Raw genomic sequence first — 54,455 nt, 5'->3', positions numbered from 1 at the left:
ATATCACTCTATCTATCGGCGAAATGTTTTATAAACTGAACAAATATAATTGTGCTCATTTAAACTAATTGTCAAAATTTCTATTGACAATTGAAAAAACGCAATAGAATCTTAGATAAATCTGATTAAAACAGACTTTTATTTCTAACCAATGATGATTTTGAATACACTTGAATACATTACAATTAAAAAGAGATAATTTTATTGTTATAGTTAATTTTTATTTATTTATTAATCTAACTTTATTGAAATACAAAGCATAGGCGCTTCTTTCCATAGATACGCCCACTGTCCGACTTAGCCTAATTGGGGCCCGGGGAAAAAACTTCTTTGGGGGGCCCCCTCTCTGCTTCACTTTTTCGGTAATGAAGAACCAAACTTCATGGAGGTATTTGAATTTTTCACCTCATTATAGATAACAAAACAAGGAAATTGACTAGAACCTAAAATAGCTGTAAAATCCCCCCCCCCCTCCTCCAATGGTCAGACAAAAAATCGTTCCGTCCATTTTATTGATTGACAATTCCATGTCCATCATGTCGAATGCAGTTTTTCTGATTGTCATCTAGCTGTGAAAAATTCATATCCTTGCTGACACTAGAACAGAATTCAGCAAAATTTTCGCAATTAAGATGGCTCAATAGTGCCAATTAAAATCCCGTATTTTTACAAGGATTAATGCATTTTGCGATACGTAAAAATACAAGCTTTTGATAGGCTAAATTTATCCGAAGTAATTGCGAATATTTAGCTGAATTACGCCCTAGGAAGCCATGGATTTACGAAAAATAGATTTTTTGTGTTCATATGATAGATTAATGAACGCAAGACTGACGGAGTTTACATTATACTGATATTTTGTTTAAAAAAAAGTTCATTAAAGAAGGGAACGTAAAATAAAATTTCTACTCGATTTGGGGGCCCGAGGCAACTACTATGTCCCTGCCTAAGTCAGGCTCTGGATACGCTTCTGCAGGGAATAGAGCTTTCGCCTTCCAATGAGGTGAACCGGGTTCAAATTCCGCATCCTGCTCGCACCGACCACAGTGCTGACGTAAAATATCTTCATTGGTAGACGGATCATAGGTTAGAGTTCCCTTGCCCAGAGTTCCTTGCCAGCCAAATCTTTCGACAAAAAATAAGCACATTTTAAGCACTATGCACGATAACGAAATGCAAAATAGTTTTCAAAGACTTTACATGATCATGCTAAAATAACTAGTTTCAGAAGATGATCTTAATTATGTAAGTCACCATAAAAAGATTTTTCGGTTCGAACTATGGTTCAACCGAAAACATGAACTATGGTTGGCGCGAAAACAGGTGAAGTTGGTAAGGTTGCACGGATGATTAGTTTGCTCCGAGCTATGCTTATATCAGGGGATACAGCGCTCGCGTATGAGTTGATGATAATGAGTTGACCCAGGTTCGAATCAAAGGGATGGCTAACAGTCTACTCCCAGCTCGCACTGACCACAGTGCTGACGTATCCTCAGTGGTAGGCAGCTCATGAGTAAGAATCCCCTTGCCGTCAGGCTAACCGTGGATGATTTCCGATTTATTCCTCTTTATATAACGCAAATGCGGCTAAAATTATGCCATGAACGCTGATTTATCCGAATGCTTGATTCAAGAGTTCTCTTGCCTTCTGCGTTGAATTCAAAATCACAGTGCTAAGGAGATTAGGGCCGGGGTAGCCTGGATGGTAGGGCACTGTGCCCGTGTCTAAGAGGTCGTAGGTTCGATCCCCTCCGACCGAAGACTCCCCTTGTAGTAAATGATGACTGATGCTCGTTAAATCTGTCGAATCTCAAAGTCCTCCATGTTCCCGCAACAAATCATACCTCTGGGGGTGCTGATTCAAGAGTTTCCTTGTCTTCTGGATTGGGTTCAAAATGACAAGGCTACGGAATTGAACATTGGTAGTCGTAAACCCAAAACTTGGGTCGGCTGTTCAACGACGGTTATAAAATAAAATTAAAATGCAAAGGCTAAAATTAAAATACTAATGTTCAACTACGTAGCCTTGTCATTTTGAACCCAATCCAGAAGACAATGGAACGAACTCCTGGATTAAGTATTGGGAGAAATTTGTCTTCGTCGAGGACTTTCTTATGGAACTAACCCGCATTTGCGTTACATGGAAAGGAAGACCACGAGAACCACCCACGGTTAGCCTAACGGCAAAGGGACTCTAACCCATGATCCGTCTACCACTGAGGATATTTCACGTCAGCACTAAGGTCGGTGCAAGCCGGATGCAGAACTCGTATCGACTAGACATCGCTGGGATTGGACTAATTTTAGGCCTTCTATACAATGCCGGATTTCATACTTTGCCGGTAATATATATATCATGAATCCACCATGAAGTCCTCGATTAATTGTCATCAAATTTTGACAACTTTGCAAGTTTAAATTTTTTCTCAGGATTACGTCAAAGAATGATTGTTTGTAGGAGTCTTTCAGATAAACAATGAAAACAAGACATTCTTTTGAAGGGGGTGAATAGGATAGAATGTTATAAACAGCCACCACCGACGAAATGCGAAGCATTTGAGCGAAATATTGACCTCAGAAAGTCATTTGAATGTTAGATCATTGGAACAAAAATAAATATTTTATTTTATGCGTTGAACAGCTGACCCAATTTTTTTGAGCTTACGGCCACTAATAACAACCTGAAGCCCTTCCCGCCCCCGTAAGGGGGCACTCCGAAAGTTCGAAGTGAGCATAACAGTTCAATTACATGAGCAAACATATTCAAAATTTTCAAATTAGAGTTTTAACAAATAGGTAGAATATTAAATATGAAATCCAGAAAACAGTGCTACTTAGAAATAAACTAAATGCAAACAAACATTACAAAGAAAATAAACAGTAACAATCAGAAGAGATATTGATGTCGCATCTTCAGTAGGGGTGCAAAGTTAATAAAAGGAAACAATTTCACATGGAAAATATAGGATGTTTGTAACTCAGAATATAATTACGGCTGACACAACACTACTAAAAGTATCAAATGCTAGGAATTTTTTTTAACAAAAAAGACATATATATATATATATAAAACTCTAGGAACACAAGTGATTAAAATTTTCAAAATGAGGAATCACATAGGGGCAGAGATTGACAAAAGCATGAAACTAAAGCACAAAAAAAACATTTTAAGAGAAAATTCAAGTAAAAATCAAATTATAACAGGTAAATTAATAGGCCGTGATTTAAAGTGTATCTTTCCTAACAAGAGGCAGCAAAAGGCCATCAGGATTCAAGGAGCTGCCTTGTTACTAAACAATTTTCTTATTATTTCCTCAATTCTCTTTTTTATTTTAGGGTTTGACCAATGCTGCTTTATAAACTCATAGGTGGTTTTTGAATGAAAAAATTTCTCTCTAATGTGCTTAAAATTTGTACACTGGATTAAAATATGTTCCCAATCCTCAACAAGCTGACAGGTACTGCACAGCTGAGCTCCCCCAAAAAACCTGGCCATGACAGCCGTGATTAGCTGGGAATTGATTTAAAAAGAAATTCCCCATGATCTTCGTCGTTTGAACTTTCGGGAGGAGCTCGAATGTGTGCCTTCCCTTTGTAAAGCTGTCACTCCATCTCTCCTGCCATTCAATCAATTTTTCGCGTTCCAAAGTTTTTCTTGCAGTCCGCCTGCTAGGATCTTCAAACAGCTCGACCGTTGATCTCTCACAGGCTAATTTGGCTAACCTATCAGCTTCCTCGTTGCCCATATGGCCTGCATGTGCTTTTATCTAATGTAAAACAACATTGTTTGTAAATTCTTGTTTAATTAAAAGGACTAAATACTCTTTAGAGTTGCTGTTTTCCAAAGCTTGCAGGCTAGACAGGGAATCCATATAAATTGAGATAGTGTCTGTAATTCTTTGTTCTTTAATCCAACGAATCGACTGGAGAATGGCCCATAATTAAGCCTTAAACACGGAAACGTGATCAGAGATGCGAAAGGTTTTTCTTTCAACAGGTTCTCCCTCCGGATAGGCCACGAATGCGCATCCTGTCTTAAATTCATTGTTAACTAAAATTTTCGATCCATCTGTGAATAATTCTAGTCCTTTATAAGTAGGTAAATTTAGTTGATATTTTAAGTAAAACTTCTTCAGCCGGATGATAAATATAAGGTGTAGGTATTGGTTTATATGTTCTTCACGTTGAAAAATATTATTTAGTTGAGCTTCTATGTTTACTGCCATATCTAGAGGAATTGTCCCTGCAAGTACTTGGAGAGCGTCAGTAGATGCAGTCTTGTATGCCTTAGTGATAGATAATAAAGAAGTTCTTTCCATTTTTTTTTCAATCTATTAATGATTCTTACCTGTTGGGAAAACCAAATTTCCTCTCCATAGAAGATAAGTTTCTAAGTGCTGTTTAGGTAGATGAATTTCCGAACATCCGGGCCAATCCCCCAGAGATTCTGTTTAGTTTAGCTTGAAATTTAGTAACTTTGTAATAGATAAAGTCAAGGTGAGACAACCAGGAAAGCTGATAATGCAATCTAAATCTCAGATAATCTATGGTTTCCCTCATTGCAATGTCAGCCCCACAGAGTTTTTTAGGTTACGGCCACTAATGTTCAACTCCGTAGCATTGTTATTTTGAACCCAATCCAGAAGACAAGAGAAGTCCTGGATCAAATATTGGGAGAAATTTGCTTTCGTGGAGAATTTTTTGGTGGAACTAACCCTCATTTGCGTTACATAGAGAGGAAGAGCACGAGAACCTCTCACGGTTAACCTGAAGGCAAGGGGACTCTAACCCATGATCTACTGAGGATGTTTCACGTCAGCACTGTGGTCGGCGCGAGCCTAACATTTTAGCATAAAATTTGAAATCATTTACATGGTTGCTAAATGTTTTCATATTATTAAAATTTATTATTTCTCATACTCTCTTTTCCGCCAAAGCATTTGAAAGCTTAAAGCCAAGAAAAAGAGTCGGAAACAAAGAGAGGGCGATTAAAATTAATAAAAACATCCGCACTATTTAAGTCAAACTTTAAAATAAACTACACAGACAATGTTTTTAATCCCTCCTTTGCTCTATTTGATCTCTAGCGATTTGTTCGTGCTTTTCAGTTTTTATGTTCCCTTTGTTTTGTTTCATATCACGCAATAAAAAAGTTTTCTAAATATTTTTCCTCTTTTAACTTGTTAAGTAGCTAAATGTTTGAAGCATGTTTATCAAAAGCCTGTGGGAATATAGCAGTAATCTACGATGCCAACCTTCATCTATGAAAAGGTACCCCATTATAGAATCGAGTTAACATGCCTTGTAAGATCATACATGTTAACATGTTGATCATACATGTTAACATGCCTTGTAAGATCTGACCGAACCATCCGGAGCTTTGTCCACACCCCCTCCCTTGTGGAGTGTGGATGTGAACTGTTATAACCACCAGCCTACCTTTGAATAAACCTTTTGAGAACGTATGTGCTTTACGACTGAATTATTCAAGCTGAATACAGCAATGATAACAAGGATGTAGCCCTGTTATTATATATAAATATTGAAGTTGGCAAGCAAGAGTGTCTGGTTTAAAGCAAGTTAAATCAGTCATAAAATCTCAAGAAATTAACTATGAAAAAAGATATAAATATACAAAAAAAAAGGGTTCACGGAATTTTTGTGATAAAATATCTTCAACATTATGTAGTAGAATAGTAAAAGTTTTAGAATTTACTTAAACTATTTGCTTTTTGAATTTCAGCAAGGAATAAATTAAAGCTTTTTTTAGTACAGAAAACTTTTATGTAAAATGTTCTTATTAGGTTCGGGTATAAAATAAATTTGGCTCTTATAATAACTGTCTCTTTTTGTTTCAAGTATTTGGGTTTTTACAGAAATATAAACAAAGTTTGTAAAAACTAAATTACGATGTGTTGAGTAACTGGTTGTGTTTTGGGTTAATTCGTTCATTTTTATTAAGTAGGAATTTAATAGATTTGTCTTGATAATTACCGAATTTATTTATGTTAGTCTTATAATCTAAACCTTCAAACTGATAAGCCGTAAAAAATTTACCAGTGTACCTATACATGATATAAAGCTAAAAGAAAATTACTATTTACCTTAGATTTTAATGATAGAATCAGCACAAGATAAATCTTAATTTATTCTCTTATTCTGTAACTTACACTATTGCTACTATTTTATCAAATTTTGATAAATTGTTAAAGCATGCAGATCTATGTGAGGAGAAGAAGTTCAGTATTCCAAAAAATGAAGTTCTTAAAGCATGGTCTGAAATTACAAGAACCTTGAAACAGATAGATTTCGCAAGGATGAGAGGAGTTTTAAATGTTTTGGAAACAAAACTGTACCATGCAAGAAATAGTCTGTTCGAAAAATTGATAGCTGCAGAGTGACAACTGATGTTAAGCAGAAAACGATTGAAAATCCACCAAAACAGTTGAGACGACAGTTTGCTTAAAAAAATCGAAGTGAAAATTAACGCCTAGTAATGAAACTAGTTTAAGAAATAGGAAACCAGGTTGCTGTATAATTTAGAAAACCTAAAGTATTATCTGGATGATATGGAAATAATGTAGAGGTACATACTTGCTTGCTAAAAGTGAAGCATTGGTAGATAGCATGATGAAAAAGAAAACGGAAAAACAAGCGGAGGTAAACTACATAAGCCAATCAGAGAGAAAATGGCATACCAGCATCTAGTGACATTATATATAAAGTAGAAAACAAAAAACGAATTAAACATCAAGATGCAGGTAGAGTTATAAAACGCAAAATGATGGTTAAAGAAGATACTAAGGAAAATGACAAATAAAGCGTAGTCTCTGAATAACAAAGAAAAGATCATAAAATCCAATTTGTTCCATTTGTCAGTGCTGCGCTTGCAGACGTAAAACTTACCTGTCTTCGAATTGGTCACACCCGGTTGACACACTTTCATTTTCTGTTTGAAGAATCTCCCCTCCTCAATGCAATAACTAATCGTTTCATGTGCTTCGGGAGTTCGATTTTATGGATACAAGATTTGCTGGATGGCAAAAGATAAGTAGAAATATAAGGTCAAACTTTAAGTGCTCTAGTCTCTAAAAGTATAAAAAAAAAGTTTTTAGTCTCTAGATTTACAACGAAAAAATACGGTAACTAAAATATGAGGGTCTAAAAAATGAGAAGAACAAAAAAATAAAAAAAACGTTAACAAAAATGATGATGGATCAAAAAAGTAGTCGGTATATGAAGAAAAATTTGCGAATTTGAAACACTTACTTAAAAAGATATAGAAAAAACTCGATGTTGGGGGCATGATAGTTAGGACAATAAATGCCGAGATGTAAAATTAAATATCTCATTGTCGGGGTTGAAAAATTTTGCGCCTGAACCAGTAAAAAAAAATTATAATCTAGATGATTAATGTAGACGAAAAATGTAGCTTTAGAAAATAGATGATGGAAGTATAAAAAAAATGTCGAGAAAATTCTGGATTTAGAAATAATGAACTCATGATACAAGTCATGAAATTTAAAAATTAGCGATCATAAATGTTAATAGTAACAGCAGAATTATTTACCAAAATTTCTAGTGACAGACAAAATTAGAAACAAAAATTAGAATTACCAGAAAATATAACAAAATAAAATTTTTTGGCTGAGATATGCTAAACGAAGTTCCATATTACGTTAGTTATAATTTTTACTTCTATGATGGTATAAAAGTTGAGTTTATTTGTGTATGGACTTAAAAAATTATCATACATTATGTTATTTTGTATATAGTTACAATTTGTACATATATTAGTTTTATGAGATTAGCATGTCAGAATGTGTGGCATTATTAATGATAGCTGGCACTCACTCAAATCATAGTATGCATGTGATTCATAACTTTAAAATGACGCAAACGAACTCTTCAATGGAGAAAGATTATCCAGAAAAGATGCGTGTTTTTTCCTTTTCGGTGACATGTACACTGTAAAAAATATTCTTTAAAATTGACGGTTTTAAACCGGCAGTTGGGTTAGTTGTGGAAAACAGTAAAATTAAAACAGTGTGGAAAAGTAAATCCGTAACTTCAACGGCTTTTTACCAAATGCGTACAAGTTTTTTCCGTAAAAGTTACAAAGTAAATCCATAGTCACAACGGTATTTACCCAAACAAAAACAAGTTTTCGACGTAAAAATTATGAAAGAAGTCCGTACCTTCAACAGCTTTTGACCACAACAGAACAAGTTTTTCCCGTAAAATTTAAAAAGAAAATCTGCAGTCACAACGGTGTTTCAGGGACAAATTTTTCCGCAAAAGTAAACAAGAAAATCCGTAGCCAATATGAAAACAAGTTTTTCTAAAATGAACAAGTTTTATCTGTATGTTTTGAAATATTTATATGAATGCATTTAATCAGTGAAGCAAATCACTTGAACCATTCTTTTTAACAATATGAAAACAAGTTTATTATGTATGTCTTATAGTTTTAAACTATTCGCAGAAAAATATTTAATCAGTGAAGTAAAATTTTTTTCCATAGTATAAATTTGATTAAGTTTTTATTTTTAAACTATGTGGAATTATTGACGTTACAATCTGTTTTTTTTTTTATTTATTTTTTTAAACAACAAAATACCACATGTTTGCAAAGAACAAGTTTATTATGTCATGTATAATTGTTTACAAAATTATATGAAATAACTGAAGTTGCTAGGCATTGTTTAAAAAAAAAGATACATATACATGTATAATGCACATAATGCAAAGTAAACTGAATGATGAAACACAATTGATAAAATAAATCATATGAGTTTTTACGAAAACCATAAATTTTCACAAATGCCAATGAAATCGTTTAAAAGTTATGCACACTTATATTTTTACCTAAATAATTTGTTTACCACTATTTTGATTCACACATTAAAAACTAATTATGACATATATACATATATAATTACACACAATGTAAAGTTAACTAAATGATAATACATAATTTATAAAATAAATCATTTAAGAGTTTTGAAGAAAACCAAAAATATCAATAAAATCGTTTAAAAGTTGTACACATTTATATTTTTACCTAAATAGTTTCTTTACTGCTATTTCGATTCACACATTAAAGACTAATGAATCATCTTATATTTATCTCAGAACAATAATTTTATTTAATTCAGGATAAAATAATCTGTCATTTAAACATGATTTCATACAAATTAGTGCCCTACTTTTAAAGTAAATGGAACTATTTTGCAGTTTTTTGATCAGTGGATTTGTGTAATGCTGAGATATGATATCGGGCAGCTCACTCTCTTAAATTTTAATCAATAACAGTTGAATATTTTTTCAACATTTGATAATAAATTTTGACTTTCACCTCTTCCTTTGAAGATCAGATTAGTCTGTTCAAAATCTTTTAACAGAAACTTATTAATTATTAGGTACATTTCAATTAAAAAAAGAAAAGAAAAGAGGTTTATCTCACATTGATTAAAGACAGATTTGTTTCTATTTCAATGTAAGAATGATTAATAAAGCTCAAACTTTCTTTTTTTTTAATTTACTTCTTCCGTAAAACATAAAGGGAAGAATAAAATTAAAAGAAAAAAATGATTTCATTTCATTATTGCTTTATTTCGCTCTTACCATTTTACACTACTTAAGAAAGGTAACAATAAAAATCACTAATTTGCATGTATTTTTAAAGTAGGTACAGGAATTTATAAAATTTGTCAAATGATATAAGTACACCTTTCTTTTTATTCTTTCTTTTTACTGATTTCATTACATAAATTATTCCTTTTTTCCCCGGTTTGTTGTAATTTTATGCTGCTTTATACTAACAATCAATTTACAAATGCTACCAATCATTTTAGCAAACTATAAATGCTTATAACTTATAAACCCTTTTACTGATTCCTGTATAGCTGATACTTTCGAAATTAGTATTAAAAATAGAATGGCAAGGAAATAAGAAAAGAATAAAGAAGGTTAAAATAAAAATACAAATAAATACAGTATAAAATCACTATTGACACCATTCAAAGTCCATTAGCTTTTTTAACAATAAAACTTTTGGATTTACGGTTCTTTTTTTTCTCTACGTTCTTTACTATCCATTAAAGCCTTCGATCCTTTATCGGGGTTCACCTTTAGGAAACACCTGCACAATAAATGAATATTCATTTTGTTAATTAAGTTGAGATTTAAAATTATTAATAAAAAAGTCAGAAATTTTTATTATTTGCTTGATAGTATGTGTTTTGGAAATTTTTTTACCCCTACAAAATTTGGCAATTTCAGTCTTTAGACAAACTAAAATAATTTTTATTTAAATTTCCTTCAGTATATAATGTTTTATCCACTACTACTATGCTTTCAATAAATAAAAAAGTTACTCAAAGTAAATAAAATAATAATTTAAAAATATTTACGTTGAGGAAAATATACCCGTGTATTTCTACGAATAACACTATCCTTTATAAAAAGAGAAAAATGAATATATTTTATTTTTTACCTTTGAATAAACTCCAGGGTTCTACAAGCCATCTCAGCGTACTCAATGCTTAAAATGTAGTATGCAGCAAACATTTTTGCCACTTTGAATTTCTTCATTTGACCTTATTGTCGACTGCAACCATGTAGGAGTTCGCAAAAAAATCATCACCTGAAAGTTGAGCAGAAATTAATAATGCAATTATATTATCAAAAATGATTACTTTAAAGCTAAAAATGAAATATATATTTTAGAAAATAATTGTAATAAGCTCGTATAATAATACATAGTCCACTTATTTATTGCTGAGTGATGGTGAAAAGATTGCATTTATATTAAGCATTCTGCTTTTAATTTGAACCAATTGCTTAACCTAAATATAAAATTTTTTAATTAATGCCGTCACTTCTGTAACCGCACAAGTTCAACTTTTACTATCCATTAAAAGCTTTTTTATAGTGGTGTTGCCATCCGACATACTTTTAAATGTTTGAGTTTTTAATAAATGCCACATGAAGGCTTGGCCGAGTCGGGCGCCTTTGCGCTCCACTCTCTGGGGGGGGGGGGATATGTCGCGGCGGCGAGTTTGATTTTTTTTGGGGTTGGGTGTAAACTAAAACTTATAGTTACACTTAGTTTAATTACAAATGTCATCAAGTTTTATTTTAAACTGTTACAACTACAAGGCGCATCCAGAAAGTAAGTTTCCCGAATTTTAAAAAAAAAAGAACTCGCATTTTCAGGAACATATTTTTTGGCAACAAGTACAGCAATGTTTCAGCTATTTTTCAACATAGACGCCACTACAATTGAGATACTCGTCGTATCGTGGGATCAACTTTTGTATCCCTCTGTCGTAGAATCCTGCCACCTGTGAATGGAACCAGCGTGTGACAGACGTCTACCGTTACTGTGAAACACTCCGGAAATTGTGACGTGCCATTCAAAACAAGAGTCGTGGAATGCTTACTGCAGGTGTTGCGCTCCTCCATGACAATGCTTGCCCACATACGGCACGAGACTCAGCAGCTGTTTTGACGGAATTTGGCTGGGAGTTGTTTGATCATCCAACCTACAGCTCTGATATTGCTTCCAGCGATTTTTACATTTTCTTGCACCTCAAGAAATTCCTGTAATCCTGTGAGCATTTCGGCAATGATGAAAAGCTGAAGACGCCTGTCACTTGCTGGTTTCATTCACAGGCAGCAGAGTTCTACGACAGAGAGATACAAAAGTTGATTCCACGATACAGCAGGTGTCTCAATTCTTGTGGTGGATATGTTGAAAAATTGCTATACTTTTTGCCAATAAATATGTTCCTGAAAATGCGAGTTCTTTTTTTTTATAAATTAGGGAAACTTACTTTCTGGATGCGCCTCGTGTATTATTTGCAATAAAACTATGTTGGCATTGTGTTTCTGCGAAAACTAATGAGCCTCTAACATAGATGCAAATTATATCCTTTTATATTAGTAAGAAATACCTTCACTGTAAGTAGAGGTAAAGAGAATAAGCCCGACAATTACAATAATACTGATGCTTTGATGTTAGCTGACTTTTCTGCATGATTATTATATGTAATTAAGACTTTATTTGCATACTCTTTCTGATAATACTCTATAGCTATATATGTCAATGTGGTGTCAACCATTGAAACTGTATTGGTGCTACTATATGGTACCCTAATATTTTAAGCTAGTCTTATTAATCATTGATTTAAAAAAATAAGCAGTTCAATAAAACTAATTAAGAACCTCCAATCATGAAATTTAATCAACATATTTTCTTGACAAACTACATAAATTTTGCTTTCGTTAAGAAACAGCTAGGCTGTTATGAATTTTATGAAGCTCTTTCATTTTAAAACTAAGGAAAATGCAGATCAGATAACTTTAACTGATTTATATAATTATTTCATCACAGTTAAACACACTTATCAACAAGCATGTTATAATATTTGAGATATAATTAAAAATTCAGTTTCATTAAGAATAAGATTGCTCAAATTTTAAATGATTAACTTAATTTTTCAAAACTTATTTCAGTATATATATATTTTTTTAAATAAATGTACTACAAGTTAAAATTTTATTATAATTACCAGAAGAAATCGGACATGGAGTACTAGGCATTATGCCCAGATTTCCGATCTTTATGGCAGGTAAGGAGCTCTTAAAATAACAAATGGCTATATTTTAAATGAAGAATTTTGATAACAGTATGGATTTGATGAAATTTCAAATTTTCATTTTTTATACAAAAAATACAATAACTTTTAAAATGTGTTCTTACTTAAATGTGTTACCATCGAAAATGTAGAATTCTTAGAACTCAGACATAATAATTAATAGATTAATTTAACAAAAAATGTCATTATCTTGCAAGGAAGTTAAATTTAATTAAACATAGAATTTTATAATTTTGGTCATGTTTCATAAATTTTATTTATTCTCTAGTTTATAAATTCTATATTTAACCTACACTCAGTGTTAAAATAATCAAATTTATAAGATATTAAAAAGCTGAAAGTGTAATTTCTGGAAGTCACATGTAGATGCAGTCTGAAGCCATTTTTTAAATTAGGTAACTGTTTCAAAACGACTAGATGTATCTTTATGGGAAAGTGATAAATCAGTTATAATAATACTATTTAGAACGGCAACAATTTGACAAACCATAAATCTATTACAGCTACTGTTGAAGAAAAAACATTGCTTTTATATGAGAAGCTGATTAGAATAGGTGATCCTTATTGGATGAATTACACAAATTTCATCAGAAATTTGAAAATCCAGCTTTTTTTCAATTTGTTAATATTATCCGGAAAGAATATGAGTTATCTGATGATATTCAGGAAATAACAAAGCCAGCAAATCCTCTGAAGATTGTAGAGATCGAATCAAGTTCATATCTTAGAGACACTTTGCACAAGAAAGAATACTTCTCCAGCTGTGCTGAGATGTTATGCCCTTGAAACAATTTACATGACACCTCCGGATTCTGAGTGACTACTTGTGTATACAAATGGCTCCTTCTCTAACAATTATGACAGCAAGAGTTTATGGAACCTATTTTCCTTTTGATGCTCCCGTAGAGAAATACAGAACAGTCTTTGACGGAGAGGTGGAAGCCATTCGCATTGCGCTAAAGCAGTTTTTGGTTTTTGAAGATAAATTTTCGAAAGTGGTTCTATTCTCTGATTTTCAAGCAGCAATCCAGGTCATTAGTTCAAATAGCGCTTCTTCATCGAACGAAATCCTTCAATGTCGAGATTACTTGCAAAGATTGGTCCTAAAAAAGAAGCGGGTTGCACACCAGTGGATACCTGGCAACTGTAGAATTTATGAGAACGAACAAGCTCATTACTTTGGGAGGAAGGAAATACCTTTCCATTCTGTAAAGCTGTATATTAAACAAATTATGTTGCAGAGAATTGACAGTTTTTTGTCCATTCCCAACTCATGTTGCGCAACTGTTGCTAAATTCTGCCTTATGGTAGTAATGACTGTCTAGGAGAACATCCAAACTGCTCTCTTTATAATCTGTATTTGCTTGATTCGCTAAGGCCAGTGAATCGAACTCACCACTTCATATCGATTTTGAGGAGTCATTGTATTGCGAAAAAGATTACTTTTAATGAGGCAATGACGTCGGTCAGCGTTTGTGATCTAAAATTTCTAGTATTTTTTTTTTGGTACATCTTTAGCCTTACTGTTGTTCCTTTTTGTATTGTCTTTGGAAATAAAAAAAAGGTAAGTCAATAACTGCAAATATTTTATCTTATTGTGGTTGACTATAGGAAGATGTCTGAAATTAAGAGATTTGCCCAATATGTACAAAAAAATTATAGAAAAATATATGATAAATACTTATGTCAACTGAAATATAAATTGCTTCCCTTTTTCAATTAACGTACTCCAAAAGCAGAGATATGACTAAGAACAGTTCATTGCAAGTTTCATCATCATTTTCAAATTTCTTCAATATGTCTTGTATACTGTTTTTTTTTTTTTCTTAGGCAAAGATTTAAAAAAAGTTAATGATTCTAGGAATTTTTGTTTCTGAAGCCTTTTTCAAAGAGCTCTGGAATATTAACCCCAGTCAACAATTTAAAATGCAGAAAGAATCCTTTCTCCGTGAAAAGTAGAGGCCAGGAACTTAACAAATCTGAAACATTTTTTCAGACTGTTGATCTCTTTACTCTGGCTGTAAAACATCGCCTCTAACAAAGCAAGGCTTCTCTCATTAGCATGGTCAACGGGTTTACTTAACACATTACTTAACAAATCTGAAACATTTTTTCAGACTGTTGATCTCTTTACTCTGGCTGTAAAACATCGCCTCTAACAAAGCAAGGCTTCTCTCATTAGCATGGTCAACGGGTTTCATTATTGGTGAAATTGCCAACAACTCTTTCTGTTTCTCCTTCAGGCTTTAATGATTTTCACCAATTGGCAACACACTTGGCTGCCAATTCAAACAGCCAAAATTTGCTGAAGCAATAAGCTCTACACTAGTGCTTGGGTTTTCTCTCTTCTACATTTACACAAAAAGTATGACAAAATTACATTTACACAAAAAGAATGACAAAATTACATTTACACAAAGAGAATGACAAAATTACATTTACACAAAAAGAATGACAAAATTACATTTACACAAAAAAAAGACAAAATTACATTTACACAAAAAGAATGACAAAATTACAATTGGGTATACTATAGCCTACGTCACAGGTTGTGTTATTCCTACTAAATTTAACCCATGAACGGCATTTTCTGCGAGCCAAACTTCAAGCCACAAATAAACAAACGAAGTGTTTGATCATTTAAATAGCTGCTCGCCAGATTTTATTGCATTATAAAGAAAAGTAATTGAAATTCGATTTTTGATTAATAATTGATTTATGTGGATAGTGGCATTTATGTGGATAGCGGCATAGAATTTAGCATCGCGTCATGGTGAATGTTATTCCTACTAAGTGGAAGTAGTTGTGTTTTTTTTATATTATACCCAATTACACAAAAAGAATGACAAAATTACATTGACACAAAAAGAATGACAGAATTACATTTACACAAAAAGAATGACAAAATTACATTTACACAAAAAGAATGACAAAATTACATTTACACAAAAGAATGACAAAATTACATTTACACAAAAAGAATGACAAAATTACATTTACACAAAAAGAATGACAAAATTACATTTGCACAAAAAGAATGACAAAATTACATTTACACAAAAAGAATGACAAAATTACATATACACAAAAAGAATGACAAAATTACAATTACGCAAAAAGAATGACAAAATTACAATTATGCAAAAAGAATGACAAAATTACATTTACACAAAAAGAATGACAAAATTACATTTACACAAAAAGAATGACAAAATTACATTCAAATGAATTACAAAATTACGTTCTCACAAAAGGAATTACAAAATTACATTCTCGCAAAAGGAATTACAAAATTACATTCTCAGGAAATGAATTGCAAAATTACATTCTCACAAAATGAATTACAAAATTAAGTCACACAAAAGTTGCTATGTACTGATACTTGCACATTTATTGAATTTCGAGTGACTATGAATATAAAACATTCCTCATAAATACATCCCAAATGAGAACATTCTCTTTTATTCACAACTCAAGAAGCATTTATGGGATTTCTCTGGCCCCATATCTCAAAACTAAACTCATCCACTTAATGCAAAGTTAAAAGTGAAAAAAAATAAAAGAATTCTAAAGTAAATTATCAAACAGCAGTCGTCTCCATGGCACCGCATGCAATGACGACACATGCGCACTGTTTACTATTGCTCTTGAACACAGTTGAGAAGTGTGATGACGTGCAAATAAGGTCCTCACGCCATCAAACCCATAACACCCATTTTGCTAATGGGTAATAAAACATTTTAAAATTTAGTGGCAAATAGTAATGTAGGTATAGGATGGTAGAAATGTAAATGAAAAACAAACAAAACAGAAAGAAAGTACAAAACTAAAGCTGAGTAAAAACTCACTAGTAGAATTAGTTGATGAAAGTTACTAAGTGAAAATGTAGCCCCGTTAAAAGTGATAGTAGAAGCAGGAACTTACAATAACAATTAAAAATAAAAAGGGGATACCTGCAAGTGATGTAGTGTGCTCGACCCTGCTTGGTTACTGAATTGCGCCATTTGTTTACGTTAGCAACTGCTCTTTTCATTATATTTCCAGTAAGTCAAGCCCGTCAACTATCAATTTTCTTCAATGGCACATTCTAAATTCTTTCTTAAATATTTCAATTCTTTCGCTATATATTTACAAAGAGGCGTTACACAAAGACAGGCACCTGGCCATGTGCAATATAAACAAACAAATTATGCATCAAAGTTGCCAGGTACACAAAACAAAAATATATTTACAGTTGCATATATTACAGTTACAATAAAATACATAAACAAGTAATAGATCTAAGTTAAGTAAAAGAAGTAGGCGAGAAAGAATGATTTTTCAACGAATTTGATGTGTGATACGGCCCTACATTTAATTAACTGATCGTTAATTAACATTCTAACTCATGTAGAGAAACTTAGCTCGACTTTAATACGCCATTTTTCTGATAAAGATTAGCTGGCGCTGACATCATAGGTCATGAGCGTGGATATGGGAGGTCTTCTTGAAGTATAAATACCCAATTTTAAAAAAAAAAGTGTAAAAGGAATTTATGAATGTGATCATATTTAGGTCCACGTAAGAATAAGATTGAGTTCGGTTCGTCTTTCATTATCTCCTTTACAATGTCTTCAAAACTATGTTGAACTCAAAAACTAATGGGTAAACGAGGACACAGCTGGTGTTCATGAGTATCTAAGAAATGTCTATGAGGATGTGGGGAGAGTAGATATCGACAATTCATCTATGAAAAGGTACCCCATCATAGAATCGAGTTAACATGTCTTGCATACTAATGAATTGGAATTATATTTTTGTAGTGGTAGATACACTACAGTACTCCCCCACCAGTATTATACCTGTGATTCATTGCTGGTTTGTGAGAAGTCGGGAGAGCTGTATTAAGATCACCGTACTTTTGAGTGCTGATATGCGCATGATCGAAACTGAGTAGCAACAGCACGAGGATGTGGTTAATGTCGCAGTCACAAATAGCAAGTTAACTGTTCAGTGTGAACCATCCATCGAAGTAGGAGTGATCAAATCGTAGTGGGCGTTTCTGCCAAGGTAGGCGTGTTCACATCGCGCCCGAAGGTCACCAATGCGGGGAGAGTTGTTACCGACCATGTCAACCGTCATCTATGCACACAAAAACAGGTACGTATAAATTAGAAACACAACAGCAATATTTATGTGACACTGTAAACTAATTCACCGTAATACATATGACACCGTGAGTTACATATATGGGGCAAAGGACGCCTAAAAATTTACCGGCAATTCAAAGAACCTTTTAATGACGAACAGAATTAGAAAAAAAATTAAGGTTTTGCAGCGTTCTATTCAGCTCAAAAGAAAATAAACCACATAAAAATTTAAGCAAAATTCATCAATCTATGTGTAGCAATTTATTTTTTCTAAGTCACCATCATTTCTACGCTACGCGGCCATCATTTCCACGCGACAACAACGCAGCTAAGTCCGCGAGATCAAAATTAACACTACGAAACAAATATCACATGCAGCAAAAATGCTGGGTAGTCTGAGAAAAAAATTAACACAACGCTTGTACAAATATTTTATTTAGAATTTTCTGATATGCAACAGAAAACATTGTTCTTAAGTTTTCTTTGCTAGCTTAGCTGTTTATTGATGAACTTTCTAACAAATTTCAAAATTTAATATAAAAATATTTTTTTGTTTCCCTAAGCAGAACATAGCAGCCTTAAATTCATATCTCTTTTTATGTTCCTATAACTGGTCTTTCAAATCAGTTAGGAGAGCTATCTGTTGACGAACTTTGTAAAGAAATTTTAAATTTGATGAAGAATACTAATTCGAAATAATTCTCTATTCGCACAACTGAATTAACATTAAATTTTACTCAAAATTGTTCCAGTATTTATACATCTTCGAGTCACAAACAAGAAATATCCTACGGGATTCAATCTTAGTGACATTCTTGAGTAAAAATATTAGACAGTTTATTTTATTGAGTTCGGAAGCTGTTACCGTGCATAGCAAATAGAAATTTTTTAAGTTGATCCGTATAAATACGTAATCAAGTGCTCTTCGCATGGATAACAGGACAGATTAAAAGTTGTTATATCGTTTAAGTTCAAAACTGTGTTTCTATAATTTTTTTATTTGTCTTTACTTCAGATATTAAAAAAATAATATTAAGCTAGTCCCTTTAAATATAATATTTTAAAACTTATAAATTCTTTGCATTACGATTGATTCATGTGTTGGACAGTAGAATTTGGTACTGATTTGAATCAACAGTTGTTTCTATCGAAATAAATTAAAATTATAATGGATAATTGTTTTTTAAATTTCAGTTTGTTTTGTTTCACTATGATATGCCATAAGTTAAACATTTCTTGTAAAACCTAACGCATTCATTACTAAGGAAGTAAGATTATCCAATTGAAGAAAACATTTCTTTTGGAGTTACTTCAAATTTACCATAGTTTAAAGTATCTATAGCAATTAACAACGTATGCAATGTAATTATATGAAAGCTATAATAAGTTTAATTATTTACTTATTATAATTTTCGTATAGTTCATTAATGAGAAAGAATAATAAATTTTTTTCTAACACATTTGATAAAAGAAAAATAGTGGTAGTTAAGCAAACTTATTTTCGATTTTTTTGAAATTTAAAATTTATTTGATGCATTTGATCCGAATCACATAATTTGAATAGTGATGTGAATCACTTCATAAGAATCTGATAATCAGATCATTTGATTTGAAACAATGATTTGAATAAATTAATTCGAATTATTGAAGAAAATGACGATTCGAATAATTTATCTGAATCATTTTATTCGAAAAGCGATTCAAATCACATGAGTTGAATCAGTGATCTGAATCATGTGATTCAAATCACTAATTTGAGTCACTTGATTTGAATAGTGATCCAAATCACTTATAAGAATCAGTTATTTGAGTAACTAATTTCGAATCAATGATCCAAATAATGATTCGAATCACTGATCTTAATTGCATAATTCGAATCACTGATCTTAATTGCATAATTCGAATCACTGATCTTAATTGCATAATTCGAATCACTGATCTTAATTGCATAATTCGAATCACTGATCTTAATTGCATAATTCGAATCACTGATCTTAATTGCATAATTTGGATCATTGTTCCAAATCGCATAATTTGAATCATTGTTCCAAATCGCATAGTCTGAACCCTTGATCCGAATCGCATAATTTGAATCATTGATCCGTTGATCTGAATCTCTTGATTCGAATAGTTTATCTAAATAACATGATTTGAGTAACTGATTAGAATCAAGTGAATTAGAACGAAGATTCAAATTAACCCTTTACCTGCAGAGTAAAATTGACGTGATTCTCTCCCCAGTGCCACCGTTTTTCGCTCAACTGCGCTTTGTTACGCGTTCTGGTAGGGAAAAAAGATGCACGCTTTGCAATTTAAAAACAGTTTACTTTCACAAGAAAAGAAAAAAAGAGAATTTATAAAACTATGATGTGCCAATCAAGAAGAAAAGTTTGTTAAATAAAGATGACCAGTGTAGATGGACATTTATTTGTTGCCTTGAGTGTGGGGATTCTTCCATCTGACCAAGAGACGAGTAAAATAATGGATACAGTATGTCTGAAAGAGAGAGATGGATGAAGAAATTTGTATCTCAAAGACATTACCTGCTTCATCTACTCAGAAGGGTATCCTTTAAGAACGAAAATCATACTAATGGAGTTTTAGTTAAAACATGTGTCTAATACACATCTAAACATTTATTAGCTTGTTCAATCGTAGCCTATATTAAATTTAATGTTGCTTTAATAGGGGAAATTTTATTGGTGTTGTTGTAGTTAATTTATGGGCTATTGGTGACGGATCTGGGAAACATCTCTGAGGATGATCAGCAAGACATGCCTTCACAATTTTGATTTTCTGCAGAGGGAATGGCACCTCCCCTTCGGTAACCAGACGACCTGCACCCTAAGTCGAGAACTTTACGGTAGAACAGCTTAACGAGGACTGATACGACGCATTCTCGGTCTCTAAGCAGAGTGATCAAGGTGGTCACCCTACCCGCAGCCAGTGATGCTTGACTTCGGTGTTCTACTCGGAACTCTGTAAAACCAGTCCACTATGGGACACCTTATTGTCGGAAAGCATCAACTTTGAATGCATGATGTTCCAACTTCACGAGAAGGTAATTTTCACCATTAGAAAAGGTAAATAAAAGACCTTACCTTTATTTGGATGAGTGTCTTCTTTCCGATATCAGGGATTAGACTGTGTTCTTATAGAGAATTTATATAAATTACAAGCACCTAAATCTTTCATAAGAAACTCTACTCGATTTTATAAATGAAAAAAGATATTTTAATTAATAACATTTAAATGTAAAGCACATAGACGAACAAAACTAAAAGAAAACAAACAGAGCAATTCAAAATAACGTCTTTGCTTTCACATTGTTGTAAAGCTAGCTGAAATCATTTTCGAGTAATACTGCTCTAAGTTACTTTTTATTCTCGGTTTTCCGACACATGATATTAAGGGTCAACTTGAACAGTGAGAGTCTCTGAACCTTTAAAATTGGCTTCATATGATTTTCTAATGTAATAGTGGACACCACTTCAGATCGATCCGCTCTACAACCCCCGAGATAGCTTGTCTCTAACGATTTTTTTTTAACATTAAAAGTCGATTTTTTTTTCTTCATAAAAAATTACTATCATTTTGTTCATAAAATGTGCAAGTTTTATATTTCTAGAGAGGAACATTTTGTTAATATGTTAATCATTGCATAATGAAAGATTAACATAGGATTTATATGTTTGAAGGATAGGGCTTATATGCCCTTATATGTTTGAGGATAAATCAGCAATACTTGAAAAAAAAATTTAAACTTAGAAATACAAAACACGTTGATTCAATAAAAAATAATAATTGATGAGAAGACATTTTACTTGTTAATGATGAAAAACGATAATCTTACATCACTCTAACAGCTCAAATTGGAAGCTGTTTTATTATCCAGGGTTTTATTTTTCTACAGGCAGCATTATTAGAATTTCGATGTATATGTTAGCATTTATAACTAGTAACATCTAATCTTATTTATTCATTTTTTTTCATATTTACATTTATTCATATTCACTTTAGACATGAAGTAAAGCACGAGTTTATGAAATGAAAATCGCACAAGAGATGAATTAAGTTTTCTACAACTATAGATAAGCAGTCATTATTTGAAGCAAGAAAGTTGAAAAATCGCGATTAAAGTGATTAGAATTGCTACAACTTGCTACAAATGAATTGAACAAAAGAATAAAATTCGGGATTTTTAAAGAATGCTTTCCTTTCCGCGTGATTTTTAAAAACTTATTTATCATAATTCGTTTAAAAATTAATTTATTGTTTTCGTTAATATCTATTATTTACAAAATGTTATGATTTTACAAAACAAGAATAAAATTCGGGATATTTAAATAGCTTTCTTTTCCACGCTATTATTTTTAAATATTTTTTTAATGTAATTAAAATATCAATATTGTAGATTTATTTTGTAACATTTTTAATCCCTTTTGCTCTCAGCACTTTATAAAACATAAAGTAAATTAAATATAGAATTTCTTTAGAAATTTTTTTAGTGTGTTTATTATTAAAATTTATTGATTATTTACAGCATAATTAGTAAATTAGTGTGATTTAATGCAGCCTGCAGCCACATGCTAGGAACTGAACAAGACGAAGAACAGCATTCTTTTCGTCACTCATTTTTTAATATTAATTTATTAGCAATTTAATTGTAAATTGGATGTTTCATAATTACGAGATCCACAAATTTTTTTTTTTTTTTTTTTGAATTCTTGACAATGTAGAGAAACTACACATAGGTAGTCTTAAAGTACCATTTTAAAAAAACAAACTTATTAAAGATTGACGCAATGTAGCATAAAAATATTTAAAAGCAAACTTTTTAATACATTTTAAAAGTGTTCGCTTTTCATTCCATACCATTTTTCACTTGCAATAATAAAATTGTATATTAATTATTTAATTATAACAAAAAATTTATTAACTCAAAGGACGGTGTTATTTTTTTGTAATAGTTGCATAAAATTTCGTAAGCTTAGCTCGCATATTATGAAAATACGGAAATTTTTATAAAATAAATAAATCATAAAAACTTTTGTTATACGATTTTTTTCCTAAAACATCAAATATATTCAATAAAATAAAAGTTTTAGGAGCAATTTTTCATTAACAACAAGCACGTTAAAAATAGACAACAAAAAAACTCCATTAAAATTGAGGAAAACATACATTTTTAAAGTAGTTCTTTCCCACCTGCGCTGACAAAAATAATTTTTCCTAATTTTGCAGTATAATTTTTTGAAAATTTTCAAATCAGTTTTTCTTTCACGAGTTGCTAACTACAATTTCCGACAAAATTTTGAAGAAAAAAAAGTTTTCTTTATTGTTTTTTTCTGCGCATGGGCAATATGAAAATAAATACTTAATACGCTCACATCTCGCTCAATTTTTAACGATTTTTTTTTGTTCAATTTTAAAATCATTATCTTGTAATTAATTTAAAATTGCTTTGAATCTTTTATTCAATTTCATTCAATATTTTTAAGCTATAGCAAAAAGCAGTTACAAAATAATCCTCAAATTGGGACAGTGTATGTTCCACATTTACATAACTGTAAGATTATGTAAATGTTGAAGTGAAAAATTCTTTTGATTGAGGTATTACCTTTTATATGATGTTTACCGGAATGTAACGGTAATTAAAAAAAAAGTTATGATATATTTTACAAAAGCAGAAATTAATACTTTAGTTTTTTTTAATGATACTGAATCTAATTTTATCGAAAAATCATTATTTTAATATCAACAAAAAGTTTATCTTACATTACTCAAACTATTAGTACAGTAACATATTTGCAAGGATCTCTAAAGTATTATATTAAGTTTTAATAAATTCTGCCGAATAGTTCTTTCCTTAATATTTTAATTAACGTTAGAGCCGAGCATAAACCACCTCCACCATCGAAGATACAGCACTGCAACGTACAAGCCGAGCAGTAACTCCGGGAGCTACCAGCACTGTAACTTACAGGCATGGGTGCAAGTCTTCCGTCCCCAGGACGGATTTCCGTCTTTCGAAAATGTCCGCGGACGGAAGTAAGACGGAAACAAGACTGACTCGAAGACGGAAATCGGATTTTTTTTTTTCTGTCCATAAAAATATTCTTTAGGTCTACGTTATTGGTCTACTTTTTTATGTCCTGTTGTTATTTTATCAAAAGACAGATGAATAAATATTTTTTGTACAGTATTTAAACTTGATGTATTATGGTAAAGCTATCTTAGACAGTTTGCATATGTCGAGGGGGTATTGTGTATGTTAGGTATTTCAGTTAAAAAAATTTCAGTCTTGGCCTTTTTTCAAACTTGCACCCATGCTTACAGGCATTGCTTCAACTGCAGTCGATGTGAGGCTAAGTAACATTGGAGTCGAGCATACAAGATATAGGGAGAGTGTAAACTAATAGTAGGAATTGAATGAATAGAAAAATGTGTTATTTCCAACTGTTAAAAATTCAAAGTGGTTGAGCAGTTTGTCAAATATTGATATTCTAAAAGATTTAGAATGTGCGATTTCAACTTTAATCCATTAAATTTCATTTTGATATGGTTAATCGACTATACAAGCTGTTTCATTATGCTTAAGTGAAATTAAACAAATTTTTGTTAAGGAAATTTTGTTGAAATTACTTTAAATAGCTGCCCCGTATGTTGCAGGAAAGATGGGATTTTTCTTATAAGCAATTACATAAATTTTTAAATTTAGGGGGAAAAAAAGTTGTTTTAAAAAGTTGTTCAAGGAATTGAACGAATTTCTTGAAGCAACTTTTTCAAAAAAGAAAACACTGAAAATCGGTAGATTTGCCAAGTTTATTAAATATGTGATAAAATCAAATTCATTTAACTACTAAATTAAATGCAAAATATAGATTATGAATATCTGAGAAGTTATAAGAAGTAGTTAGAATAACTGCTCAGTTAGTAGTATACTAAGAAGTTAGGGTGAATTTTTCGGGTAAATTAAAAGACTTTGAAAACAAACAAAAAACTTCATACAAGGGATTTTAATTCATAAATACTCAATGTATTTTAGGTTCTTTTCAAAAGATATATCACAAACAGAAAGAAAAGTGCTAAAAGAATCAACAAAAAAAACTGTTTTTTAAATTTTCAGAAATTTGAAAAATTTAAATGTTTGATTTCTGGATATGAAACGAATGAATAAATCTAAAAGATAGGTATTGAACGTGCGTGACAGATAGATAATGAATAAAAAGAAAGTTCACAACACAGCCAAAAAAAGTTGATTCACAAACCTTCTGACCCGATTGCATATGTAGTTTGGGATACAATAAATTATAAGATCACAAGAATGATAAAATGTTAGATTTACAAGCACGGAAAAGAAATTAAAAAAGGAGAAAGAAAAGGTGATATTTAAAAAATATAAAACACAACATTCGACTTAAATGGACCACACAAAACAAAATCATCACTCAAAAAAATATTTTTTTAATTTAGAAATAAATTAACAATTAAATTGAAAGAGGATGTGTATAAAGACAGTATTACATTTTACCGAAATAAAACAATGCATTAATAGTAGGAATTCAAGAAAATTGAACACCCATATGCTATAAAATAACCTATCTTGATCAAATAAAAAATACTGAAACTTTGAATGATTGACCAGAGAGATATTTATTATGTTCGATTTCAATTATTAAGGAAAATAATATGCATAAAAAGCACAGAAATTATGGTACATATGGAATTTATGAACGTCGAATTCACTGCATGAAATACAGCAATTTGTAAAAACAATTTTCGCATTCTTAGCTGTCAATAACTACGATAAATTTAGGAAATTTTTTTAATAGTAACTCTTACAGAAACATTGTTTTACTTTTTCATTTTAAGTAAATCTTTAATAATACAGGTTAAAATTGAGTTTTTTGTTGTTTCGTTGCGTACTGTGACGTACGTAACATTGGGCAATTTTGGCAGAACGCTCAGCAAACTACTGTCGACTGGAAAAAAAAATGCAATACAAAGATGAATTCGAACACATTTAAAATGATTCTGAAGCACTTTCTATGAAAAGAATATAAACTTTAAATAATTTCCCTGAATTAGCTAAATTTGTTGATCAAGAATTATATTTACAAAATTTCAGCTCTTTTTATTTGCTAATCTATTTTTTTTAAAAATCTGTAGTTTTCTGAACATGTAATTGATAAAAACTTGACATTTAATGTTTCTTTCCATTACGCATTATTTTTTATTTCTGCTCCTTGAAATTATATGAATAACATACCCTTTCCTTGCATGAATAAAAATATGGCCAATAAGCTTACCATAAATGTATGGTGTACATTTCCATAAGCAGGGCCCCCGCTAAGCATTCGCCATCTCGCCAAATGCGATAAAATCATAAATTTGGCGAAAGTATTAGCGAATGATTTTTCCCACTGCAAAGAAAAATGTACATTTAACTCGATCCTCACAATTAGTATTTTTCATTCGACATTGCGTAACTCAAAGTTATTTTTAAAACAGAGACAACCATGTACTACTTATTAACCATCTAAACAAAGAATACATAATAACAACTTTATTATGACCTCCTATTTTTACTTGAAATATCACTCAAATTTCAGTTTTTATTTACTCATTTTCAATAAGCGCCTTCAATTATCAGTAAATGCCTGTTACAAAAATTAAGTACTATAGCGATATTTTAGGGCACAAGACCTTATATATCCTACTACTATTACACATCCGCTGACAATCAAACCCATATGAAAATTAATGTGAGAAAACTGAATCCTCCATATTTAGAATTTCATACAGTAGCGTTTCTATTTTGGTTATGGATTTTTTTCCTCATTATTGATACTACTATCATTCAACAAAAATTTATTCCAAGGAGTGATATAACCTCTGTCTCTAAAATTAACATTTTTGTTACGGCAGCCACGAAAGTGACATTGCATCGTTCAGCTGATGATTGGATTTTCTTGTTTAAGTGATTCATTAAGATTTTGCAAGCATTGTAACAAAAATTGCAATTGACTAGCAAAATCGTAAGCAAATTCCAAATGTACTTTTCTACTCCAAATGTACTGCAATGGGTTTTTATTCAGGAGAATTTTCATATACTTCCTATTTGTATTTATTTTTAACGTATTAAATTGAAATGTTAACCAATTGATTCACGAAAGTAAATAAATGTAAACCGAGTAAAAACAAAACAGCTGTATAGTATCACCAGATAATTATATTTTTACAAAGAATCTTATAGGGCATCTAATAATATGGCCAGGGCATGTTTGCTTAAGCTTCTGCCTCTACTTCCCTCGTCCAAATTTTTATTATCTACTAGCTGAATACCCGTTCTTGGTTCGGGATGATTAAAAAAAAAAGAATCAATAAATCAGTACTGAGAAACACTGCGAAATCCAGTTCAAAACTGAAAATCCAATACCGATATAATTAAAGAGATTAGCCGAAAAACTGAGTAAGAAAGTTTTAGGGCTATTAGTGACTCAGAGAAAATAGCAAAAAGTGGTTGCATCAATATGGGTTTGTTTAATGTAACTGTTTTTGCCATCAGTTTAATCTTAGCATAATTAACCCATATTAACTTGATATATCAAGTTAGTCAGTGGTAAATAAAATGAAGCAAAAAATTATTAGTCCGCCTTTTAAGAAATTGGTAAGGAAATAGTTCAGATACATCTTTTTTTTCGTTCTAAAAAAGTCACTTACCTGATTCTTCCACTACGTTTTTCAACTAATATGGCTAGAAATAATTAATTTTTTTTATTTAATATTTGTTGCCCTTTTCGGTGGCTTTAAGTTTGTTTTTTTTAGTTCTTCCCATTCGAATAACTATAAAATGTTTTTAGCATCACTTGGCATGATACTATTGCTCGCAGTCAACTCATAATAGTTAAAATTTAATAAGAGCAAGTAATATTCTCATGAACATATCCCTTTCGAGGGGCCGTAAAACAGTTATTTTAAAAGTATCGCTATTAAAATTGCTTAGTATTGGCGCTGTTTTAATAATAACTATATATCTATCAATATAATATTTTATACTTATATTAGTATATTAGGTACTTCTTACATAATCCTTCAACATTTGAATTTAGTGAAAAATACATTCATCAGTGGCAACCAACTAAATCTGAATTTTTTTTTTTTTTTTTAAAAATAGAACTGTTGTTAAAATTTGAAAAGGACTTTGGAGCATGGCCATTTCTATATCAGCCCTTTTATTTACTATTAAAATATAAGTTGTGGTGGAAAAGTTCTTTTATTGTTAATTCATTAAAATACTAATGCATTGTCTTTGCTACCACTGGAAAAAATATTTTCTGAAACTATGGAAATTCTTCTCAAAACTGCACCAATTACCAAGTAGTCTGTAGTACACAATAATTAAGCTTAGAATGGCGATATTCTACAGTTCTCCTAAATGAATTTCCAGTTTACCTTTTCTCCCTTAACTTTGCTTTTTAGCACATAGCTTTTTTTTAAAAAAAAATTAATACATAATATCAATATAGCATTAGTGTCAATAATAATACGGTAACTTTCTATGACTTCCCAAAATAACTATCTCTAATCCATTAATTTCGCTGTTTAGTACATAAGATTTTTTTATATTAATTAAAATTTTACCAACATTATTTAAGCATCGTTGTAATCAATGATAGTGTGATGATTTCTGAGGTTTCTTTAAAAGAAAAAAAAAATTCCATTACTTTTGCTTTCTAGTACATGGCTTATTTCTTTTACTTCAATTATATCAGTAATAAGGTGTCAAAAATATGGTGACTTTTTATGTTTCTACTGAACGAATTAGTACCACAGTGCCACATTCCCATTAATTTTGCCTTTAAATACCTAAGTATTTTTTCTATTGAGGCTGATTTTAAACAAACAAATTTTTTAGAAACATGTTTCAAAAGAAATTTAATAAATAGAAAAGAACAAGTCAACAAGTACCAGAAAACTTTAAAACTATAAATTTGGCAACATAGCCCACGCGTGATACCACGTAATGTCGAACATTGAATCCATCTGACATAGTGAATTTAAAAGTGAGTATTTAAATACGTGTAATTAACTATTATTTTTTGAACAAATAGAACTATAAGATAGAAATAATAACGAACGTTTTCTTTAAAATATGTGACGAATTGAATCGTCTACAGTTATATTTAAGACAATGACTAACGCTTAACCAATCAGAAAATTCCATTTCGTTTTCTGCTCACCCCGCTAGAACGATTAGTCGTCGAATGTTATAATGTCAATAGTGACCTTCCTAGTGCTTTGAACTGTGTGCCAAGTTTCATAGTTTTCGGTCAGATGGCTTTAAAGTCTATAAAGGACACACACACAGAAACATTCATTTATATATAGATAAGTAATATAAATATTTAGATCTGTTGGTGAACAAAAGTAATTTTTCTAAGCAATCATTTCTTTTAAAACATATTGTTCAAACAAATATGAGTTCACAGCCCTAATTTTATATTTTCGCTCACCAAACGGGCAGAAATATTAAAAGCTATTTTTGCTTGCTTCTCATTGTGAATGACGTTCATCGTTTTTCTAAATCATTTAGCAGGTCTAGCTGTAATTTATAACAGTATATTATGTTATTTGTACAAAAATAATGATTGTAAAACGGTTAATAAGATTAGACCACCTTTCTAAATAACTATCTTAAAATGTAGAGCAGAATTATATTTTAATAATAATTTTAAAAAAAAAAAAAAAAAAAATTATTAGTTTTAAACTCTTTAATTAAAATTGTATTATGAGCAGTACAGGAAAAATAACTTTAAATTAGGGTTACAAAAATATTTATAGAAAAACATTATCTTTATGACTTTTATAAATTTTAGGCAGTCTGAAAACCAAAATAACATGGAAATAAATAAGAAAAAACTGGATCCGGCCACGCAATTTTCTGACCAATAAAAATGCACGGACAGCAAAGGAAAACTTCAACACAGTTAATAGATTTTTATGTATAGTAAGAAATATGGTTTTCAGACAAAATATTACATACAACAGTATCTAGCGAGTTTCATCTTATTTAATTGTTTTATAACCAGTGTTGAACAGTCTGTCCTTTTTTAGGGCTTTCAGCCATCAATGTTAAGCCCTACTGCCTTTTAATTTTGAATTCAGCCCAGAGATTAAAGGAACGCTTTGATCTAACAATGGAGTAAAGTATAGTCTTCCTAGAGGATTATTTCAAAGAAACTAAATCGCATCATATCGAGAGGAAAATCATGACAGCCTATGACGGCTAGTCAAACAGCATGAGGATCCTAACTTGTGATCCATTTTGCCACAGCAGAAATTTTTTGTCACCACTGTTTTTGCAAGCAGAATTTGTATAGACTAACCATCGCTGGGATTTTAATCTGGGTTGTTTCTTTGAAAGGTGAGTGCTCTGTTCCCTAAGTATGAATTTAATTTATTTAAATTTTATTTATTTTAAATATATAACTTAGTTAAATTCTCAATAGAAGTTAAAAGATTTTTTGAATATTAATAATAATAAAATTAAGCTGCATTCTTCAACCCTGATCTACCGAATTTTTCTGCTCATAGATCCGCAATTTTGGGTAGAGCAAAGCATCTGGAATTGTAAGAAATAGCTTTAATGAAATAGAGTCTACGTCAATTATAAATGCTTGTTTTGATTTTGTGGTCCAAGTTAAAAAGATATTCCACTACGTTAGAGCTTTTAACTTAAGGATTTTTAAAAACTCTTATTTTCACTTACGTAAGTTTGACATCTTTTCACGGGCGCATGCGCATTTCGCCAGAACTCACGCATAATATTTGATGCCACACGCTTTTCAACCATTCAGAGGATATAGCCCTAATATGGAAGGACATCTCTCGCAAACTAATGCTGCCTACCCCACTAATTATACTCGCCTGCTCTGTAATCATAACCATAATCAACCGCATGGACTATAATTTTTCCTTCAAAAACACTTTAGTCTCTTCCAATGTTTGCGCAATCAAATTACTCAACAATTGAGGGAAAGACTGAAAATTATTAAATTTGCACCCAGGGAGAGGGATTTTCTTCACCCTCGGTACAACCCCCTTTCGTTTTGGTTTGGAAATAGTATATTCTAAAATTCCAATTGAGCTATCCTACCCAAAAGGCCTCGCATGCCAAACGCAATTAATGTGCAATGGCATAAGTAGGATGACAATTCAATAAGTTCAGCTCATTTTTAAAGTCATGGTGAAACCAAGGATGGGCGGGGTATATAATAGAGGGATCGTTGATTAAATATCTTGCACGTCGAGGGGTCAGCATTGAAAAATAAATCTTTATAATACTTTGTTATAAAAAGAACATTATCAAATATTTCATTTTCGTTTCACTAATTCCTGAACAAAAATTAGAACTTAATGGTAACGCCAACGGACATTTAAGAGGTTTTTTCAGAAATTTAGATAAGACTTTTCGAATAAAAAGGTTAAAAAACGGCGCAAAAGTCGTAAATGTTTTCTATTTTCGTTAAGCTTTTTAGCAATTTTCTTAAGCAATTTTCATATTTTCAACAAGAAAAATCATGCTTTTAAAAAAAGTCCCAGTCCCGCCACAGCCAGGTGGAGGCACAATCCCCACCCCCACAGCCAGGTAGAGGCATAATCCCCACCCGCCCACAGCCAGGTAGAGGCATAATCCCCACCCCCCACAGCCAGGTAGAGGCACAATCCCCACCCCCCACAGCCAGGTAGAGGCATAATCCCCACCCCCCACAGCCAGGTAGAGGCACAATCCCCACCCCCACAGCCAGTTAGAGGCATAATCCCCACCCCCCACAGCCAGGTAGAGGCACAATCCCCACCCCCCACAGCCAGGTAGAGGCATAATCCCCACCCCCCACAGCCAGGTAGAGGCACAATCCCCACCCCCACAGCCAGTTAGAGGCATAATCCCCACCCCCCACAGCCAGGTAGAGGCACAATCCCCACCCCCAGGTAGAGGCATAATCCCCACCCGCCACAGCCAGGTAGAGGCCCAATCCCGTACCGACACAGACTGGGTAGAGGCCCGGCCCCGGCACGGTTGAGCCCCGGTTCCAGCTGAGGAGGGTAGAGAGCTTCAGTTCAAGCTGGGGAGGGTAGAGAGCTTCAGTTCAAGCTGGGGAGGGTAGAGAGCTTCAGTTCAAGCTGGGGAGGGTAGAGAGCTTCAGTTCAAGCTGGGGAGGGTAGAGAGCTTCAGTTCAAGCTGGGGAGGGTAGAGAGCTTCAGTTCAAGCTGGGGAGGGTAGAGAGCTTCAGTTCAAGCTGGGGAGGGTAGAGAGCTTCAGTTCCAGCTGGGGAGGGTAGAGAGCTTCAGTTCCAGCTGGGGAGGGTAGAGAGCTTCAGTTCTAGCTCGGGAGGGTAGAGAGCTTCAGTTCCAGCTCGGGAGGGTAGAGAGCTTCAGTTCCAGCTCGGGAGGGTAGAGTCCCAATCCCAGATCTCAGTTAAAGAAAGCCTTAACTAACCTGAATTTGAGAAAGCCCAATCCCGATCCTACACAGCCATGTAGAGGCCCAACCCCGAACCTGCACAACCGGGTAGTGACCCAGTCCCGTACCGACACAAACTGGGTAGAGCCCAAGTTCCAGCTCAGGTGGGTTGAGCCCCAGTCCGAGAGCTCATTTGAAGAAAGCCTTAACTAAGCTGAATTTGAGAGAGCCCTAACAGAACTCAAGTACGTGTGTATTAAAAGAGAGAGTTAGAGCCTTAAGAGGCCTCTATAATTCCCCTCTCCATGACCACAGCTAAGGCTTTTTATGGAAAAGTTTTTTGCCCGTTTGCATTTTAATATATTTTCAAAACATTAAAAACTTATTTTCTTTGACAAGGGTTTCTCTAATACCTTGTTAAATCACATGTTTATTTACTGAAAATTTAAATTATCAATAGAGGGGAGATATCTGAAATCTTGGACCAATTAGAAACCAGTTTTTTATCAAAATTCAGTCCGCAGTTTCACATTTTTGAGAACACATAACGGAGCAATATATTTCAAACTTCCGAAAGGAGTATTTCAAAATTCTTGTCTCCTATTTTTAAATGTGTTATTAGCGGAGAAATTTAACAGAGAAATACACGAAAGTAGGTTATTGCACATTCTTTAAGATTTGATAATTTTTTATTCGTTATAGCTAATAAGCTAAATGATAAATACCAGAGCCGTGGCAGCTCAGAAGATAGAGCACTCACCCTCAAATGAGGAGCCCCGAGTTCAAATTCCAACGATGGTTGGTCGATACGAATTCTTGCAACGTCCACTGTGTTCAATTAAAATATCCTCAATGATAGGCGGATCATATGTTCGAGTCCTCTCTCCTTCAGGCTAACAGTAGGAGGTTTTCAAATTTTTCCTTTCCATTAAACGCAAATTTGGGTTAATTTCAGGGTTCGTGATTTTTTTTATTTTTTTTTTTTTAAAATCAGATTTTTTTGATTTTTATTCAAACACACTGTAAGAACTTTCATTTATGATTAAAAAATACTTTATAAATGTTTAATCAAAATTAAATAAATATTAAAACAATATTATAACAATATTTTAGAAGCTCTAACTTACTAATATAATTTTTCATTATAATATATAGTTTTGAATGCATAGCAACCATTTTGAAACAAATGCATAGTTGAAATTTGAAGACTAAATTAAATAGAGAATTTAATGAAAGGGGTCTATCTAGGTTTTTCTGAGAGGTACTTATTTTGTGAAAATTTAGACATAATTTGTGTCTAGACATAATAAATTAAAAATTAATTAATTAGACATAATAAATTAAAAATAATATTCAATGGTCGACACAAAAATATAGATTTATTCCTTTCTTGCGAAACACAAAAATAGAATTTTTAAAAAAACTATTTTTTGAAACTATTATTTTTCCTAAAGTTGAATTTGTGAAGGTATCCTAGCAAATTTGGCTTGGACAGACTCTTTAACCATTAAACTAAAGTTTCAATTAGCAAACCATAATTTTAATTTAAAATTGTGATTTTTCTCTCTTGATTTTTAATATGACAAAATAAATGTAACAGATTGTGTTTATAAATGTAGTCATTCACCAAAAAATAAATAAATATTTAATCTATACATTTTTATATCAAAATATTCATTTTTAATTCTATATCAAAATAGATCAGCTTAAAAAAATTTTTAAAAAATCTACGCACTCATTTGAATTTTCTTTCACAAAATTTCCTTATAGAAAATCTGATGATGTCAAAGATACTGTAAACATATTATGAGGAAAAAAATACCAGTTACCAGTTAATAACTCTACTGCCTCAAATAAACTTTGAAAGGGAAGAATGACACCATATCAGGAAAAAAATATCTGAATACATTATCCTTTATTTTTCTTTCTATTTCTGGCATATTAGGGTAATTTCCTTTTAATATAACCTCAAGCTTTAGAAATATACATTTTCCACAAATAAAATATAATGTAGATTTTAATTCCAAGCTATTTCAATCAAAAGGTAGAATTTTAATTAAAAGATTATTTGCATTTTTTCCCTTCGAAATTCATGTATATTAATAACTTTCTACAGCTATGCAAGTCTATATTAAGACAGCATTAAATGTGTACTTTAATCTGTACTTTCATTCTCAAGAATCGAAAGATTTTTAATGTAATTTCAAATGTGCTGGAATTTAACACACACCAAGAAAGAAAGTAATTTCGTTAACTAAAATTAATAAACGCAGCAATTAATTTAAAATAAATTTTAAAACTAAGAAAAGAAAATAATAAAAGTATCAATAATTTAAACCACTGTTTTTTAACTTTTAAAATAAATATAATATATATCTATACATTTACATAAATCAGTTGATTTAAATCAATGATTTTTTTTAAAAAAATCATTTGATTTAAATTGTGATTTAAATCAGCGAACCCTGGTTAATGTCATTAAAAAACCACTTTGAAGGCAAATTTTTTCCAATTCTTAGTCCAAAAGTTCCCTTGTCTTCTGGATTGGGTCCAAAATGACAAGACTTCAGTGTTTAACATTGATATTCGTAAACTCAAAGTTCAGTTGGCTGTTCAACAATAGCTATAAGAAAAAAATTGAACGCGGTAGTATAAGCTGAGTATGTTAATGAAAGTTTTACAGGTTGGCCACTCAAATCAGATTTCCCTGATTTTTCCAGGTTTTCCAGATAAAAATCTTAAAATTTCCAGGTTTTTGTTTCTTTTTTCTTATAAAGCATAGGATGTGTACAAGAAAAGTGTCTATATTATAAAATATTTTTTTCAATGTGTTATTTTTTTAACATATCATCTTGAAAAAAATAATTTATTTTGACATTTTTCAAGATTTTTTATTTATTTTTTAATGTTTTGGTACAAAAGTTTGAATCAAAACTCCTATGTTGAACAACAAAAGAGTAAAATTAAATATTAATATATAGTTGGTTCTTAAAAAAACCCTTTTTTTAAAAAAAATTTAAATATGTTATAGGAGGTTAAAATGAAATAGGAAAAATTTGCATTAATGCAACAATTGTAACGATTTGTCGACAAACATTGCTGTTAGCGATTGTAAAAAAATGTGTGATTGGTTGGTTTACTGAGAAAAAATAATTCACAGATTTCCTTGAATGGGAGTAGAAAAGCTTTCAGAAAAAGAGTGCAATATAAAATCTATTATCATTAAATTATAACCAACTAATTTTTAGAGAATTTTATAAAGTTAAAAATACAAAAACATTTTGTCAAAATAGAGAAAAAAAATTACCACCAAAGCATCGGAACAAACTTGAGCCATAAATGAATTCAGCCCAAAGACAGAATTTAAAAACAGAAGCTAATATCCTAATCACTTTTTCCACCTCCACCAGAATCTTTCCTAAATTGCACAATCCCATAGCGGTCAAAGGTTTCTACTCTCGTTTAGCAACCATGGGAGAATTTTATGTGGCATTCTATTTTTAACAGAGCTGTAATGGAGCAAATTTTGATGCAAGCAAAGTATCGCTAAGTTGATGATATTTCAACTATTTGGCGATACATTTCCGTTTAAAAAAAGTTGGTATAATGGATGAAATAATTTAAATTAAGAAAATTATAAAATAATTTAAATTAGTGAAATTAAAAAAATTATCAAAGAAAAATTTCCAGCTTTTCTTTAAAATTCCCTGATTTTTCCAGGTTTTTATCCAAATTTCCCTGATATTTCCAGGTTTTTTCCAGTATAAAAAAATTCCCTGATAATTCCAGGTTTTCAAGGTTTTCCAGATGGGTGGCCACCCTGTTTTATTTATATAGCTATCCACTGATTATTGACTGATATTTAATTACAGCTACGTTTTATTACGAATTTATTATAAAACTAAATAATTTAAAATCTAACGGTAAAGGAAATAAAAAAATATGTATTAAAAACCAAAATTAATGGAGAAATATTAATTCTTTTAATAGAATTGTAAGAAATTGAAATTTAATTATTGACGCCAATAATACTCTATTACTTTTGGTGATATGAAATATTTGAAATAAAAAGTTATCTATGTACTAAAGGGCAAAATTAATGGAAAAATGGTACTAATTAGTTCAGGAGATACGTAAAAAATCACCATGTAGTTGCAGACACCAATGATGCTTGGTTAATTTTGGTAATAGGAGATAATTGGAAAATATTTATAAATTTATAATGGGAAATACTAATGGAGAAATAAAACCAATTCATAAAGGAGAGAAGTAAAATTGCCATACCATTTCTTATGTCACTGATGCTAATAGGTACTATTAATAGCTTCTAATTGAAATTAAAAATATAATCTTGTACAAAAAAACCCAAAAGAAATGCCACAAATTCATTTAAGAGAAGGTAAAAAAATCGTCAAACTATTATTGATCTTTATTTTATCAATAGGTATTTATTCAAACAAAACATAAGTTATGTGCTAAAATACAAAAGAAATGGAAAAATGGTACCAATTTGTCTAAAAGACATGGGGGGAAAAAAACGCCACACTGACGACAATGATGTTTAACTATTTTTGTGAATATACACTACTTTTATTACGGTCATTTGTGCAGTTTTGGTACCGATATAGAAACTAAGTATCTTATGAGTAAATTAGGTACCTATTAAAACTGCATAAATGTTGTGAATTTTTCAAATCGATATTGTGACATTTTTTCTAAAAACAAGGTAAGCAAAAAAATGACAGTTGAATCTGGGTTGTTTACGTGAAAAAGCTACTTTTGTAAAGGTCAAAGTTCAAAAAATTAGCCCTCTTCCTTGCCACTCTGAACTTTATATCTACCTCCTACCTTGACCACTAACAGGGTGGCCACTCAAATCAGATTTCAAATTTCCCTGATTTTTCCAGATAAAAATCTTAAAATTTCCAGGTTTTTGTTTCTTTTTTCTTATAAAGTATAGGATGTGTACAAAAAAAGTGTCTATATTATAAAATATTTTATTCAAAGTGCTATTTTTTTAACATATCATCTTGAAAAAAATAATTTATTTATTTATTTTTTAATGTTTTGGTACAAAATTTTGAATCAAAAATCATATATTGACCAACAAAGGAGCCTTTTTTTAAAAATTAAAATATGTTAAAAGAGGTTAAAATGAAATAGAAAAAATTAGCATTAATGCAACAATTGTAACAATTTGTCAACAAACATTGCTGTTAGCGATTGTAAAAAAAATGTGTGATTGGTTGGTTTGCTCAAAAAAAAATAATTCACAGATTTCTTTGAATGGGAGTAGAAAAGCTTTCAGAAAAAGAGTGCGATATAAAATCTATTATCATAAAATTATAACCAACTAATTTTTGGAGAATTTATAAAGTTAAAAATACAAAAACATTTTGTCAAAATAGAGAAAAAAATATAACCACCAAAGCATCGGAACAAACTTGAGCCATAAATGGATTCAGCCCAAGGACAGAATTTAAAAACAGAAGCTCATATCCTAATCCCTTTTTCCACCAAAATCTTTCCTAAATTTTCCTAAATTCCCATAGCAGTCAAAGGTTTCCACATTTGTTTAGCAACCGTGGGAGAATTTTATATGGCATTCTAGTTTAACAGAACTATAATGGAGCAAATTTTGATGCAAGCAAAGTATCGCTAAGTTGATGATATTTCAACTGTTTGGCGATACATTTCCGTTAAAAAAAAAAGTGGATGAAATAATTTAAATTAAGAAAATTAGCAAATAATTTAAATTAGTGAAATTAAAAAAATCAAAGAAAAATTTCCAGCTTTTCTTTAAAATTCCCTGATTTTTCCAGGTTTTTATCCAAATTTCCCTGATATTTCCAGGTTTTTTTCAGTATAAAAAAATTCCCTGATAATTCCAGGTTTTCAAGGTGGGTGGCCACCCTGACTAAACATATTTATTGATCACTAAAAGTTATTTTTATTGAAATCCTCTTCACATTTCCTTGTTGGAACGCTAAAAGCAAGAGAACCTTTCCTTCCTGTTATTAAACAAAATCATAGTTTCTCAGATATTAAAAGCATTTTTGTTCTGCGAATACCAAATATGCGTGATTTTTCAAACTACATTTTTTGTAAGGATATTTAAAACATCTACATTCCCTGGCTCTATTATTAGACGCACTATAAGATTCTATGTAAAAATATAATTATCAGGTGATACTATACAGCTGTATTGGGTTTACTCGGATGAAACAGGTTCACGACCTTGTATCATTTGGTCAACATTGTAATGCAATATGTTAAAAATAAATACAAATAGGAAGTATATAAGCAGTGTTTTCACTACAGCGCATTACATTAAAAAATTATTAACGCGAGAAAATCGTGCACTCTATTATTCAAAATGAGTGAATTTTGGAAAAAAATTAGTCTTCTGACATTTTGAATAAAATTCGTTTCACTTTTCTTCCTTGATCTTTCATTACATGGATCCATGTTATCTAGCTTCCCTATTTACCAGTATTGTTCAGAACTGGTGCGAACAGCAGAACACAATTTTCTGCAACCACATATTAACGGAAGGTAAGATTTCTTCATGTAACACGTCTAAATTTTTTTCAATGCTACAAATTTACTAAATGATTCCGAATTGTTCAGCATCTGTTGCAAGGTCATTTAGCACTCAAAACCGAATTAAGACAAAATATCTTATACAAATGACTGATAAACATTTGAGCAACCTAATGAGAAAAGCTGATGAAAAAGTAGATATAGAACGTTTTCCATATGATGATGCAGCAATATCAATGCTTTAAAAATTAGAAGATGTTAAAAATGTATTATAATTAAAGAGATATTTTTTTTCCAAGTCTATTCGCATTTTTTTAATTTTTAGAAATCTTTTTGAGATCTCATCGTGTTTTAGAAAAAGGGTGAGAAATTCTCTCATTTTTTGTCTGTAATGAAAGCACTGATAAGTATATAAAAAATCTCCTGAATTAAAACCCATTAAATGTACGTTTAAATATAAAAGTATTGCCTATAAACTAGTGTAAATCATGTCATTATTAAAAACTACAGCTCGTCTAATAATTTGATTTAACTATTATAAACATTCTATATTATATATCGTCTAATTTATCCTATCGTCAAATTTAGATTATATATCGCCTAATTTAACCCATTGATACACTAACGTAAACAAGTGCAAACCGGTTTCAGTCACATAAAAACAATACAGTTAAACAGTATCACCTGCCCTGTGGCAGAATTTTTTCGAGCTATCTGCGACAAAATTCTCTAGCACTATTATCGTTCAGCAAGATACTTTTAATAATAACTACTAATATGTTACTGATTTAAAATCTCAAAAGCGCTGTGTTTACAAAAAAAAAAAACTTTTTAATTTTATAATAGAACTTGTAATAATTTTTTATTCCAATATTATGGGTTATATTCACACAAAAAAATTTGGGGGGGGGGGAGCAATGCACAAATCATTCCTTCTTCGCATTTTGTAAATAATCATCACAATAAAAAAAAAATTAAAAATCATGAAATCGCTAGTAGTAATAGCCGAAAAAAATTGACGACGAAATCATGCAAAACAGAGTTCTCAAATGCGTATTTCGTTTGGAGATTAGGTTGTTATAATAAATAATATCGTAAAAAAATATTGAATTTAAAAATTATGGAGAAATCAATAGCAATAACTGTCAAAAATCGATAGAATTATTGCCTTAAAAAGTAAATACTCAAATGCACGATTCGAATTTTCCAAATTGTTTGAAATGTAACTGGATATTAAATCCACGTGAAAATCAACAATCAATAATATACAATCGAAACATTACATCTATTTACGATACTATCGACGTAAATTGAGATAGTCAAAAAGTGATTACCTAAATGCATCAAATATTACGTGTTAACTTTTGTTGAAAAGAATAGTAATTTTTTTTTTTTTTACTTCTTAAAAGAAAATCTTTCTGCAAGAACTTTGTAATGTTCCGCGACAATGTCGCTGTGATTCTGCCACAGGGATCACCTGATAATTAAATTTTACATAGAATCTTATAGTATGTCTAATAATTTGGCCAGGGACTGCATTTATAGTTATCAACATAAAACATACTATAGAGATAATAGCTTAGAGTAATCAATCAATTGAAATAATTCGCTGAAATTACAACTATTCAGATCATTTGAATAACAAGTAGTAGAGAAGGGAGGCTCTCGACAATCCATATTCGTCTGATGGAAGGCTAACCACAATGTAACAAGTTCCGAAAAGAGGTACAATGATTAAATTAAATTTAAAAATCCTACAATAATAAAGATAACCAAAGCCTTTTTTAAAGTGGAACCAACTATTTTAAATATATAAGGTACTGACAATTCAACTTTTAAAAATTATACTGTTAAAGTACCTAACGAATTAAATGTGCATTATTAAAAATTTAACAAAACATTTATTTAAAAACAAAGAAAATAAATTACATTAGGATATGTAATTTATTTTGGTAACTAAAACTGACTACTTACCTTAACACAAGGACTGAAGAGACCATTTCTCACTCTTAATTCAAACGAATGAAAAAGAATATTCAAAAACGTTATCTAATTTTAAATGAAGAAATTTTTATTTTAATAAATTCTTAACAGTCTTATTTATTAGTTTATTCATAATTATAGATCTAAGTTTCAAGCTGTCACAATATGCAACTTCATTTTTATTTTAAATCCTAGTAAAAATATATTAATTTTTTAATTGTTTTGTTATTTCGTTCTTTTTTTTTATTTTGGTGACATCAAAATTTCATTTCATAATTTAATTTGTTGTTGTTGTTGGCGTATGCCTGTTCAGGCTGAGGGGTGAGATTGTTCTTGTTTTCCAGTGATGCCATCTAAGGCCAAGAATTCGACTTCTGCCACACCCATACATACCCATATCCATACCGTTTTTTTAAATATCTAATTATGATCGATTCATTATAACTACTGATTTAAAGAACAGAACATTGTTTTTTTTTTAAATAAAAATGATCTTATTAAAAAATTTTAAAGTAATTGATAAACATTCCAAAATGCTTTGTTTATTTACAAATTACTTTATTTTGATGTTTGTTTGAAAAAATGTTATTCCAATAGGATTATTTTAATCCCCTAAACAGTAATACAGACATATCCTGAATTTGAGACAAAATCCGAGAATATATCAAAGGTAAGTGTATAAGTACCAGAGCTCATTCTAGGCAGGGTAAACAGGGCGCAGCACCCTACTGCCCTTTTAGTCAAAAGAATCCACCCTGTTGCCCCTGAAGTAAATTAGTGTCCTGATCCATACCCTTTTTGCTCTTTCTTTCCTCAACTCTTCATTTTTTCCCCAAACTCTACAATGGATTTCTTAAACTGTTATTTTTAACACTTTTTATTTAGTTTGTCATTGCTGTCAATACAAAGATTTATATGAGAAAGGAAAAATAGCCAACAAACCCCCTTGTTGCACTTGTCTTTGAAAGTTTGCAGTTACTTTCACTATCATTAAATCATAATTATTATTAATCATTTTAATTATTAAATCATAACTATCTATACACACTTAAAAACATACATTTATTATTTTACTAATATATGCATGCATTTTAAATAAATTACCAAGCTAATTAGCTTGATACATATGTTAATTTATTAATGAAAATTAGTAATTAATATGATTGCTTTGCTACTTTTAGTAAAGTAAAAAAAATTTCTTTTACTAATAGACAATGTTTATTAATAAAAGGAACTTTTGAGATAAGCAAAGAATTTACAGTCAAAGACCTATTATAGAAAAACATGCGCTAAAAATAACTAAAACGAAAACAATCAAGTTAACATGCTGATCTATTTTTAAAACAAAATTTTTCCATATGAGTAGTTTTAGTCTCCAACTTAACACTCGCAAAAGTAAATATTATATTTCATTACTGGAGTACTTTGAAAAATATAAATCTTATCGTAACATAAACAGTTACAAATTTATACTACAATTGACCACAGACTTCGATTGTCCTAGAGATGTTACATCTACATTAACCAGACTAAAGACAAAACATTATACCCAGATAGCTAAATAAGGTTTTTTCGAACTCAGCAAAAATCTTTAATAACTTTTCACCAAAATCAAAGTGGGTTTTTAAGTTTCATGTTAAAGGCTTTAAAAAATACGTGACACCATATACCTCAATGTATTCACAATACTTGGCAGGTTGGATACATACAATTCCTACAATAGATATTACAACAAATACATATACCTTGGAGCAAAAGCTACCTGACACGCACGTGCTAAAATGGGATGCATGTGTCCCTGAAGTGTATGAACTAGGGTCAAATAACGCAACGGACATCGAGTACTTTACAATAAATGCACTATAGTTTATCAACAGTATGCGAAAGAAAAACAAAAAGAGACGAAAATGCCACTCACCCGAGCCACCGATGACCCAGCCCCACACATCACGAGCAGTTCATAGATGTCTTTATTCAGCAGCTGTGCTCTACTACGCAGAGTGCAAGTTATATATTGAAGTCAATCTGAATCAGTCCAGGGTGAAATAGCTAAAAAAGAATTAATAATACTTTACGATAAATTATCTTATTAATTATACACAAATGTCAAACCGTAGTAAAAACAAGTTAAAAATCTGAAGTGTCAAAGGACAAATATTCAAGATAAATCCTGAAAGAAAAAGAGTATTAATGAAATGCGACATTCATAAATAGCCATGGTCATTAATCTACACGAATTTCAAATTCTATCAAGAATAGTTTAAAAATCGATAAATTACTAATTAACTTAAAACTATGTGTATACATAACATCCAGTAAAATATTAAAACACTTTCGAAAGCATTTCTTTCACTTCTACGATTAGAAAAAGCTATAATCTCAGAAAAAGTACAATTATGCTGGGCGTCTCCTTTTTTTTCTTATCTTCCAAAAAAATATAAAATTTTCTCAACGTCCGAAATTAAGAAATCTTCCTGAGAAAAAGAATTTGAAGTTCTGAAGGCAAACTATCCCTCGGGTTAAGCAAAGATTTACACGATTCAGAATCAAACGAAGATAATATTTAAATTGCCGCTTTAAAGAAAAACAATTGAAAAAATTTGTTATTTATAATTTAAATGATAAAAGCAGGAAAATCAAATGCTAAACCTTAAAGATCCAACAGAAACCGTATTATTACCAGCACGCCAGTAAAGGTAAATATAAACAGCTTACCGCGTAGGCGGGAGTAATTTTTCGAATTGAGATGAGTTGAGCTGTATTCGGGATGAAAAGGATCTGAACCATTCGCTTTGAACCTCTGGGACCCTGAAATCTCCATACTTGTGGCCTTCACGTTACGCTCTTTCTTGCAAATGCACGAGCACATCCTCTTACATGTAGTTTCTAAACATTCTCACGCGAGAATGACACCTGTACTATTGCGATAACTGATGGCGAAGCAATATTTAAAATAAATTAAATAAAAATTCATCGCAAATGAGGGATAACCAAAGGAAAAGATGTTCATTGATTAATGATAAATCCAAGTGGATGATAAGTCCTGATCCAAGTGGTCATCCACCCGCATACTGACCGCAGCCAGTGATGCTTGACTTCGGTGATCTGCTAGTTACAGACGCCTCTGGCGAGGGGTTCGCAGGTTCGAATCCCAGCCTCAGCAACTTTTCGAAAAAAAATTTTTTTTTTTCTTCCGCTTATATTGCATTATATTATTTTTTCAATGTGTTTTTCTATATTTTAGAGGATCCTACATATAGGAAATAATTTTTCTTAATTTGGGAAAATAGCGAATAATGGGGAAAAACTGGAAAAATCCAGGAAAATTGGTTTATTTCCACTGTTTAAAATTATTTTTACAATATATTCGACAGTTTATCATGTGTAAGGTTTTCTATGAGTAGAATAGTGCATCTTTCTTTGTTAAAGAACGCATAAAGGAATAATAATGAAAAAATAAAAAATAAAATAAAATGTCGGGTGGGGTTTCGAATTTCGAAGCCGTCTAACTCCCTTTAATATTAAGTTATAATTTTCAAACTCGGACCATAAGTAGGTGACTATGGTCCAAACATAATGGCTGGATTAAATTTTTATAGGTGAATTAGGGGGTGCAGGGGGGCACTCAAAGATCTATTGCATAACTGACCATGAGAGGACTTTTGAAGCGAAATTGTGGCGGGCTTTTCGTATTTGAGTGGTATGGTGGTCAAGACACCGGACTAGTAACTGACGTCTGTGGCGAGGGGTTCGCTGGTTCGAATCCCAGCCTCAGGAACTTTTCTAAAAAAATTTCATTTTTTTTTCATCCGTTTAATTTGCATTATATTATTTTTTCAATGTGTTTTTCTATATTTTAGAGGATCCTACATATAGGAAATAATTTTTCTTAATTTAGGAAAATAGCGAATAATGGGGAAAAACTGAAAAAATCCAGGAAAATTGCTTTATTTCCACTGTTTAAAATTATTTTTACAATATATTCGACAATTTATCATGTGTAAGGTTTTCTATGAGTAGAATAGTGCATCTGTCTTTGTTAAAGAACGCATAAAGGAATAATAATAAAAAAATAAAAAATTAAAAAAAATGGCGGGTTGGGGTTAGAATTTCGAAGTCGTCTAACTCCCTTTAATATTAAGTTATAATTTTAAAACTCGGACCCTAAGTAGATGTCTATGGTCCAAACATAATGGCTGGATTAAATTTTTATGGGTGAATTATGGGGTGCAGGGGGGCACTCAAAGATCTATTGCATAACTGACCATGAGAGGACTTTTGAAGCGAAATTGTGGCGGGCTTTTCGTATTTGAATGGAATGGAGGTCAAGACACCGGACTAATAACTGACGTCTGTGGCGAGGGGTTCGCAGGTTCGAATCCCAGCCTCAGGAGCATTTCTAAAAAAAAAATTTTTTTTTCTTCCGCTTATTTTGCATTATATTATTTTTTCAATGTGTTTTTCTATATTTTAGAGGATCCTACATGTAGGAAATAATTTTTCTTAATTTGGGAAAGTAGCGAATAATGGGGAAAAACTGGAGAAATCCAGGAAAATTGGTTTATTTCCACTGTTTTAAATTATTTTTACAATATATTCGACAATTTATCATGTGTAAGGTTTTCTATGAGTAGAATAGTGCATCTGTCTTTGTTAAAGAACGCATAACGGAATAGTAATAAAAAAATAAAAAATAAAATAAAATGGCGGGTTGGGGTTCGAATTTCGACGCCGTCTAACACCCTATAATATTAAGTTATAGTTTTCAAACTCGGACCCTAAGTAGGTGTCTATGGTCCAAACATAATGGCTGGATAAAATTTTTATAGGTGAATTAGGGGGTGCTGGGGGGCACTCAAAGATCTATTGCATAACTGACCATGAGAGGACTTTTAAGGCGAAATTGTGGCGGGCTTTTCGTATTTGAGTGGTATGGTGGTCAAGACACCGGACTAGTAACTGACGTCTGTGGCCAGGGGTTCGCAGGTTCGAATTCCAGCCTCAGGAACTTTTTTAAAAAATTTCTTTTTTTTTTCTTCCGCTTATTTTGCATTATATTATTTTTTCAATGTTTTTTTCTATATTTTAGAGGATCCTACATATAGGAAATAATTTTTCTTAATTTGTGAAAATAGCGAATAATGGGGAAAAACTGGAAAAATCAAGGAAAATTGGTTTATTTCCACTGTTCAAAATTATTTTTACAATATATTCGACAGTTTATCATGTGTAAGGTTTTCTATGAGTAGAATAGTGCATCTTTCTTTGTTAAAGAACGCGTAAAGGAATAATAATAATAAAAAAAATAATAAATAAAATGGCGGGTTGGGGTTCGAATTTCGAAGCCGTCTAACTCCCTTTAATATTAAGTTATAATTTTCAAACTCGGACCCTAAGTAGGTGTCTATGTTCCAAACATAATGGCTGGATTAAATTTTTATAGGTGAATTAGGGGGTGCAGGGGGGCACTCAAAGTTCTATTGCATTACTCATCATGAGAGGACTTTTGAAGCGAAATTGTGGCAGGCTTTTCGAATTTGAGAGGTATGGTGGTCAAGACACCGGACTAGTAACTGACGTCAGTGGCGCGGGGTTCGCAGGTTCGAATCCCAGCCTCAGCAACCTTTCTAAAAAAAATTTTTTTCTTCCGCTTTTTTTGCATTATATTATTTTCTCAATGTGTTTTTCTATATTTTAGAGTATCCTACATACAGGAAATAATTTTTCCTAATTTGGGAAAATAGCGAATAATGGGGAAAAACTGAAAAAATCCAGGAAAATTGGTTTATTTCCACTGTTTTAAAATATTTTTACAATATATTCGACAATTTATCATGTGTAAGGTTTTCTATGAGTAGAATAGTGCTTCTGTCTTTGTTAAAGAACGCATAAAGAAATATAATGAAAAAATAAAAAATAAAATAAAATGGCGGGTAGGGGTTCGAATTTCGAAGACGTCTAACTCCCTTTAATATTAAGTTATAATTTTCAAACTCGGACCCTAAGTAGGTGTCTATGTTCCAAACATAATGGCTGGATTAAATTTTTATAGGTGAATTAGGGGGTGCAGGGGGGCACTCAAAGTTCTATTGCATTACTCATCATGAGAGGACTTTTGAAGCGAAATTGTGGCGAGTTTTTTGTATTTGAGTGGTATGGTGGTAAAGACACCGGACTAGTAACTGACGTCTGTGTTGAGGGGTTCGCAAGTTCGAATCCCAGCCTGATTAACTTTTCTTAAAAAAAAAAATTTTTTTCTTCCGCTAATTTTGCATTATATTATTTTTTCAATGTGTTTTTCTATATTTTAGAGGATCCTACATGTAGGAAATAATTTTTCTTACTTTGGGAAAGTAGCGAATAATGGGGAAAAACTGGAAAAATCCAGGAAAATTGGTTTATTTCCACTGTTTTAAATTATTTTTACAATATATTCGACAGTTTATCATGTGTAAGGTTTTCTATGAGTAGAATAGTGCATCTTTCTTTGTTAAAGAACGCATAAAGGAATAATAATAGAAAAATAAAAAATAAAATAAAATGGCGGGTTGGGGTTCGAATTTCGAAGCCGTCTAACTTCCTTTAATATTAAGTTATAATTTTCAAACTCGGACCCTAAGTAGGTGTCTATGGTCCAAACTTAATGGCTGGATAAAATTTTTAAAGGTGAATTAGGGGGTGCAGGGGGGCACTCAAAGATCTATTGCATAACTGACCATGACAGGACTTTTAAGGCGAAATTGTGGCGGGCTTTTCGTATTTGAGTCGTATGGTGGTCAAGACACCGGGCTAGTAACTGACGTCTGTGGACAGGGGTTTGCAGGTTCGAATCCCAGCCTCAGGAACTTTTTTAAAAAATTTCTTTTTTCTTTTCTTCCGCTTATATTGCATTATATTATTTTTTCAATGTGTTTTTCTATATTTTAGAGGATCCTACATATAGGAAATAATTTTTCTTAATTTGGGAAAATAGCGAATAATGGGGAAAAACTGGAAAAATCCAGGAAAATTGGTTTATTTCCACTGTTTAAAATTATTTTTACAATATTTCGACAGTCTATCATGTGTAAGGTTTTCTATGAGTAGAATAGTGCATCTTTCTTTGTTAAAGAACGCATAAAGGAATAATAATGAAAAAATAAAAAATAAAATAAAATGTCGGGTGGGGTTTCGAATTTCGAAGCCGTCTAACCCCCTTTAATATTAAGTTATAATTTTCAAACTCGGACCATAAGTAGGTGAGTATGGTCCAAACATAATGGCTGGATTAAATTTTTATAGGTGAATTAGGGGGTGCAGGGGGGCACTCAAAGATCTATTGCATAACTGACCATGAGAGGACTTTTGAAGCGAAATTGTGGGGGGCTTTTCGTATTTGAGTGGTATGGTGGTCAAGACACCGGAGGACTAGTAACTGACGTCTGTGGCGAGGGGTTCGCTGGTTCGAATCCCAGCCTCAGGAACTTTTCTAAAAAAATTTCATTTTTTTTTCATCCGTTTAATTTGAATTATATTATTTTTTCAATGTGTTTTTCTATATTTTAGAGGATCCTACATATAGGAAATAATTTTTCTTAATTTTGGAAAATAGCGAATAATGGGGAAAAACTGAAAAAATCCAGGAAAATTGCTTTATTTCCACTGTTTAAAATTATTTTTACAATATATTCGACAATTTATCATGTGTAAGGTTTTCTATGAGTAGAATAGTGCATCTGTCTTTGTTAAAGAACGCATAAAGGAATAATAATAAAAAAATAAAAAATAAAATAAAATGGCGGGTTGGGGTTAGAATTTCGAAGTCGTCTAACTCCCTTTAATATTAAGTTATAATTTTAAAACTCGGACCCTAAGTAGATGTCTATGGTCCAAACATAATGGCTGGATTAAATTTTTATTGGTGAATTAGGGGGTGCAGGGGGGCACTCAAAGATCTATTGCATAACTGACCATGAGAGGACTTTTGAAGCGAAATTGTGGCGAGCTTTTCGTACTTGAGTGGTATAGTGGTCAAGACACCGGACAAGTAACTGACGTCTGTGGCGAGGGGTTCGCAGGTTCGAATCCCAGCCTCGGCAACTTTTCAAAAAAAAAATTTTTTTTTCTCTTCCGCTTATTTTGCATTATATTATATTTTCAATGTGTTTTTCTCTATTTTTGAGGATCCTACATATAGAAAATATTTTTTCTTAATTTGGCAAAATAGCGAATAATGGGGGAAAACTGAAAAAATCCCTGAAAATTGCTTTATTTCCACTGTTTTAAATAATTTTTACAATATATTCGACAGTTTATCATGTGTAAGGTTTTCTATGAGTAGAATAGTGCATCTTTCTTTGTTAAAGAACGCATAAAGTAATAATAATAAAAAAATAAAAAATAAAATAAAATGGCGGGTGGGGTTCGAATTTCGAAGCCGTCTAACTCCCTTTAATATTAAGTTATAATTTTCAAACTCGGATCCTAAGTAGGTGTCTATGGTCCAAACATAATGGCTGGATTAAATTTTTATGGGTGAATTAGGGGGTGCAGGGGGGCACTCAAAGATCTATTGCATAACTGACCATGACAGGACTTTTAAGGCGAAATTGTGGCGGGCTTTTCGTATTTGAGTCGTATGGTGGTCAAGACACCGGGCTAGTAACTGACGTCTGTGGACAGGGGTTCGCAGGTTCGAATCCCAGCCTCAGGAACTTTTTTAAAAAATTTCTTTTTTCTTTTCTTCCGCTTATATTGCATTATATTATTTTTTCAATGTGTTTTTCTATATTTTAGAGGATCCTGCATATAGGAAATAATTTTTCTTAATTTGGGAAAATAGCGAATAATGGGGAAAAACTGGAAAAATCCAGGAAAATTGGTTTATTTCCACTGTTTAAAATTATTTTTACAATATATTCGACAGTTTATCATGTGTAAGGTTTTCTATGAGTAGAATAGTGCATCTTTCTTTGTTAAAGAACGCATAAAGGAATAATAATGAAAAAATAAAAAATAAAATAAAATGTCGGGTGGGGTTTCGAATTTCGAAGCCGTCTAACTCCCTTTAATATTAAGTTATAATTTTCAAACTCGGACCATAAGTAGGTGACTATGGTCAAAACATAATGGCTGGATTAAATTTTTATAGGTGAATTAGGGGGTGCAGGGGGGCACTCAAAGATCTATTGCATAACGGACCATGAGAGGACTTTTGAAGCGAAATTGTGGGGGGCTTTTTGTATTTGAGTGGTATGGTGGTCAAGACACCGGACTAGTAACTGACGTCTGTGGCGAGGGGTTCGCTGGTTCGAATCCCAGCCTCAGGAACTTTTCTAAAAAAATTTCATTTTTTTTTCATCCGTTTAATTTGCATTATATTATTTTTTCAATGTGTTTTTCTATATTTTAGAGGATCCTACATATAGGAAATAATTTTTCTTAATTTTGGAAAATAGCGAATAATGGGGAAAAACTGAAAAAATCCAGGAAAATTGCTTTATTTCCACTGTTTAAAATTATTTTTACAATATATTCGACAATTTATCATGTGTAAGGTTTTCTATGAGTAGAATAGTGCATCTGTCTTTGTTAAAGAACGCATAAAGGAATAATAATAAAAAAATAAAAAATAAAATAAAATGGCGGGTTGGGGTTAGAATTTCGAAGTCGTCTAACTCCCTTTAATATTAAGTTATAATTTTAAAACTCGGACCCTAAGTAGATGTCTATGGTCCAAACATAATGGCTGGATTAAATTTTTATTGGTGAATTAGGGGGTGCAGGGGGGCACTCAAAGATCTATTGCATAACTGACCATGAGAGGACTTTTGAAGCGAAATTGTGGCGAGCTTTTCGTACTTGAGTGGTATAGTGGTCAAGACACCGGACAAGTAACTGACGTCTGTGGCGAGGGGTTCGCAGGTTCGAATCCCAGCCTCGGCAACTTTTCAAAAAAAAAATTTTTTTTTCTCTTCCGCTTATTTTGCATTATATTATATTTTCAATGTGTTTTTCTCTATTTTTGAGGATCCTACATATAGAAAATATTTTTTCTTAATTTGGCAAAATAGCGAATAATGGGGGAAAACTGAAAAAATCCCTGAAAATTGCTTTATTTCCACTGTTTTAAATAATTTTTACAATATATTCGACAGTTTATCATGTGTAAGGTTTTCTATGAGTAGAATAGTGCATCTTTCTTTGTTAAAGAACGCATAAAGTAATAATAATAAAAAAATAAAAAATAAAATAAAATGGCGGGTGGGGTTCGAATTTCGAAGCCGTCTAACTCCCTTTAATATTAAGTTATAATTTTCAAACTCGGATCCTAAGTAGGTGTCTATGGTCCAAACATAATGGCTGGATTAAATTTTTATGGGTGAATTAGGGGGTGCAGGGGGGCACTCAAAGATCTATTGCATAACTGACCATGAGAGGACTTTTGAAGCGAAATTGTGGCGGGCTTTTCGTATTTGAATGGAATGGAGGTCAAGACACCGGACTAATAACTGACGTCTGTGGCGAGGGGTTCGCAGGTTCGAATCCCAGCCCCAGGAGCATTTCTAAAAAAAAAATTTTTTTTTCTTCCGCTTATTTTGCATTATATTATTTTTTCACTGTGTTTTTCTATATTTTAGAGGATCCTACATGTAGGAAATAATTTTTCTTAATTTGGGAAAGTAGCGAATAATGGGGAAAAACTGGAGAAATCCAGGAAAATTGGTTTATTTCCACTGTTTTAAATTATTTTTACAATATATTCGACAATTTATCATGTGTAAGGTTTTCTATGAGTAGAATAGTGCATCTGTCTTTGTTAAAGAACGCATAACGGAATAGTAATAAAAAAATAAAAAATAAAATAAAATGGCGGGTTGGGGTTCGAATTTCGACGCCGTCTAACACCCTATAATATTAAGTTATAGTTTTCAAACTCGGACCCTAAGTAGGTGTCTATGGTCCAAACATAATGGCTGGATAAAATTTTTATAGGTGAATTAGGGGGTGCTGGGGGGCACTCAAAGATCTATTGCATAACTGACCATGAGAGGACTTTTAAGGCGAAATTGTGGCGGGCTTTTTGTATTTGAGTGGTATGGTGGTCAAGACACCGGACTAGTAACTGACGTCTGTGGCCAGGGGTTCGCAGGTTCGAATTCCAGCCTCAGGAACTTTTTTAAAAAATTTCTTTTTTTTTTCTTCCGCTTATTTTGCATTATATTATTTTTTCAATGCTTTTTTCTATATTTTAGAGGATCCTACATATAGGAAATAATTTTTCTTAATTTGTGAAAATAGCGAATAATGGGGAAAAACTGGAGAAATCCAGGAAAATTGGTTTATTTCCACTGTTTTAAATTATTTTTAAAATATATTCGACAGTTTATCATGTGTAAGGTTTTCTATGAGTAGAATAGTGCATCTTTCTTTGTTAAAGAACGCATAAAGGAATAATAATAGAAAAATAAAAAATAAAATAAAATGGCGGGTTGGGGTTCGAATTTCGAAGCCGTCTAACTCCCTTTAATATTAAGTTTTAATTTTAAAACATGGACCCTAAGTAGGTGTCTATGGTCCAAACATAATGGCTGGATTAAATTTTTATATTTGAATTAGGGGGTGCAGGGGGGCACTCAAAGATCTATTGCATAACTGACCATGACAGGACTTTTAAGGCGAAATTGTGGCGGGCTTTTCGTATTTGAGTCGTATGGTGGTCAAGACACCGGGCTAGTAACTGACGTCTGTGGACAGGGGTTCGCAGGTTCGAATCCCAGCCTCAGGAACTTTTTTAAAAAATTTCTTTTTTCTTTTCTTCCGCTTATATTGCATTATATTATTTTTTCAATGTGTTTTTCTATATTTTAGAGGATCCTGCATATAGGAAATAATTTTTCTTAATTTGGGAAAATAGCGAATAATGGGGAAAAACTGGAAAAATCCAGGAAAATTGGTTTATTTCCACTGTTTAAAATTATTTTTACAATATATTCGACAGTTTATCATGTGTAAGGTTTTCTATGAGTAGAATAGTGCATCTTTCTTTGTTAAAGAACGCATAAAGGAATAATAATGAAAAAATAAAAAATAAAATAAAATGTCGGGTGGGGTTTCGAATTTCGAAGCCGTCTAACTCCCTTTAATATTAAGTTATAATTTTCAAACTCGGACCATAAGTAGGTGACTATGGTCAAAACATAATGGCTGGATTAAATTTTTATAGGTGAATTAGGGGGTGCAGGGGGGCACTCAAAGATCTATTGCATAACGGACCATGAGAGGACTTTTGAAGCGAAATTGTGGGGGGCTTTTTGTATTTGAGTGGTATGGTGGTCAAGACACCGGACTAGTAACTGACGTCTGTGGCGAGGGGTTCGCTGGTTCGAATCCCAGCCTCAGGAACTTTTCTAAAAAAATTTCATTTTTTTTTCATCCGTTTAATTTGCATTATATTATTTTTTCAATGTGTTTTTCTATATTTTAGAGGATCCTACATATAGGAAATAATTTTTCTTAATTTAGGAAAATAGCGAATAATGGGGAAAAACTGAAAAAATCCAGGAAAATTGCTTTATTTCCACTGTTTAAAATTATTTTTCCAATATATTCGACAATTTATCATGTGTAAGGTTTTCTATGAGTAGAATAGTGCATCTGTCTTTGTTAAAGAACGCATAAAGGAATAATAATAAAAAAATAAAAAATAAAATAAAATGGCGGGTTGGGGTTAGAATTTCGAAGTCGTCTAACTCCCTTTAATATTAAGTTATAATTTTAAAACTCGGACCCTAAGTAGATGTCTATGGTCCAAACATAATGGCTGGATTAAATTTTTATTGGTGAATTAGGGGGTGCAGGGGGGCACTCAAAGATCTATTGCATAACTGACCATGAGAGGACTTTTGAAGCGAAATTGTGGCGAGCTTTTCGTACTTGAGTGGTATAGTGGTCAAGACACCGGACAAGTAACTGACGTCTGTGGCGAGGGGTTCGCAGGTTAGAATCCCAGCCTCGGCAACTTTTCAAAAAAAAATTTTTTTTTTCTCTTCCGCTTATTTTGCATTATATTATATTTTCAATGTGTTTTTCTCTATTTTTGAGGATCCTACATATAGAAAATATTTTTTCTTAATTTGGGAAAATAGCGAATAATGGGGGAAAACTGAAAAAATCCCGGAAAATTGCTTTATTTCCACTGTTTTAAATAATTTTTACAATATATTCGACAATTTATCTTGTGTAAGGTTTTCTATGAGTAGAATAGTGCATCTTTCTTTGTTAAAGAACGCATAAAGTAATAATAATAAAAAAATAAAAAATAAAATAAAATGGCGGGTGGGGTTCGAATTTCGAAGCCGTCTAACTCCCTTTAATATTAAGTTATAATTTTCAAACTCGGATCCTAAGTAGGTGTCTATGGTCCAAACATAATGGCTGGATTAAATTTTTATGGGTGAATTAGGGGGTGCAGGGGGGCACTCAAAGATCTATTGCATAACTGACCATGAGAGGACTTTTGAAGCGAAATTGTGGCGGGCTTTTCGTATTTGAATGGAATGGAGGTCAAGACACCGGACTAATAACTGACGTCTGTGGCGAGGGGTTCGCAGGTTCGAATCCCAGCCTCAGGAGCATTTCTAAAAAAAAAAATTTTTTTTCTTCCGCTTATTTTGCATTATATTA

General features: G+C 31.8%; 1 long non-coding RNA gene across 8 annotated transcripts; it reads right to left on the bottom strand.

The window, feature by feature from the left end:
* Positions 1–6,131: 6,131 nt before the first annotated feature.
* On the bottom strand, positions 6,132–43,575 carry LOC147810095 (uncharacterized). 8 transcript variants are annotated; one of them, XR_015434192.1, is made up of 5 exons: positions 43,440–43,575; positions 42,709–42,839; positions 40,782–40,856; positions 10,499–10,648; positions 6,132–7,088 (listed from the first exon to the last, which is right to left on the bottom strand). It is a non-coding gene; the product is annotated as an uncharacterized LOC147810095 (long non-coding RNA). The 8 variants fall into 8 exon arrangements; XR_015434190.1 differs by lacking the exon at positions 6,132–7,088 and adding an exon at positions 8,627–10,144 and having other exon boundaries at positions 43,440–43,573; XR_015434191.1 differs by lacking the exon at positions 6,132–7,088 and adding an exon at positions 8,627–10,144 and having other exon boundaries at positions 43,471–43,536.
* Between the last annotated feature and the right edge of the window lie 10,880 nt (positions 43,576–54,455).

The sequence above is a fragment of the Parasteatoda tepidariorum genome, chromosome 5 (genome assembly GCF_982258835.1).
Source record: "Parasteatoda tepidariorum strain Cologne lab strain chromosome 5, Ptep-v5.0, whole genome shotgun sequence".
In the NCBI taxonomy this organism is placed as follows: Eukaryota; Metazoa; Arthropoda; class Arachnida; order Araneae; family Theridiidae; genus Parasteatoda; species Parasteatoda tepidariorum.
Note: the sequence above shows the minus strand (reverse complement) of the source record. Positions and strands in the feature narration are given on the sequence as shown.